The sequence below is a fragment of the Sturnira hondurensis genome, unplaced genomic scaffold (assembly GCF_014824575.4).
Source record: "Sturnira hondurensis isolate 20B ecotype Veracruz unplaced genomic scaffold, ASM1482457v3 Scaffold0002597, whole genome shotgun sequence".
Lineage (NCBI taxonomy): Eukaryota > Metazoa > Chordata > Mammalia > Chiroptera > Phyllostomidae > Sturnira > Sturnira hondurensis.
In genome coordinates this window covers 3,833,339-3,894,286 of record NW_028075228.1, presented here as the reverse complement: position 1 = coordinate 3,894,286, position 60,948 = coordinate 3,833,339, and the positions used below count along the sequence as shown (strand labels likewise).

Genomic DNA, 60,948 nt, shown 5'->3' with positions numbered 1-60,948 from the left:
CTGTGAATAGGCACTTATCAGTCTGACCCACAGTATGTTCTAGAATTGTTAACACATTAAGAAATTTTTTTCAGTGCAGCCCTAACACGTTCTGCTAAGTGCTGGCACAGGTATGACTCCCTCCGCCTTCATGACCAGTGCAAGCAGGGGTTACCACCCTCATTCTTCAGGCAAGACTGGAGGTGTAACTTGCTCACAGGAGCAGAAAGTGGCAAAGCTGAGATTCACACCTGGCACTGACTACTCACCACCACACACCTCTTCTATTAGCTGACAGTAGACACCACTGCCGCATTTGGAGTTATCAGGGAAAAATCGAGGTTCTGCTGGGGGCAACAGAATGTCTCTTTGAAAATACATTTTATGTCCTGGCTGGTGTGGCTCAGTGGGTTGAGTGCTGTGAAATGAGAGGTCACTGGTTCAATCCCCAGTCAGGGCACATGTCTGGGTTCAGGCCAGGTCCTTGGTTGGGGGCATATAAATGAGAGGTAACTGATTCATGTTTCTCTTGCATATCAATGTTTCTCTACCTCTTTTTTTCCCTCCTTTCCCCTCTCTCTAAAAAATAAAATTAAAAAAATTCTCACCCAAGAACACGATATGAGAGAGAGAGAGAGAGAGAGAGAGAGAGACACCAGTTGCTCCAACTGGGGATCAAACATGCAACCTAGGCATGTGCCTTGACTGGAGATGAAAGCCGCAAACTTTCTGGTGTAGGGGACAATGCTCCAACCAACTGAGCCACCTGGTCAGGGCAGGAAGGGTCTCTTTTTTGAGAACATCCAATCCTGAGAAATGACCAACGCTTCTTTAGTAAGGAGAAGAGGACCTAGAGGGCAGGAAATCCAGGCTTTCGTTAATCCTCAGCACCTGGGGCACACCCAGGGCCCCTGGCACATTCAGCAAGTTTCCTGCTTTGGGGCAGACACCCCAACCCTTAGAACTGTCCCCTGCCAGAGGCAGGATGCTGGCCTACAGAACTTCATGAACATTCTGAAATCAACTATTTACAGGTTTATCGATGGCATCCCGAGTTTTTTAGACAGTGCTAAATATAGGATGCTATTCTGCTTTGTAACGCAACACAATTCAAGCCAAGTTTCCTCCAGTCCAATCCCAGTGGGCACTCTGCTGGCACTCGTCATGTTCTAACAGCAAAGACGACTACAATTCTTACAGTTCCAAAGGGGGCTACCTCGCACACGCTAAAGAAAAACCTCCAGATCGTATTGAGGAAATGCCCACCTCAAGAAGTTAATCGTTAAGGAAGAAAAGGCTCCTCAGAATGGCCATTTATTTCTAGGAAGTAATAAACTTGATCAGATTTTGCATCCCACACAAGAATATCTTAAGCAGTTTAAGGTGTAAGTCAACCCTGTGAAACAAACATATTTACCCTCTGGATTCTGAGTGTGTGGAAGTGGAGCCAAATTAACCTGCCACCCACTGGAGAGCTGGCGGGGAACACAAACCACCATCTGGGCCAGGCTTTCTATTGAACTGAAGAAAAAATCCAGTGCTTAAGAGACAGCGAGTTGACAGAGAGCCTTTACAAATGTCAATTAGTGAGCGGAAGTCTATTTTTAAATTCAGCTCTCCTCACTAAAATTGCTAAAAATGCCCACAGGGTATAGAGATGAATGCCCATGGCTATTTTCCATTCTCATGATGTCATAAAGCAGCTACTGTGTTAAGACAGCAATAATCCTAAAAAGGCGCAGTTTTGAGGCAAATATTTTTCTTTTGAAGGCCAAACAAAAAAGGTAGGACAGAAGAGGTGAGAATGACTATACGCAGGAACAGGTTTTCCAAGTACATCAATCAGAAAAATAAGCTATTGAATCAAAACTAATTATGCAAGAACTTTTTATTCTGATCAGGCTGACAAACAGCAGATCCCAGGAAAATTAACTTGAAAATTTAAATTACTCAAGGTTTCTAAGTTGCTTTCTATATTAACCTAATTCCATCAGAACCAGCAAAATCAACTTTTCCTTAGCAAGCATGTTGCTTTTTATTTATGAAGTTACTGCTTACTTTTCCATGTTTAGTATCCTCAGTTCTTAAATGCCATGATTAGAAACGAAAAATACTTTAGTTCTACTCTATTCACCTCTCAATGGATGGATGTTATACAGGAGATAAATTTTTTTAAAGATTTTATTTATCTTTAGAGGGGAAGGGAAGAGAGGGAGAGAAATATCAATGTATGGTTGCCTTTTGTGAGTCCCCTGCTGAGAACTGGCCTGCAACCCAGGAATGTGCCCTGACTGGGAATCGAACCGTGATCCTTTGGTTTGCAGGCCCACGCTCAATCCACTGAGCTGCACCAGCCAGGGTGCAGGAGATAAATTTTCACCAGACTGATCTTGAGCGTATGGATGGCTCTGTGGGGTTATCCACCCCCCACCAGCACCCATCCTCTCCCCTCTCTAAGCCCTTTAGATTAAGAACATTGTGACCAACAGATTTCCTCGTTGTACAAATACTCTGTGTTGCTCCTTTCATCTTTTCCGTGTGAAGGCAGAGTATGCATACATTTCGTACTCTATTTGATAGGCTCTCACTTTTATCCTGGGACGGCCTGGAGGGCCTGGAGGCTCAGCGGCCAACAGCAAGGTTTAGACAGACCAGAGGGAGGGGGCCCAGCACAGGAGCTGGGGGCTCAGCAGCTTTTCCCATCTCTACAAGGACACTCCATCTCTTGTAGTATCTCTACAAGGTACTGTATCTTAGAAATGTTTTTTCCTCAAATGTGTTCTTTCCTTCCAAATATTTAATATTAATATGCCTTCTGAAAATCTAAGCCTGACTCAGCCATGAGAGGACCAGGATCCAGGCTAAAATCCAAACTGGAAGATGGCGCAAGCTCTGGAGAAGCTGGTGCGAGAATCCCCCGCAGCCATTCCACCAAGAATGGTTTTCAGACTACCTTTAAGATGCCTTCCAACTCACCTCGATTCCAAGCAGCCCTGACCTTGAACTGGATGTGGCACTCTCATCTGAATCCCAGGAAAACACAGCCTGTCTGTGGTGAACGCTGGTGGTGATTCCTCTTCCTTTTTGAAACAAACACGAACCCAGTGGAACAAGACTGCCCAAGGTCATGGGCCCCGAGGTGCGGGCGGTGGGAAAGATGGAAGCGTGCGACTGACCCACCACCCCTTGGTTTGCATTCCCCACACAAAGCAATGTCAGCTTCCAAAATTAAGGGTAAGAAGAGTTTGGAGTCAGGGGAAGAGAGAATCTGGTGGATCAAATAAAGCACATCTATTATAGGCAATATCTGAAAAATTTTCCCTATTTGTCAATAGAAAGTGAATGCTGGGTCACAAACCCTTTCAACAGATCATGCCGTTAAAAATTTCCTTCATGTCATCAGATAGTAGGAAAGATAGAATTCTCTGAAGTCTGCACAAAATAATTCACATAAAAAATGCAATGGTACCATCAAATTTCCCCAACAACTTCCAGTGACTGCATCAAAAAAGTTTAACCACAGTTAAGTTCTATGTATAAACATTACAGACAAGCTCTGTAAAACTTGGGGGGTCTTTTTGTTTTGCTCCTGTTACTTCAAATACAAAACAAATAATGAGTAGGAATCATTTAGATAATCATGCAAGTTAGAGTTAGTACTGTTAAAAATCATCTTAGTACTGTTTATGTTTCCTTTTTGACTGCACAGTTTATAAGCTTTCTGGTCAATGGAGAAGCATTACACTGCACTCCCATCACCAATGATGTTTGTTTTCACCCTGAGTGGCGAAGGTTTCCCAGGCAACAGTGGCTTTATTCCCACTGTGCAGCGCTGCAGCAGTGCACCCCACACCACGTGGGGCAGCACTGTTCATAGCTGTGGCCTCCCGACCGCTGAACAGCAACACACAGGTTCTCAGGCATCGGCTGGGCACCAGCACACTACGCGCCTGCCCAATCCCAGGACTGGGTGATATTAACTGAAACGGGACGAAAACTCACACACACGTTCTCATTCGGGTATAGGATATGGGCTTTTTAAAAAAGATAATTCATAAGTCTTAAAAAGTATCCTTTCCAGATTATAAAACATTAGTTCAAACTGTTTAATAGGAATGATTCTGGACAAGCAGAAATGGCTCTGACTGGGAGGATTATGGCAACATACAGCTGGGAAGAACTCCACGGACGGTCAGACGGGGCAGTCCGTGCCTCTGCTACAGACTCTGCATGAAAAAGGCGCCTTCTGGGACAGTCTGCCCTCTTTCAAGGCACACGCCACTTCTGAAAACTCAGCTTTCCACACAGGCCATAAGATATTTTATTTACATTTAAAAATAGCTTTTCTTCTTTAGCCCAGTGGAAATGCCCAGAGGCTAGTCACTGAAATCCCTCCCTAACACAGATGCAGAACAGCTTTGTTGATTTCTGGATTCGTCCAGTCATTCCGGATGTCATCTAGGTGGTTATCGAAATCGACGAGTGTTTCATAGGACCTGCTATCTAGGAGCGACGCTGAGATCCTCTGGGCTTCTGGCCAGTCTTCACAGTAATCACTACGAGGTGAAACAGGAGATCAACCTCTTAATGAAACAAGGTTTGGCTTTTCAACAGATTAAACATAAAACCAGCCCCACAGAGTGGTATAAAGGAAGACAATGAATACTAGCAAACACGTACATTTTAAACACATAAAGATGTACATCAACAATACAAAACGTAAATAACTCAAGACACCCTCCAGATGAAACGCTGAAAAAGCTGGAGGTAGATGACTGATACACTCTGAGTGATTACCAATAAACCAAACCAAATGCCTGGAAAGGCGCTTTGGCTTATGGAGAGGTGCCCTGGGGTTTGGGAAGACCCCATGTAACACTCAGGTTCTCTCTATGGTCCTGAAGCCCTATTGGCCTCAGTTCCCCAGGGGCCGAGGAACATGCATGACTTCTGTATGTACACGTCTCTGGAGAACAGGTAACTGAAAAACACAGGAAGCCAGGATCAGCTTTCTGTGGGACCTGGGTACTTGCAACAGGCCCTGGCACAGCCTGCGCACAGGTCACTATGAGGACACAGCACTCACTAGTGTGGGTCTCTGCACCGCCATTTGTTTTCATGGTGTTCGTACACATGGATCGTAGGTACCACACAGTCCATCGTAAACTTTGTGTTGTCCACCTGCACACAAGACAAAGGACACAGCTGTGAATGGAGCTGATAAAAGTCAAGAGCCAGCACCTTTCCAGAGGCTGCTAGGCACCTCCCCGTGGCCCACAGCAGAAGTGTGGCCCACGGTAAACTGTGTGTTATGCAGGATAAATACTATCTGTTTTGTTCACAAAAGTGGAGCTTTCAAATATTGCTTCTTCCCTCCCTGGTAGAACTGTCTAAATTGAGATTATTAACAGGCTCTTATGAGGGGGGACTAAAAAACCCCCCAAAACCCAGAATCTATTTTTTAAAAGTCGTGTCTTTATTCTTACATGTTTAAACTTCAGTCACCTTCAAAGTACTCTCCATTTGACGCAATACGCCAATCAAGACTTTCTTCCACTACTCAAAACAGTTTTTAAACTTGTCAATTCTGATGCTTTTTAGTGCTTCTGCCATTTTTTGTTTCATCTCTTCCACATCAGCAAAGTGTTTCCCTTTGAGGACTCTTTTTTGTAATTAAATATATTTTATTTATTTATCTTTAGAGGGAAAGGAGAAAGGGAGAGAAATATCAATGTATGGTTGCCTCTCATGTGTCCCTCACTGGGAACTGGCCTGCAACCCAGGCATGTGCCCTGACTGGGAATCAAACCGCGATCCTCTGGTTCACAGCTTGGACCTGAGCTCAACCCACTGAACTACACCAGCCAGGGCTGAGGACTTTTTTCATCCCAGGAAACAAATTTAAAAAAAAAAGGTGCTTGGAGTGTGAGATCCATTGTATAGGAGGGTGGGGCATGGGGGTCATGCCATGTTTTGGTCAAAAACTGTTGAACACTCAGCACACAGTGTGGCAGGTGTGCTTATAAATCATGAAATGGGCAAATGCATTGAAAGAGTCTTCAAAAACAATTCACTGGAGCTGAACACAACCTCTCACAATAACACCATATGGTATATGAATACAGATGGGTTCCTAGAACACTCACCTAGTGGAAGAAGCTTACTACAAGGGGCCCACCTTCCACAGGATAATTCCATTTTTTTTTTGGTAGGGGGAGGTCCCCTCTCATATGTCAGCTACCTATGTACCTGAGTCCCTAACAAGTTCCCAGCTGGTGCTCATGCTGCCAATGTAGGGACCCTACTTTGAGAACCACTGAACTGGAATGACTCTCCCCTTCTAAAGGCCTATGTGCTGTGACTACAAAAAGTGGCAATGGTCTGACTATCTGCAGAAACGAAGGCCGCTTATACAGCAAAGCTCTCTGTTAGCAAGAAAATGCTCAGTAGCCGTCCTGTAAAGAGAAAGCACAATGGGCAATCAAGAGAGACTTACCATGATGAGAGCAGTATCGCTGAAGCCCTCAGCAATTCTGGAGGCCACCTTTTCTGCAACCTGGTTTGGACTGCAAAAGAAGAACCAGTGAGTTTACCACATACTGGTTAATGCCACTCAACACTGTCTACCCACAGCACAGTAAACAAGCGACAATAAAAGGACCAGCAGTCCACCTGCAATGACTTGTATTGAGAACAGGGAATGCTGTAACCACAATGGGGTGCGTAGCGCAAAGCGGGTCCTGTCTCATCCCCCCTGCAAGCCCTTGTGAAGGGGATCCTGAGACTGCATCTTCTAAATAGAAAGGCTTCCTGGAACCCAGTGGAGAGCACTACCCAAAGCACTCAGATGAACTGCTGCTGAATGCTCCGGGCTAGTAGCCTCCTTGGCCCATCTTTTCCATTTGCAAGCTCCCAAAGTGACTCTGCCCACTTCTTAGCTGCTGGCAATTGAGTCTCTCACTTTATCTAAAAAAATAAAATAAAAATAAAAATAAAAATAACCCCCCCCGCCCCCGCAAATTCCTAAGCCATTCCAAACCTTTTCTATGCTTGTCACCCTTCAATTGCTGGCTCTAGCCCAATCCCACCCAACCTTGATAAATGACAACTTCCTAGCCCCAACCTCATCCCTGGCTACCCCCATAAACAAAGTTATCTTTCTATTCTGTTCCAGGAAGAGGCATCCTGCCACCCATGGGCCCATTCACTCTGAACTCCTCCTCGGGGCCTTATTTAAAATATATTCTTGCTGTCATATCTGACAGCTCTGCTGTCAAATTTGAGTAAGTCTTTTCCTTTTCAGAATAAAAAACTACGTATCTGGTTCCCTCTAGCCACTGTGTACCCTCTCTCCTCCCTTTTAACCACATTTCTTAAGCTTCTGTAGTAAGTCAGTGATGTCTCTCTTGCTCTATTTTCTTACACAACCATGTAGTCTGGTTTGTCCCCCTTGCCTCTGTGGGCCAGCACCCTCGACACCCAACAACACCTGCCACCTGTCCAAGACCCCCAGCTGGAATCTACCACGTCCAGGTGGGCTGACCTATTTCTAATTTCTCTGACTGAAGTCACCTTTCCCACTTTTCTTCACTCACCAGGCACTGTAGATTCTTCCCTTGCCTCTGCTTCCTTCATTCTCTGTCATCCATTTTGTTCAGGTTATCACCATAGCCAAGAGGTTTCTAAAATTGCTTCCTAACTGGTCTCAGTTTCTACGCTCTTCTCATCTGATATATCCTGGAAACTCTCTTCACATGAATTCTCCTAAAATGCAACATTTACACACATACCCACAATGCTGCTCACCTGTGCCTGTAAGACAGAAGCCCACCTTTTCCAGACCGGCAAGTCCAGGCCTTTCTCACTGTGGACCTAGCTACCATTCCTATCCACAGAACAGAGCTCTGTGGCTTTAATTTCATTAAATTATCACTTAGTTACTTATTTAGTAAAACTGTCTAAGTATCAAGCCCTCTCACTTACACTGTCCTGTTTGGAATGCCCTTCTATACCAATTTCTGCTTGAATTCCTCCCCATCTTTAATGCCTAGAAAACGCCACCCTTTCAGGGTGATATTGCCAACCTACCTCAGGTGAGGTCTATTTGTTCCTTTTCAAAACATTGTTTTACTTGTAAAGGCTTTGACACTTAATGCTCAGCATGCAGTCGTCTTTTTTTTGCATCTTACTTCCCCTGCACAATTATTCTCAGCTTTTTAAAAAAAAAGATTTTCTTTATTTTTAGAGAAGGGGAAGGGAGGGAGTAAGAGGGAAAGAACATCAGTGTGTGGTTGCCTCTCGTGCATCCCGTGCATGAGCCGCAGCTGGGAGTTGAACCGGCAACCCTTTGGTTTGCAGGCCGGCAGTTAATCCACTGAGCCACACCAGACTGGGCCGAGTCTCAGCTTTTTGAAGCAGGATCTAAGCTATATATTTTAATGACCATAAAACTACATTAATTATTTTGAGGTTATTTAAAGACACATACTATACAATTACAAACCTTTCCTTGTGACTGAACTAGAAAAAGCAGATGAATAGTGTTTTATAAAAAATAAATTATTTTACCTAATTATTCTATTTCCATGTTCAAAATTGAGAATTTATAGTGATATGTTGATTGTAAGTATTATGTTAAGAAAAATTAAAACAACAATAACAGTTTAAGCCCTGGTGGGTGTGGCTCCGTGGACTGAGGGCAGACCTGTGAACTGAAGGGTAACTGGTTCAATTCCAGGTCGGGGCACATGCCTGGTTTGTGGACCAGGTCCCCGGTTGGGGGAGTATGACAGGCAACTGGTCCATATTTCTCTCACACATAGATGTTTCTTTCTTTCTCCCTCCCCCCATCTCTAAAAATTAAAAAAAAAAGTTTAAAAGAGAAAGGGGGCCCAGAAATTCTTGTTTATCAGGTCAGCATGAAAGCTCTCAAAGTAAATGCATTGCTTCAGTGCACACAAATGCCGAGTTCCCACAGCTCAGATGGGACATGGTGAGGAGCAGGTATAGGGCCACACACTCGTCCACTAACTGTGGAAGAGACACCCTGACTGCTCTGCATCTTCACTGGTCCTGACTCACTTACACCTCAAGTGCAAAGGGAAAGAAATTGGCATTTGCTAAGTGCACAGTCCTCTAGGGACTTGTAAGCATATGCCATGAAGAGACTTACAAAACTATTATCCAAACATTTATAATGATCATAGAAGTGGGTGACTTTTATTGGGAAAAGGAATCAAGAAACACTCATTAAAAATAAGAACTATGCCCTGGTGGGTGTGGCTTGGTGGATTGAGAGCTGGCCTGAGAACCAAAGGGTTGCTGGTTTCATTCCCAGTCAGGGCACATGCCTGGGCTGTAGGCCAGGTCCCTGCTGTGGGGCCGTGTGAGAGGCAACCATACAGTGATGTTTCTTTCCCTCTCTTTCTCCCTCCCTTCCTGTCTAAAAATAATAAATAAATTTTAAAAAAAGAGCTACTATTGAATGATCATAAGCACCCCTGTGTTCATTGCAGCATTATTTACAGTCGCCAAGATATGGGAGCAGTCTAAGTGTCCATCAGTAGGTGAGTGGATAAAATAACCATGGGACATTTACACAATGGAATTCTACTCAGCTGTAAGAAAGAAGAAAGATTTACCCTTTGTGACAGTATGGATGGACCTGGAGAGCATTAAGCTAAGTGAAATAAGCCAGTTAGAGAAAGACAAGTACCATATGATTTCACTCATATGTGGAATGTAATGAACAAACTGAACTAACAAGGAATACAGGGACAGACTCATAGATGGCGAGCAGATGACAGCTAGTGGTGGGGGGAGACTAGGGGATGGAGGGATGGAGCAAAAAGGAAAAAGGACTCACAGACATGGACAACAGTGTGGAGACTTCTGTGCAGAGGCGGGTGTAAGGGGACTAAATGGTAATGGAAAAAATACAATCAAGACAGATTTACAAATTTAAAAAAACCCTACCATTTCAGATGCTCAAGAACTCAAATTTAAAATTTATTCTTTTGAAAAAAGTTTTAAAAATTTGTAGTTAATAACTGCCAAAGTATTTGAAAGAATTGCCAATTTTGTTTACTTTTCCCTGCATTTTGCACTTAGTCTCAGATACTGACCTACCTCATTCCTAATGTAAAACTGTTGCATTACAATGTTAAAGTCAGTACTTGGTTTTCTGCCAGGCCATTTCAACTCTGTTCCTGCAGAGTCAGCCGCCAAACAGGACTGCAGGGACTCTGGAGACAGAGACCACTTTGCTAAGCCTCTCCCCAACCAGGACAAAAGCTACGTATGCATCTATTCCTGAGATCTCTCGTTTTTACAATTTGTATCTAAAAGCTTTTTAGCCCTGGCTGGTGTGGCTCAGTGGATTGAATGTTGGCCTGGGAACTGAAAGGTCACCAGTTTGATTCCCAGTCAAGACAGATGCCGGAGTTGCAGGCTGGGACCCCAGTTAGGGGCTTGCAAGAGGCAGCCGGTTGATGTTTCTCTCCCTCTCTTTCTCCTTCCTTTTTTCTCTTTCTAAAAATAAATAGTCTTTAAAAAAAATAAAAGCTTTTTATTGAGTATCTTACCTCAAGCCAGGGCCCAATGCCTGGCACTGAAATTTACCAAAACAAAATGCTAATTATGATATGATAAAATGAAAGGATGCAAAATCCTCAAGTTTAGGAAATGAGTAAAATAGTTATAAACACCCTATATTTCTTTTTTTAATGTTAAAACAATGAATGGTTCTCCTCTGAAAAAAGTATTCACAGGACTAGTAATTGTACCAGCTCCTACTTTGAATCAAGCACAAAGCTAAAACGCTGCTTGCTGATTCTCCCTATCCTCACAACCACCCTAAGGTATGAACTTCTAGCTCCATTTTACAGATAGGACCACTGAGGCCAAGGAAGTGAATCAGTAAGTCACCTGGGACTTGAAACTAAGTCTACCTGGCTCCAAAGCTTATGCTGTAGACACTGTTAATTAGCTAGTATTTCTAAAAGAACACACTTTTAGCTAGTTCTTGCTGAAGAGAGAAGAGATTTTTAGGTACAAGCAGAGTACTGAAGAAGGAAGTTGGCATGTCCCAGGTCCTGAGCTTCCAAGCTGTGTGGCCTTGGTGCAGGGTCTGCCTCTGGCTGGAGTTTCTTTACCTGAGCATCCTTGTGAGGGTTAGACAGAGCAATGACAGTGCAGCCCCAGGCCAGGTGCAGTGTTAGGAATGCCAGGCTTACTCCCAACCCAGCACACAGGACCAGCACATGGGAGGGTGGATGAAATCCTGAGGTAGAGCCAGGGAACTGGGGCTCAGAGAGCGCCTGTGTGCTGTCATCCCAGCAGAAGCTTCAACAGGGGTTGTTTTGAGCCCAGCATTTTGCTCGTTACTCCACCGCCCTCAGAGTCCCTACTGGACCCAGTCCTCCGAGGGTAAGAGGGTTTTTAATCCCTGAAGTGGGGTTTTTAATCCCTGAAGTGCTTTCGTGTCTCATCAGTGATAGCAGTACTTGGCCACCAGCTTATTGTATTATTTCCAAAAATGTGATTGAGTCCAACCTCTTGCCCATGCTGGCCAAGAGGACAGAATTCCAGCAGTGTAGGTCTGAGGTCCTTCACTGCATCCCCTAATGCCTGGACCCTGGAGTCAGTCAGCGTGAGGCCAGTGTGTCGGTGCCTCCCATTACATACTGACCACACTCCATCCTGGCTTTCCTGGTTCTGGCTGAGGAAGGTCAGAGGGAGGTCAGGGTGTGGTTCCTCTTGGCCTCTCCTTGTGAGGTCACATCACGCCGGCTACTGGCCATGGCCCTCCACCAAAGGGAATTGCTCCTCTTGAAAATGACTTCTATTTTCTTAAAAAAATTATTTTTATTTCCATTGACATACAGTATTAGATTAGATTCAGGTGTATAACATAGTAAATGGACATTTATACACCATATTTTTCAGACTATAAGACTTTTTTACTTATCTTTAGAGGAGAAGGAAGGGAGAGAGGGAGAGAAATATCAATGTATGGTTGCCTTTCATGTGTCTCCTGCTGGGAACTGGCCTGCAACCCGGGCATGTGCCCTGACTGGGAATTCAACTGCGATCCTTTGGTTCACAGGTCCGTGCTTAATCTACTGAGCTACACCAGCCAGAGCAAGCCCTTTTTTTAAAAAACCACATTTTTTGCTTCAAAAATTTCCCCCCATTTTCCTCCTCTAAAACCTAGGTACATCTGGCGTCTGCACCGTAAGCTGCACCTAGATTTTAGAGGAGGAAAATAGGGGAAAATTTTTTGAAGCAAAAAAATGTGGCTTAAAAAAAAAAGTACATCTTACAGTCTGAAAACACGGGGAAACTTAGGAAGTGATGAGCCCAACAGTCAACTACCCAGCTGACACCACAGATACAAAAGTACTGAGTGCATTCCCTCTGCTGCACTTTATATCCCCGTGATGGTTTCTATGGCTGGTTTCTATGCAATTTATGTTATCTACTGGCTTTTGTCACCAGCTTTAGGTTACTGCACTGCTCTCTCATGAGGTCTCTTACACATCACCCACACCTTTGGAGATAATCTGCCTATTAAGCCCTCCTCAAGTTACCCTAACTTTAGCATGTCATCTGTTTTTCTGTTGGACCCAGACCTAGGCAGAAATAAAGCAGAGTTCTCTGCTTTACTAATTAATTAGAAAGGAGGCAATATGAAGGAAGCAGCACACACCACATTTTCATCAGACCCTTGACAGCACCAAACCTGAAAGGTGTTTTATTTGAGCCAAAAGAGAGTGGTATTTTCTCCTAATGCTCTGGCCTACATCATTCATAGTTTGGGAATAGGAAACGAGGCAGATGAGCTCAGTGGGGACAGAAGTTGGAGGCCCATGACCATTGCTATCATTGCATGAATTTTCTTTAAGCAAAATAAAGGAGATACAAAACAGAATCTGAAAGTTAACATAAATGTTTAGACTTTCTGTTGTTTGGAATTACCCACCCCACAGTTCCCCTCAAATACTATAAACAAGCACAGAGGGCGGGGAAGGATTTTGTTCTCTCAGACTCCACATCTCCAGCCCACGGGAGGACAAAAAGCCCATCGGAGACGTCTCTGCCCACCACGTGACCCTCCTCTCAGACCAAGGTTTCTGTACGGACATACCTGGCATCCTTTACTCGTTCATTCGCTTGATAATAACCAGCAATCACATAGCTATTATCTTTACACCATGAATCAATCTGAAAGAGGAACAAAAATTGGGAAGATAAATGACTTTCCCTTAAATATCAAGTCTTAATAAACACAGGAGACTCCTCCCTCCCCAATGCTGAGACAATACACCCTATGAACCTGTATCTTTCTTTCCAGAAGGGCTATAATAATGACATAGGTGTTCACAGAAAAAAGGTCACACCAACTTGCTTCCCATGGTCTCCTCACTCTCACTGTGTCCAGGGGGCGTGGGGTGGGGGGGGCGGGGGCGGGCAGTGTCTTCCTGTAGATGAGGACTCTGTAACTGTCAGCAGGGGTGGGGCCATGAGGGGTGACCTCCTTGCCAAGTCCTGCAGAAGGCCCCAACGGTGAGACATATTAAGCAAGTGCAGCACTGTGGGGAGGTGGAAGGAGGGACCATCTTTACACACCTTCTTATAAGATGAAGAACGAAGGTATTCTGGGGCTTGAAAAATACTTAAGATCATTTAAATCAACCCTTCACAGATAAGCAGACTAAAGCTCAGAGGTTCAAAGCCTCAACAGCCACGTAGCAGAGCCCGGATGGAAATCTAAGCCTCTTTTGAAAATAAACCCTTTTATACTAAGTTTCAGTATTTCTCGCCAACATACCACGAAAAGGCCTTCCTTCACACTGGGATGCAGGATAAACGGGCACACACATAGGTGGGCAAATACTGACAGGAATGCCCCTCGCTGACTTTGAAAGTTTTTTTGTGTTTTATAATGCCACCCCTTTCTCATCAGATTTAGCTTCCTGCGGGTCTAATGCCATTGTCAAAAACAAAAGGTCATCTTAACTGTTTCACCATAATGGAGTTTTAATAATACGCCACAATAAATTCTATTCTCAGTCTGCAGAAGAGGGGAAAAATTGATCCTCGCTTTTTTCACAGTGAATTAACTGGTTAAAAATATATTTCTTTTTTGTTTGTTTGTTTAATATAGCTCTATGGTTTTGTCTTGAATTCTGGTTTGGACCCCAGTCTTCTTTATGACTAAAAGCAGGTTTTACAAGATGGTTACAGTTCAAGGTTCCCTGGCTCTCATAAGGATTAGAATAATTCTGGCCTTCTAAGAGCTCATAAATTACCATATTGGGTCAAAACCAAGGCTCCAATTAGATGTTGAACCAATTAGATGTTTTGGTCATCCACCCAAAAGATTAGGGCTATGTCTCCAAAATATTTATAATGGCTCTTTCACTATAACTTTGCTGCAAATGACTCCAAAATTACTGATTTTGTTTCTGTCACCTCTTAAAGGCACAGGTTCTAGAAACTTTCTATTGCTGCTCATAGGAGCCATTTCTGTCATTTTTAAACTTACCTCCATGTAGCACCAAAAGGTACCACCTAGCTTTAAAACGTGATACTTGGCTCCATTCCCTACACTCAGAGATTGGTCTCCCCTTTAGTGTGGCCCTCCGGCCTCTGCATGCAGTCAAAGACCAACCTCTTGAGTGCGTCCTCACTCAAGGCGACCTTGTCTCTGCTCACCTGCCGTTCCTCTCCCCGCCCTCTGGTACATGGGTTGTTCTTATATCTGACTCAGAACTAGAAATGGGTCCCAAGTTTGGCTACTGTCTCAGTTTCCTACTGCCCTTGTAACACGTGATACAAACTTAGCGGCTTAACATCACACAAATTTATTGTGTTACAGGTCTGAAGTCTACCATGGGTCAGCAGGACTGATTCCTCCTGGAAGCTCTGGGGGAGAATCCTATCCTTGCCTTTTCCAGCATCTGGAGGTCACCCACATTCCTTAGCTAGTGGCTGCATCACTGTGACCTCTGCTCCCATCATCGCTTCTTTGACTTGGAGTAAACTCCTGCTTCTCTCTTTTTTAAAAGAAAGATTTATTTATTTATTTTCAGAGAGATGGGAAGGGAAGGACAAAGAGAGGGAACGGAACATTGATCAGGTGCCGCTCACATGCCCCCAACCAGGGACCTGGTCTCCAACCTAGGCCTGTGCCCTGATGGGGAACTGAACTGGCGACCTTTCGCTTTGCAGGATGATGCCCGGCCCACTGAGCCACCTCAGTCAGGGCTCTGCTTCTCTCTTATAAAGACCGTACACAGGGTCCATTAGGTGATCCAGGATAATCTCCCCACCTCAAAACCCCTAACTTAATCTCATCTGCCAAGTCCCTTTTGCCATGTAAGGTAACATAGTCATGGGTTTCAGGGATTAGGACGTGGACATTTTGAGGGGCTATTTTTTGGCTGATCACTGCTACGTTTAATATAAGGATACGCCAGCGAGCAGTCTAAGAAGCTCCTAGATCCCTTTCCTGGGCTGAAAACGGGGGTCTGGGTTCCCCAGCAAACACATTACACACCTTGACTTGCACTTTACCTGATAAGAGCAAATTCCTGTGTGAAAAATTTCAAGGGCTTAATCAAATTCCAGCATAAAAACAATGTCCTGCGTGACCTTGAACTTCTAGCAGAACTCTCTGAAGTGGATATCCTAAAAGTGAATCAGGTCACAAAGCTCTGGCTTGGTTTTAGAAACCTATGATTGAATGATTTAAAGACTAACCAAGTTAACTGTAAGGTTGCGTATAATGGGCATGTGAAGCCTGCCCATAGCTGTCCAGATATAGACACACCTGGCCATCAACTGAGGAACAGAGAACATGAAAGTGAGGAACTCAGAATGGACTGAGGCCTCCCTGCCAACATCAGAGCCCCCAGAGGTAGGGCACACAAGTCTTAATACGGGAAGAGTTTTCTTTGATAGCCTTGAGAATGGTACCAGATATTGTTAGGTGACAGTGACCTGGTATGAAGTAAAAGTCAGGATGCAGAAGATGGGCAGTTGGGGGTGGGGATGGGTGGGAATGGGGCAGGCACGACCTTCAGAACCATCCAGTAAGCCCAACAGCTCATTAATAAAAATCCTAGTGGGTTTCAGCAGTAGCTTGCTCAGTAACAGCAACTCGTTCCTCCCAAGTCAGGCAGGGCAGGGCAGGGCAAAGACCAGAGAAGCTGCTGTCTGACCTCTCTTCTCGGGGAGCCCATTTCCCTTTGCCTTGCTGCTATGATTCCCTACTCCTCTCACACATTCTGTGAACAATCAAAATGAAAACCAAAAGTTCATAATAACACTTTGAAACGTGATGCCAACTCAGTAAAACTGCATACATGAGTCCCAATTCTGCATTTATTCATGCAGTTTCTTTTACTTTTCAGAGAGAAAGAAGGACACTTTTACCTTGTGATAAGCCTGCCACGCTGTATGTTCGGTGCATTTTTTGGCTCATGCCAGTCCAGACACTAGAACTACTAAAAGTGCTGGGTCCAACCCAACCATTTCCAATAAGACACAGCACAAAGAAAGTAGCTTCTCTCAGCAAACTTGCTAACATTTGCATATGTGAGACACCTCACAATTTTCAAAGTGCTACCACCTACCTCATGTGACTATACAACAGCCATAATGTAGGCAAGGCAGGGAACTGATAAGAGAGCCATCCCGAGCAGGCTTGCCACTGACCAGTTGAGGTTGTCTATGGCAATAAGCAGGCCTTGGAGGCTAAAAGGAGAGGGTTTGTTCATTTCACTGAGAAGAAAAGCTCCTTCTCAAGTGGGATGCTGAGTTTTCTACGGAATGGAAAGGAGCTGGATCCATAAAAGAAGAGCTCTGGAGGGAAACGGGATGGGGACAGGGGGGAAAGTCAACGGGAGGAACTGAAAGGAAGACCCGAGCAGCCATCTCCCTCTCCCAGGCTAGCACATGAATGTCCTGGGGGATACACAAGGGGCGGAAGGGAAGAGCGGGCTTAGGAAAGGGCGAGAGGAGAGCAGCCCCTGCAAATGAGCACAGAGAAGGCGCACATGGGGTCAGCAGACAGAACTCTAGACCAAAATCTCGGTGATTAGGCTGACTGGCAAATGAGAAAGTCATCTGAGCAGAATGTAACCAAAAGCTGTTCCACTGTCCTAGGAAATCAAAAAGGGGAAAGGACATAAAGGGCTTAGAGAAACAGCAGGTTTATGCTAATTGGTTTTTTGCTATCAGAAATAATTCCGTCACTACCTACGTCAAAGGGTTATAATGATAAGTAAAATAACAGGCATAAGTACTTAAACAGATAAAAAGCATCCAAAAATGCAAGGATTTTTTTAAAAGGGAAAATTATAATCAGAAGCCTTTCAAAGGGCCCTGGCTGGTGTGGCTCAGTGGATTGAGTGCCAGTGCGCAAACCAAAAGGTCACAGGTTTGATTCCCAGTGAGGGCACATGCCTGGGCAGGCCAGGTTCCCTGGTTGGGGGCATCGGAAAGGCATCTGATTGATGTATCTCTCACACACTGGTATTTCTCTTCCTCTTTCTACCTTCCTTCCTAAGAATAAATAAGTAAAATCTTAAATTAAAAAAGCCTTTCAAAGGAATCCAATGTTGCCCTTTGATGGGCTGCATATCAAGTCTACCTTTCCCCACTTGTCAGAAATAATTATAATATGAAACTCCCTAAATAGAAAAAAAACCATGATAATAAGGCCTCATTTATACAGTTTCACGGACTTATGGGCTTTATTAAAAACACACTGCCCGCAACTGATACACTGATATACTATGGCTTCTTCCACTGAAATCTTTCATCGCCTTCAGGTCATAAAGTTGCTAAGTCAAAAACTGAATGATATAAACTTAAATACCACAATTGTAATACAAAGTTTTTGGATGGACTCAGATTGCAAATTTTCCTTTATAACTTTGCTCAGAAAGTTGCTGAAAAGAAGTTATTGCAGAAGCTCCAGTTTGGACTTACGTTTGCTGGATGGAAGACTCAAATAATGAAGGGAGAAGCTGAGAGTCTGGAATGGATTGTAATGACCCAGGGTGAGAAAGATCAGAACAGGGCCTCAGCAGTGCTCCTTCCCTCTTAACTAGCTGGTGCCAATGGGCCCATCTAAGAGTCAAGGTCTCCTCTGGGCCTCTTCCCTCCCCAGGTAAGTGGTTTGGGAAGCAGCCCTGCTCCATGGGGAAAATTCAGGTAAGGGTGACTCAAATGTAGTTGTTTATAGTTAGTGTATTTAATTCTCTTAAGCATTTCACTCCTATCTTGTAATAGGAACAGAATTCATTAACTCTGTAAAGCTTACTTAAGACTGAGAAGAATCACAAATGTTTTTACAATTCCAAGTGCAGTTCAAGTTTGTCTTTACCTATGTATTTCTAAGAGAATTGTTTATGGACTTAAAGCAACACTCCTTTTCCTCCTACCTTAGGCTACTCAGTTACCCTGCAGACTTCTCTTCTTCCTCCCACTATGCAAAAGCTACAGTTCTTCAGGCTTTGGCTCATGGCTCTCTCCTCATTTCACACAGTCCTGGCCAATATGACGTGCTCTCATGACCTCAAAGATCATTGAGAAGCTACTGGTTCCCAATCTATGTCTCCAGCCCATCCATTTTCTGAGCTCCAGATGCATTTCAACCTTCAACACTAGGTTGTCTTCACTTTTCCTCAATAAAGGCACCACTGTTCTCCCAATGCGTAACTCAGAAACCGAGGATTCCCCCTTGCTTCCTTTGTCCACATTTGATTAGTCACTAAGTCCTGTGGATTCTCCCTCCTGGCTCCCTTGATCGTTCTCTGCATTCACAATGCTCTCAGTTTAGGCCACCTCTCTGCATCTCATCCTGCATGCACTCCTGTCTCTAACATCCTCTTGGCTGCAGGCTAGAACCATCATTCCAAGACACAAGTCTGACCAAGCAACTCTCTTCCAGTGGCTTCCCTCTGTCCTCCTGTGAAAGCTGTGTGATCTGCAAGGTCCTCTACAATGGTATCTGTCCACCTTTCACCTCTCTATCCCTGGCCCCTTTACACTCTAGCTCTTCCTCCATCCCCAGCTTTCTCTTGGTCTTTGCATGTGCTGGTCCCTCTGTCTTGAATGTTCTCTATGCCCTGGGTTACTACAACTGGCCCATAGGCCCAGTATTTGCATGTCACTTTCTCTGGACAGCGTGGCTTCCCTAATTCTGTAAACTTGGGTGAACTGACTTTTCTCTTGGATCCCTCACCATTTCTGCTTAACTCCACATATGCCACTTATTCTTTGGTACTGTGCTTGTCTGCTTGGCACAAATCCAACTGCTAAGCAGGTACTGTGTTTGATCCACAGATACAGCTCTCCACCACAGGCCTGGCACTAGTGGAGAAATAAATAATCCTGCATTAATGCTACTGGTAGTCTAGTTCCCTACAAGTGAATGCACTACACATCCAATCAGCCTGCAATCCTCTTGATAACAGAATAATTAAGACGGTTGGTTGAAAAGATACCCCAGTGATGTTTTGGTGCTGATGGTACATTTCTCCAGAAGCTAAAATGGCTAATTTTATAAATATCACCCACTTTTTATCTATCTCCTGCCCAGAGATGACATGAAGAAATTCACACCATGACTCAATTTAACAGGCACTGAAACATGTGCCGAGTAACCTTGGACCAGAACCACTTGCCCGAAGGTACTTCCTCCATACCAAGAATTTACATGGGGTCATAATCAGGTAAATTATGAAATGGATTCATTTTTACTTGGTGGGACATATAAAGACAGGACTCCTACCTACACCTTCTCAAACTTAACTACTTTTTGCATGAATTAAATGTTTTTAGTCATTGTTTATCCTTAACTGTTTATAGTTATACATTGTACCTGAACTCAGGTGCTGAGGCAGGTCTGAGGCTAGTTTATTTCTAAGTTTCTAACAACTCCCTGGAATTTACAGGTGGTCTTTCCCCCTTCATTGATCATTACCTCAAAAACTACTGCCTAGAATTCAGTTACCATCCAGCTTATTGGTGACCTAAGTCTTCCCCATTGTGCTTCAATAAAGCAGTCACTGCCAAGTACACACACAAAAGCGTGGTGGATAGAAGGCACGACTGTTCCCACTTTTTGATTTCACAAAATCTTAAGCTTTTAAAATCACTGCAGCATGCTAAATAAGTTACTAATGGGAACAGATAAATTCTCCTTACACTTGGTTCACACAACTCAAGGAAGAAGCGTGGTGCTTGTGACGTCAACGTCATAGACGTTGTCCCAAACGTGTCCCAACTCTGGGATCCCACAGTGCCACCACCAAAAGGACCACAGCGCTTACGCTCACATCAGATAAGGAACCGACTCAGTGAAGGTGCTCACGGACCAAACACCAGCGTTTAGGTTTCAACACAGCAAAACTTCCCGCGACTCAAAATCCCAAATGTAAACGCCTTCCAATCATTACCCGCTTAACGATAGCTTGTTTCTATAAAGGCTACTGGTTTGAGGCAGTTAATGAATTATTCTTCGCCTAAAGTGCCTTTAAAAACACCCATGATGGTAAAAGTGGCTCCTTGGGCCGATGCTATTACGAGCTGCCATCTGCGGGGAGCTCCCTAAGTGCCAGGCAAAGATCCAAGCGCTCTCGTGGGTCATCCCGTTCATCGTCACCGCGACCTCAGAGGGTGGGTTCTAGACTCCCGCCGGCACCTGTCAGCTTCCAGCTGGGACTGCGTGGAAGCCGATGGCAGGCCTATCTCCGAGGGGCGGCCAGGAGCCCTTCCCACGCTTACCAGGGTAAGGGCCACTTCCAGCATGGGGGCGAGGGCCAGGGTGCCGTGGAACAGTGGAATACAGTCCACGAAGAGTGTGTGGTGGGCGCCCGGGCCGCTCAGGGGCAGGTGGTCCTTGCGCGGCTTCTGCTTCTCGGCCACCAGCAGTCCATTGACAGCGCAGTGGGGGTACTTTGCTCCATGAAGCACCATCTTGCAGTAGGCCTGGGTGGTCAGCTTCACCCCGGGCATGCTGAGCCCGGGAGGGCCCCGGAGGCCCCGGGCGCTGGCCGAGGCCTAGATCCGCTGCCCGGCCGCGCGGCGCCTAAGCGTTGAAGTGGGACACGGCGGAAGCTGCTTGGAGTGGCCCCGCAACTTAGCGGAGGCACCCACAGGCCGATCCTCGCTTTGTCTGATTCCTTCGACACCGACTCCAGCTCGAGAAGTCGACACGCGCGCCTCAGATTCTGCTCTCGCAACTCGCCGGGCGCCGCAGGAAAGCGGTGCCTCAGCGTCCGCCGGAAAGCAGCCCAGTCCGGCGTTTTACGACGTTCGCGGCCCCGCCCCCCCCCCCCCCCCGCTTCCTTTCCAATGACCTCCAGCGCAGCGGGGAGCGCGGCGGAGTCCTCCGCGATCCCGTGGTGCCCCGCGGCGCGGCCTCTCTTTTCCGGTCGCGAGCAAACACGGTGTAGAGGGCGGTCGCGGCGGGTTACGGAGGGCTGTGGCTGGCGGCGGCGGCGGCAGGTGAGGCGAGCGGCGGCTGGCCCGCGGCCCTGGGAGGCCGGGGAGAGTCGGGGGCTGGAAACCATCGGGCCTGAGTGCCGCAGGCCGGGCAGCCCGGGAGTAGTAGAAGCAGCATTTGGCCTTCGGACCCGTTGACATTGAGGCCAGTCCGTGGGGGCTCCGGACTCAGGGCCCGCTGATTCGCGGCCGATTTGCGGTGCGGAAACATCTGGCTTGGCTCTTCCTGCCCTGCCCGCCGGCAAGGAATGAGCTCTGACCTTGGAGCGTCCGCTAGCCGAGGGCACGGGCTCGGACAAAAGGGGGCAGGTCGTTTTGCTGGCCTTCCGGGAGCGGCCCTGGGGCCTGTGTTGCAGCCTGAGCCCTAACCCTTCCCAACCACGTCTACTCGACCTCCTCGGGTTTGATTGGGTTCGGGTAGAGGTGCTCCGCTTATCCCTCTGGAAGGCGCCCAGCGGCCGCCCACGCGCGGGCCAGGCTAGGGGAGAAGACAAGCGACGGTGCAGCGTTCCGCTTTGATGTCATGTTTGTTTATTCTGCCCCAGTTGGGGTGTTTTCTGAAGGTGTTGGGGATCCTATTCATTGTTTCCACTCCCCGCAAATGAGCAGTTTTAGAGGAGGGGTAAGTAGGGGAGATGGGCCTGAATCAAGAAGGGCCCTGGTGAGGCGTGGGTCACCCAGGTCACCAGTTGTCTGCAGGGATTGGAATTGGACAAGGGTGATATTTTCCGCTGATTTACCCTTCCTAAATACTAAGTTGGAAGCGCATATTACAATTCCTTGAGCCTTTTCCCTCAAAACTGGAGCTCTTCGTGGCGCCACAGTGCTCTACCATTTTTTGCTTTTTCGGTCTCCTCATTAATTTTTTTTCTCTTTGTTTTTTTAAGGAAGCCCATTTTCTACTAATTGCCTGATGCGTGTATATAGTATGGCCCTTGGTTTTATAATGAAGCTCCATAAAGACTTGATAACTGTTAAGAAAAACCTTATCCTGGGTTATTTTGTGAATTCAGAATCAGGAACGAACGAATCACTTATGCTGGGGCGGAGAACCCAGCAGCATTGCATTGACTTTGAAGATGCACCAGGGCAAAAAGAATTGTTCCTAATGGGTATTTGCCCTCATTCCTAGAGAAAGTGTACGTTTCTGTCTTTCAGGATGTTGACCACCAGAGTGTTTAGCCTAATTGGCAAGCGAGCAATTTCCACCTCAGTGTGTGTGCGAGCACATGGTAAGTTGCCTTTTTTTTTTTTTTTTAACTTTTAAGTAGGCTGAGCTATTTCATTTTGCTCCTGCTATGTGTAAGGCCCTGTGCTGGGGCGTCAAACACAGATGGCTAAGATCCTGATCCTGCTGCTGAGGCATTTTAGGGGAGGGATAAATATTTTAATAGGGGACACTTAATTGTAGATTAAAGACTATTTATGAACCATTGAATTCTAGTCCTGGATCTTTGCTTATATTAATATTTTCTCCTTTCTCTTCCATTTTTTTCAAGTTCAGGCTCTACCCCTTTCAAGAACTCTTCTCCACTGTACCTGATTTTAATGATGTCCTTCCCCTCTAGAAACACCTCCAACCATTTACCTTTAGTACTGTTTACATTATTGGGACAGTGGAAGGGAAAGAGCCTGCGCTTCCTAACCCGAGCTGGGTTGAACCTCATTTTAGTTTTGGACTAGGTACTTAAGTTTAGGAATCTGTTTTCCTACCTGAAATACATGTAAAGAGCTCAGTTCAGTGCTTGGCAAGCAATTTTAGTTTTGTACTTATCAAGCATCTTCTTTGTACCAGACACTGTCAAACTCTGAGAATAAAAACAATATGAAATATGGAGTCTTTCCACGAGAAGGTTTGCAATCCGGAGAGAGACAGATACATGAAGAAAATGGCTCAGTAACAGATGGCTCCTAAGGAGAAGCACTTGGCCTGGCTTGGGGTGCTTTGCTTGAATGTGAGCACGTTAAACCTCACATTCAAATGTGAGGTTTGAAATGGCATTCCAGGCAGAGAGGGAAAGGAAGCAAAAGGACAAAAGGCAAATCAGCGTGGCAGGGTATGTTACTGAGGGGTCGAATGCAAGGCTTGAGTGGTGGGTGATGAACTTGGAGAGCAAGGTTTATATATTTAGGGGCTCCATAATCAGTAATTTCTGTTAACTGCTTTGTATGTGAATTTGTCCTTGACATTGTGTCCTTTACTTAGTGATGCTATTGTCTTACATGTTCTATATAATTGCCCAGGATAACATGGATACAGATTCTAAAACAGATCATTGTAGTCAGTGTTGTTGAAATGTCTGTTATTTAAACAAGTAAGTAATAAACATTTATTGTTTCATACATACTGAAAGAAACACTTTCATTAAAAGTCTAGGAGGTCATTTATGACAAAGATCACATTTTGTTTCCATTTTGGTTTTCTGATAGTGTTTTGTTCATTTAGTTTGTTTGAGGTATAATTTACGAAAAGTAAAATTACCTTTCCTAGGTATAGTGTTGTGTGGATTTAGATAAACTCACGGTGTGTAATGATGACTCCGGTCAGAACACACAGCATCCCCACCAGCCCCGAAGTTCCTTCATGTCCCTTTGATCATTCTGCTCTTTTATAAGAAGCCAGCTTCTATCTTCTTATAGTGGTGCTGGCCGTGACTTACTCTTAGGTATCGTTTTTGGTGAGGAAGTAACATCAAAACAGCCCCTTCTTGCAACCCTCTAGTGCCTAGTCATGCCTAGAGCAAGATCTGAGGCTGGCCCTTCTGATCTCATCACGTCATACTCAGGCGAACAGCCCAGCCAGCCCTGCCTGTTTGCTGGAGGCCCCGGCCTCCACTGGCACAGTGTTTTGTCCCTCGTGCATGCACGTGGGGCTGGTCCCTCCTGCCTCAGCTCCCAAGTTGTGGATGGTTGCTTCATTCTCATCATCTCCTGCAGTAGAAATGTTGTTTTGAAATTGCCTTTCCTGACCACCCATCCTAAAGATGCTCCATCCTGCATCACCCTGCTTTGTTTCTCCTTAGAGCGCCGATGCTCTGCGGGTTTGTGTGCATGTTTGAGTGTTGTCTGCCTCTGCCTCTAGAGTGCGAACTTAGTGAGACGGGGGGCCTTGCCTGTCTTACTCATTGCTGCACCTCTAGCACACAGTAGGCAGATGGAGGAGACTACAGTCCATTAGATAAGTCTTTAATTTTTAACTTTTAATTGTATACTTGATACATGAACTGTTATTCACATAAAATAGTAGCACAGTACAGAGCGCCTGCCATGTTGTCGATTTGGGTATTTTCTTGGTGACAAATCTGATTGCGAGGGGAGCTTAGAATCAGCAGATTTTCTCAGCAGAGAGGCTCAGCCTTAATTCCATCCACGGTGAAGACAGAAATGACAAAAGTATTCACTAGAATGCAAAATCTTGGCTGTTTCTCTCTTTTTTAGAAGGACTGTATGGTATGTTCTCCCCACTCCCCTCCATATGCTGGGGGACTAGGCCCAAAGTGCTGAAGAACCTCTAGCAGCCTTGAAATCACAAATCGGCTGTTCTTGTTCTGGAAAATGCAGTTTTATGCTTAGAGTGCTTCACAGTTATGAGCATTTACAGTAATGTTCTCCTTAACTGCTGGGACACGTTCTGGCAAATGGGTCTGACTTTACAAACCTAGGTGGGATAGCCTACTACACACCAAGGCTGTATGGTACCGCCTATTGCTCCTAGGCTACAAACCTGTGCAGCACGTTGCTGAACAAAGCAACGTGAGATTAAATCCAGCACAAGACAAAGTGATGTAATCAAGAGAGGTGAACATGGGGTGTATGAGGCTGCTGCCAGTGTTTCTGTTTCTTTTTTATCCTAACTGGAGAGCATTTTTTTCATTGCTTTTTTTGAGTGAGAGGGAGGGAGGGGATGGAGAGAGAAGGGAAGGCAGGCAATTGGTTGCCTTCTCACATGTGTTCTCACTGGGGATCAAACCCCTAACTTAGGTATGTGCCCTGACTGAGAATCGAACCCATGACCTTCTGCTCTATGGGATGATGCTCCAACTGAACTACAGCAGCCAGGGCATACAGTTTTGCCCTGTAAAGTAGCTGGCATACTATTTTACAGAAGAATTCTGTAAGTAGGAAGAGTACATTTTAAAGTACCATATAGTAAATACACAAACCAGTAATATAGTCATTTATTGTAAAGTGTTACACAGGCTATACTTTTATATGACTGGCAGCGCAGTAGGTTTATGCCAGTGTCAACACAAACATGTAATGTGTAATGCATTGTGCTACAGTGTCAGGCTATGACATCACTAGGCGTGTGTGTGTGTGTGTGTGTATTCATACACACATATTTTAAGATTTTAATCATTTATTTTTTTAAAAATATATTATTTTTAGAGAGGGGAAGGAAGGAAGAAAGAAAGAAAGGGAGAGAAACATTAATGTGTGGTTGCCTTTCATGTGCCTCCTACTGGGGACCTGGCCTGCAACCCAGGCATGCGCCCTGACTGGGAATCAAACCAGTGACTCTTTAGTTCATAGGCTGGAGCTCCATACACTGAGCCACACCAGCCAGGGGTACTTGTTTATTTTTAGAGAGAGGGGAAGTGAGAGAAAGAGGGAGAGAAATATTGATGTAAGAGGGAAACAGTCAGTTGCCTCTCACATGGGCCCCGACCAGGGACCGAACCTACAACCCAGGCGTGTGCCCTGACCAGGAATCAAACTGGCAACCTTACGCTTTGCGGGATGACGCCCTACCCACTGAACCCCACTGGTCAGGGCTTCACTAGGCATATTTTTAATAATTCATGTGTAAGCTGAGTGCTAGTGTACAACCGTTGTTTTTAGTTCACTCATCATTTTAATAGAATCTTAGAATTCTGAAATTGCAAAGTAACTCTAGCCATTTTTATATCAGATCCTTTTAGGTTAAGGTTGAGTATAAATATTTAATTGGTAGTTATTTTCATGGCACAGATAGTGTCTAGAGAAACTATTTTGCATTAGGCTGGATATTTTACTTCACTGTTAACATGATTTGGGAGATTTTAACCATTGGGACTAAGCTAATGGAAGGAAAGGATTTTTGAAGGACTTCGTTAAAGTACTCCTTTCTTTTCTGCTGTCTGAATTTTTTTCCTCTTTACTTGAGTAATACATGTTCATTTACTTGTAATACGCTTTATTTGTATATGAATAAATTATTAATTTGCTTGAGTAAATATAGTTCATTTGAAGGAACTAGAATTTCTACCTATTTGAGCAGAAATTTTCATTTCATCCTTTCCTCTTCTGCTTATAACAACTTCAGATTACCCTACCAGGAGTTTTCTGTCTTTATAAATGTGCGTATATATATACCCGATTTACACTTTTAAAAAGGAAAACAGAGCAACCCTGATATTGTTCTGTGACTCGGTGAACACATGATTGTTTCTCCATTTTGAATATGTGGCGCTCAGTCATTCCTGCCAAGAGTGTGTCTCTCCAATTCCCTTCCTCTACGCGTTCTTTTTCCGAATACTTGTTTCCTAACGTGCTCTGTGATTGTCATGTTTGTTTTCCACTTTTAGCATGTAGTCGCCAGTAGGTGGGGAACTTTGCTTTGTTCATTGGTGATCTCAGATGTCTAGAACCATGCTTAGCATATAGCAGGCGGTCAGTAAACATTTGTTGAACAGATGAATGAATGGCTCCATGATACTCGTTTCTCAGGAGCTAGCTAACTCCATCCTCTGTTGGACACAGGGTCGTTGTTTTTTGGCTATAATAAAAAGTGCTGCAGTAACCATCTTCTCATGTATCTTTGTTTATCAACTTTGAACACTTATTTCTTTATGAGTTTTATATTTGTTCTTCCTCATTAATTTGAGTCACTTGCAGAAGGTCGTTCATTAGTAAGTCTCCATCCAGGGCAGGGAACCCCGAGAGCCTTTGTGCGACCTCTGCACGAATACTGTTGGTTGCGAGAAGTGCTGCCTCCGAGCAGTTGCCCCTGTAGGTTTCAGTTTTGCTGTGATGAAAACTGCTCCCGTTGACTCTCTACCTGCCATTCTCATTCTGCTGTCTGGGCCACACAGGACAGGCCTGCTTCCTGCGCTGTGATAGTCCTTCAGCTGTTCGAAACAGTAGCTGCAGCCCCTGGGATGACAGGCTTTCAGAGTGTGCACACGTGTGCTTATTTAGGTTTTTAGAAATACCACTTTGTTTGTGACTCTGAATCTTTGTGAATGTTGAAATATTTTCCACTGTGTCTTTTAGGGGGTGTTGTAAAGAGTGAGGACTTCGCTCTCCCGAGTTATGTCGATCGGCGTGACTACCCCTTACCTGATGTGGCCCATGTCAAGAATCTCTCTGCCAGCCAGAAGGCCCTGAAAGAGAAGGAGAAGAACCCCTGGAGCAGTCTGTCGATTGATGAGAAAGTTGAATGTGGGTATCGGAGGGAAGTCGGGCACACAGTGTGAGAGGGAATTTTTATGATGAAGGCTGGGGTGCTTCCCAGAGACCCGCCTGCCCTGGGGGCTCGGTGTGACGCGTTTCTGAGGGGCTGCCCCTGGGGGCAGTTTCGGTGTTTTGCTGGCTGGCCGACTGGAACTCTGCCCAGGCTCCTTTGTGCTCCTGGGGCCCCAGCCCCCGGAGAGAGGCATGAACAGGGACACAGAGCAGCTGAGTGCATGTCATTCCAGTGTGGCATGTGGATGTGTCTGTGTACCTCTGCTGGGTGGGGCTGGGTTTACCGTCAATTACTGATGGAAAGTCAACAAGAGATTGGCAGGTAGGCAAGGGGAATGAAAATAGTGGGATTAACATGCCCCTTACATTGTAACCTGTGGAAGAATTTCAGTTTTTTAATTTCCTTAATTTTTTGTTTACCCCAAGCAAACTCCTTGCATTTTCTCCTCCTTTGCCGTTTTTGTGCATGTGTGAAAGCTTGTGCGTGCACGTGCATGAGCGCGTCACAGCCTCAGGCCTCTCTGTTGTACTTCTCCATGTATGTTTCTTGCTGTGTAGTGGGGGTAAGGGGTAAAGCATGGTATCAGGGGAGTGGTTGGTCCCTGTAGCTCGTTACGCCTGCAAACGGCCATTCTTTCTACTCTCAGTGTATCGCATTAAGTTCAACGAGAGCTTTGCTGAGATGAACAGGAGCACTAATGAGTGGAAGACAATTGTGGGTGCCGCCATGTTTTTCATCGGCTTCACTGCTCTCATTCTGATCTGGGAAAAGCGTTTTGGTGAGTAGGGGGAGAGAAGAGGCCGAGCCTGGAGCAGTTCAGGTAAAAGCCCCCAGCAGCACAAGACCTGGAGTTAGCCAGCACAGCTTTGACTTCGAGGGCCCAGGAGTGGGTGATGGGGGAGCCTTCACACAAAAGGGTCCATCCCAGGGTTGTTGATCAGGTTCATGAAACTGGCTTGTGTGAACTGAAGTTGAACAAGCCAGAATCTTGGGGTGAGCTGTACCTGCTTGGTAGTGAACTACGTACAGCACACCACATTTTCAGTAATGTTTATATGCTTACCTGTCGGTATCAGGTGATACCATGAGTGTTTGATCAAAGAGAAGGAACTACTCGTGAAGGGCTGTTTCAGCTGTTTAGGGACTGCACCTCAGTAACTAGAATTCTGGATCTTAGGACCTAATAGTTTCTGCTTAGGGTGGGGGTTGCCTGCTCATTCTAGTGCTGCATCTCCCGGGCTCTTTCTGTCCAGGCAGAAACATTTTCCCATTCTGAGTAGGTGCAGACCTGTCCCTGTGGTTTGACTGTGGACATGGGTTAACAGAGCTGTGCCCATCTCTTTGATCTCCCAAGTCACCGTGGGCTCTGTTTATGCTCTGTGCCGCCCTGTAGACCCTATTGTCTGTGTCCTACAGAGAAGATGTTCTGACTTGAGCTTAAGTATTTATTGCTCACTTACAAACAAAGGAATAATTTGGAACTATCAGGAGTTGTTAGTGCCCAGAATCAAAAACCACTGGCATCTGCATGGGCAGATGACTTCGCTGATTTGCTTGCCAGTGTGTTGTGGCCCTAATACATATAGTGCATTGCCTTAGAAATGACCAGTTACGACAATGTTTTCTCATGAATTTGTTTTGGACTGTAGTGTATGGTCCCATCCCGCACACCTTTGAAGAGGACTGGGTAGCCAAGCAGACCAAGAGGATGCTTGACATGAAGGTCAGCCCGATCCAGGGCTTCTCTGCCAAGTGGGACTACGACAAGAATGAGTGGAAGAAATAAGAGCCCGCCATTCACATATCCGAACCTCACCTTGTTCTGTCATTTCATTGCAGTTCAGCATATTCGCTGGAAACTCTTATGTTGCAGTCCCAATGCTAATAAACAAGCAGTTTACTTGAAATCTTTGTGATTGATTCTGTGATGATTACTAAATGAAAGTGTCTTGTTACTGGTAACACAAGAGATTTCTTCCAAGTGTCTGAAGTAAATATATTTTGAATATAAATGACAAAAATAAGTTATATGTGGGCACATCATATACAAACTAAAAATACAGAGTCTTCTGATGTGGGATGTGTTAATTAGGTTTATGATGAGATTTTTGTAACATTCCTTTGTAGTATGACAGAAGTCACTATAGCCACTTTTCTTCTGAAACAGCCTCCCCCTGTGGTTACCAATTTGGTTGGAGTGGGTGGGCCATGAGCCTGGGAAAGGTGGGAGGTCTCAACAGTAGGCTCATTTCCCTCAGCCTGCTTATGGTTTGCTTAGTTCCCTGGCTTCTTTCAGCCTTTGATCTGAAAATCTACAACAAAGCCAGTGCCAGGTAAGGCAGTGATTAAGGAGCATTGCATCCTGGCCCTTGGCACACTTCCTGTGGGTTCTGCCCTGTTCTAAGCCCAGTTCCCTGTGCTGGTCCCTGGGGACCTGGCATGGAGAAGTGGAGCAGGACAGGACCTGCAGAGAATCGATGTCTCCCTGCAGTGTTGGTGTAGGAGTGAGGCAGGGGTAGGATGTGGTCCTGGAGAAGCCCAGCTTGAAGGTGGAAGGGAACTCTGCCCCTAGAGTTTGATGAAGGGGATATCCTAGGAGGGCCTTAGGTAGTTACCAGTTTAAAGTTAAGAGCAAGTTAAATATAGCCCATGATTGTAGTGTCTTCCGGCTGCTTTAGAAATGCCCTTGATCCCTTGTTCTCAAAGGGCCAGCTGACTTCCCCGGGAGGCTCCTGCTGGGTGATGCCGTTTTCAGCTCCTTTCCAGAGTGGGTTCCTGCGGTGTGCAGTTGGGGCACCTGGCCTGGCCCAAGGTCACCCCGTCCTGCCACCTGGCTCTTAAGGGAGCATTGGTGTACCTACCACCATCTCAGCAACCCCTAGAGAAAGGGGCTGCTCTCCTGGGTTACGTGTTGGACCTGAATGGGCTGGAGGCCGAGGGCTCTGCCTGAGTGGAAGTGGGTAGGTGGTGGAGGTGCTGTTTGAAGGTCCCCGTGAGTCCCAACTGCTTCTACCCTAGAACAGCACCACGGAGTCTCCCGGAGCCTGGGGCTTTCCATGGAGTGACCAGGCTCTCCCAGGCCATCCCCTTACCTCATAGGAACCTGCAGTCTTGACTTGCTGGGAGGATTGCCAGCCACTTGGATATCAGTTTCAGATTCCAAAATGTGACTTCTGTCATCTTCTGTTCTCTGTTGTCATGAATTTGGGCCTTTAAAAAGTAAAAACAGTTTAGTGGGAGTTTGGGAGGCAGCGGAGTTAAAGCTAGATTTAATCCTTTAAGCTGGGGGTCTACTTAACCTTCTATTGATCATCTACAGGTCATAATGGACATGACCCCTTGGGCCCTCACCCTCCACCCTCACGCTGAGGGAAGGGTGATGGGTGCGCATAGGAACAATTCAAGCTTGGTTGGGGGACGCTTCACTAGGAGGTAACACACCGATGAACCAAGATTTGAATAAGAAGGAGCTGCTCATGCCAACACTTGTTTGAAGGCAGGGGTGGCAGGTGGAGACAGTTCCAAATTCGAAGGACACAAACAAAGTCCCTGAGATAGGGCAGAGCTTGTTCAAGAAGTTAATAGATACCAATGGGTCCTGGGATGGAGCACTGAGAGAGTGGAACGGTGAGGGGCTGGGAGTAGGGAGAGCAGATGCCTGAGCATGGAGGCCACCTCACGAGCCATGGGAGTGAGGGTGGGCTGAGCTCTGTGTGTGGGGGGTGGGGTAGGGTGCATGCTCATTTAGCCCCTAGACTGCCCCACCCAGGGTGTTCAAGGAGAATGTTACAGCTCTTTGTGGAATGAAGTTTGAGAAATACCAGGAAGGCCATAGGAGTAGCCTCCAGGAGGGGCACTGGGACTCCTCTGGGGTCCCTGACCAGCCCAGGGTCTGCGTCTCTGAGCTCCTTCCCGTTTAAAGTGCACTATCCCTTTCTACTCCATCTTATTTCCCAGTGCTCACCTTGTCACCAACTGACAACTATACCTTACAGAATTTTAAAATTGCTGACAAAGGGACAAATAATAGACTTTTGAAATGGAACCCTGGAAGCCAGAAGGCCATGTAACAAGAGTTTCCTCTAGAAGGGTAGAATCAGCTAATCCCGTAACAAANTGGAAGGGTGAGGGGCTGGGAGTAGGGAGAGCAGATGCCTGATCATGAAGGCCGCCTCACGAGCCATGGGAGTGAGGGTGGGCTGAGCTCTGTGGGGGGGGGGGGGTAGGGTGCATGCTCATTTAGCCCCTAGACTGCCCCACCCAGGGTGTTCAAGGAGAATGTTACAGCTCTTTGTGGAATGAAGTTTGAGAAGTACCAGGAAGGCCATAGGAGTAGCCTCCAGGAGGGGCACTGGGTGGGGATTCCTCGGGGGTCCCTGACCAGCCCAGGGTCTGCGTCTCTGAGCTCCTTCCCGTTTAAAGTGCACTATCCCTTTCTACTCCATCTTATTTCCCAGTGCTCACCTTGTCACCAACTGACAACTATACCTTACAGAATTTTAAAATTGCTGACAAAGGGACAAATAATAGACTTTTGAAATGGAACCCTGGAAGCCAGAAGGCCATGTAACAAGAGTTTCCTCTAGAAGGGTAGAATCAGCTAATCCCGTAACAAAGAGCAGGGATAAAAGTAAAGATATTTACAGGCAAAGTTGAAGAACATTTATTATATTACTAATAGGCCTTTGCTGAGAGCAGCTGAAGGACAGGGTCTGGGAAGAAGAAAACATGAGGGAGGAATGAGTTACAAGAAGGAACCATGAGCAAGGGAGTTGGAAGCAGTGAAGTCAAATCCACTCAAACACTGGATAAATACATCAGTAAAGATGATGCGGACCAGTTGGGGGTGGTGGGAAAAGCAAGGATGAGTGGATCTGGGAATATGAAGGCTGAGGTGGCATGGTTTCTGAATTTCTGAGTCTCCCCATATAAACACTAACTAGATTGTAAAACCAAACCCCCTTTTTATGGTATCTGTCAGAAAATTAGGTGAGCTCTTCCTATGACCTGCCCCTCCAGACTCCCAAAGTACAAATGGGCAGGGACAGATCGGTCAAGGTTACAAGCATCAGTGCCAGAGAAAGATGGAAGCAGGGGTCAGCTGATGGAGCTGAGTAACCCCGTGGTAGCCAAGGTTTTCACGGGGGGAAGCACAGCAGGAACCTCTGATGAAGCTGGGAGGGGTTGCCCAATCCAAGAGCAGGCAAATGCTCCGGCCCTCGGTAAGGTCTAGAGGGGCTGGGACACTCTTAGTCTTGACATTGACCCTCCTGGGCTGACCTTGGATGGACCCACACTGAAGAACCACACCTCCTTCTAGAAGTTCAGGAAAGAATTTGAGCTTCAGTGAAGATAATTCACTGTAATGGGTTGTCACCCACCCAGCATATTTAAATCTTCAGGTTATGCGACATTCAAAGAAACAGGAAAGCAGTGAACAGAAATTGCAGTGGTTGGCTGGGCTCTCTCCACGGCACCTCGTTATTTGTGCAGTGGGTCTGTGGACCAGGCCGCCATAGTCGCAGGGGTGGAGGTTATGCATGGGCCCCACAACATGGACTTCCTGTCCCAAAGGCTGACCTGGTGGTCACTGATGTCAGGTGTCTAGTCTCCCGACAGCTGAGCCCAGTACTGAGCCCCAGCATGGCACCATACAGGCTTGTTCACGCGGCAGAGTGCATACACCGTGGACCTCACTGGTTGTACCACATACCCCTTCACCTAGAAGCATTGGGCCTAGTAGATGGGCCCTTCTGAACACTCATGGGCAGTTGAACCATCATGTTCTCAAGAGCTGGGATGCTTTTTAAAAAACTATCAGTGTTTTTTTTTATTGTGGTGGAATATACATGACACAATTTACAATTTAACCATTTTACATGTATAGCCCTGTGGGATTCAACACATTCACACTGTGGTGCAGCCATCGTCAGTGTCCACCTCCAGAACTTTCTCATCGTCCCAGACTAAAACAACTTCCCATCTCCCTCGGCCCCCAGGCTCAGGTAACTGCTCTTCCGCTCTGTGTCTATGAATCTGACTGCTGTACGCGCCTCATGGCAGTGGGCTTGTACCATACGTGACCTTCACACATGGCTGATTTCTCTCAGCATAATGACCTCAAGGTTCATTTGTGCAGTACCTTGTGTCAGAATTTTCTTCAAGGCTGAGTAACATTCCATTGAGTGTGTGTACCCCGTTTTGGGTATCTGTTCATCCACTGGTGGATATCTGGGTGGTTTCCACCGCTTGGCTACTGTGAATAATGCCGCCATGAACACGGGTGTACAGATGTCTGCGTGAGCCCCCACTGGCCCTTCTTTGGGGCTACAAATAGACGTGGAAAAGCCGTGAAGCAGGTGGCATTGCCTTAATGGTCTGCATGTTGTGAGGCCCACGGACCTCTTCTGTTCTTGTCTAAGAGAGTGCTAACTTTCTTTCCTCTCAGACATACGCATGCTTTTTAAAAATAAAATGTTTATTGATTTTAGAAAGAGTGGGAGTTGGGGGGTGGGGAGGGAAAGATGTGAGAGACAAACATTGACTGGCTGCCTCCCATACACGCTGCATTTGGGAATCAAACCCACAGCCTAGGTGTAGGCCTGGACCGGGAATCGAACCCCCAATCTTTTGGTGTATGGGACAATGCTCCAACAAACTCCAACCATGAGCCACCTAGCCAGGGCCAAAAGTATGCTTTTTTAAAAGTTAAATGTGTTCGGGTAACACTGGTTGATAGCATTGTATAAGTACCAAGTGTACAAATTCTATAACATATCACCTGTGTATTGTACTGTGTGCTCTGCACCCAGAGTCTCATCTTTCGTCACTGCGTATTTGACCTCTTCACCCTTTTCTAACTCCCCCCACCCCCTTCCCCTCTGGTGACCACCACACTGTTGTTCGTGTCTATGAGTGTGTTTGTTGCTTTCTGTTTTATATCCCACTTGTGAGTGAGATCATATAGTTCTCGTCCTTTCCCATCTGCCTTATTTCACTCTCAAGACCCAGCCATGCTGTTGCAAATGTTTCGTTTCATCATTTTTATGACCAAGTAACGTGCCATTGTACATAGGTATCACATCTGCTTTATCCAATCATGTGTCGAAGGACACTGACGTTCTTCCTGTGTATTGGCTATTGTGAGTGATGCTGTGATGAACGTAGGGATACATACATCTTTACAAATAAGCGTTGTCAGAGTTTTGGGTATATACCCAGAAGAGGGACTGCTGGATCACAAGACAGCCCTATTCTTAATGTTTTGAGGAACTTCTATATTAAAACTCTGCTTTTGATAAGAGGCCAATATGTGGTTCTTTCTTTTCCTTACACTGAACACACAGGTCAGGGGTCGCGGGGCGGGAGGGGGAGTGGCTGCTTTCACCGTCACACCTGACATGCGCACTGGCAGGGTTCTCGCTGCCCTGTCTGGGCATTCTCTCTGCCAGTTTGCAGGTCTGACTCCCGAGGGGATTAATGATCTGTTCCACCAGGAGACACAACAGAAGTTCTAGTGAACGGGAGATGAAGACTGCGAACAGGCAGAGAGGGGTTACTCTGCTCTGTTGCACGAGGGATCCTGCTTATGGGGGGTGGGGCTGGGGGGATCGGGTTTGTGCTACACAGGGGCAAGGAAGGATAGGTCTAGAGCCCAGGGGCTCTCTTGGGTGCCTCTTAGAACTTTCAGGTGCAACGGTAAGAGTTAGTGTAAAATGATAGTTTACAACAACAACAGAAAGGCAGGCCCACCAAGGATTCAGACACTGTGAATGAAGGCTCCAGTCACCCCTAGGGGGTGAAGGACCTCAACCCACTGAAGCCCAGATAAGGGTGCAGAGAGTGCGGTGGGTGGGGTGGGGGAAAGGTTAGGAGTGTTAACCGTGACCTCACAAGCAGCCTTAGAAACGAGGACCTGTGGTCTCTGTGTGTCTTTTTTCTTATGCTTATGGTGTGTGCGCCCTTGTGCGCATTGTCTGTTTTTTATTTTGGCCTCCCTCCCCTTAGTATTTTATACAAGTTCGTTGGAGGTTGATTTTACAGTTTAGCCTTTAGGCAGCAGATATTTAGATGAGACTAAGACTGAATTTGAGCTGCGACCCACACAGCCCAGGGTAAATCTGCTGTGACTGTGGGACTTGCTGAGTCCTCATCGTGGGCTGCGGGTGAGGGCATCTTCCCTCGCACGAAGTGTGCTCCCATTGTATTTGGTGGGGACATAGACTTGTTTTGATATATGGAGGTTCATGAAGGTGTAGAGCAATGAGCATGTCTGAGTAGCCTGAGAGATGGTCCGTGTGCTCACCACCTGAGCCAGGTGCCAGGTAAGCCGTTGTCTCTCAGCTTCAAAGCCACCCTTCTCTAGCGGCTGATGGATGCTGGCGCCGGGATGCTGCAATCCGAATTTCAGCTTGGCCAGTAGGTTTGGCCCCTGTCACTTGGAGCCCTGAGGCAGCCTGGAAGGCAGGAGGAAAAGAGCTCTTCCTGTGTGCTTCCTGTGTCCTGTCTGTTTCTGTTTCCTGTCTGCTTCCTGTCGGTGTCCTGTTTACTTCCTGTGGGTGTTGCTGGTGCTCACCTCAGCAAGGGCAGTTGTTTCTGTGACAGCAGCCATATCCAGTCTTCAGTAGGTTCCACGCATGCAGGATCAGCCTCAGCAGGTAGGTGCCTGTGAGGAGCCTGGCGCAGGCGGAGAGCCGCGCAGGCTGGAGGTGTTGAGGGGTGTCTGCAGGACCCCCTGTGCTCAGACGCCGCTGGGTAGGGCTGCAAGGAGCCCGAGGGATCCCGGGGCACACGAGGTGTTACACAGTGCTTGCTCTCTGAAAGGGAGGCACGGTTAATCTCTTTTTGAAAAGAACAATTGAATAAATGAAACATTTCTTTTAAATTTGTCTTTGATACTGGTATTGAAGGGGAAAAAGCTGTTCTTCGGTTAGGAAGTGTAGATAGTGCTGTCTTTTGAATTTCTGTTTTAAAAGGAAAGCACACAGAGGACTTTACAGGAATTCCACTAGACATTGTGTCTGATTTCACTTCAAAACTCAGGTTTCTCCCTGGGTGCGAGGAATCACAGTGCTCTTTCTGCAACTCTCCCGGTCACTGACTTGATCTGCAATGTGGTAGTTCTATTTTTCTTTTCTTGAGGATCCTCTATACTCTTTGCTGTTGTGGCTGGACCAATTTTCATTCCCACCAACAGCGCCCAAGGGTTGCCTTTTCTCCATATCCCTGGTCTTTTTAATAATAGCCACTCTAACAGGTGTGAGGTGATATCTCACTGTGGCAGTACCTTGTATTTTCCCAATGACTAGTGATGTTGAACGTCTTTTCAGGTACTTATTGACCTTTAGTGTATCTTCTTTGGAAAACTGTCCATTCAGGTCCTTTGCCCATTGTGTTCCCGTCCTCATCACCCGTGAGCCACAGTTTCTGCCCCAGAGGCAGGGCTCAGGTGCCTTTTAAAGGGTTCTCTTCAGTTGGCAGGCGTCTCAAATGGTGCAATTGGACCTGCGTCTCAGAAAGTTAGACCTGGTATCTCAGTGGGCCACATTCTCAGTTCTGAACAGCAGAGGGTGCACTGAGACTTAACCTGTCCTATGTGTAGACAGGGGCATCCAGAAAACGGTATCAGGGCAGAGCGAGCTTTCTCCCGGAGCTTCCTCCAGCCCAGAGGGCGAGGCACGGATGGCACATTTGTTCCCATACCCTCGTCTTCACGCATCTCTACTCATAGCAGTGTTCCACCTATAGGCAAGGGACTCCCAGGGCAGCTCTGGTCAAACCCGTCACTCACCAGGCATTCCCTGCGATTTCCTCTCTGGCTGCCTTTTCTCTGCCCTGCAGGATCATCAGGCCCCTGAGGACATCCTGCTGCAGGTGCCAGGCCTGCCGGTTGGAAACTTATTTCTCCACTAGGGACGCTTTGCACGGGCTTGGACTCGGCACAGGTCCCGAACACAAAACATAGTACACAAGGGTGTGAGGCAGGCTTAGAACTCTGGAGACATGTTCTGGAGAGCCAGCTGTGGGTGACTCCTGGCACCACGGGACTTTAAGTCAAAGTGCACAGGACTCTATTTTTGAAGTAGGCTGCCCAGGGGTTAAGTGGGCTGTCACCAACTCAGGCTGCCTGGGTCTCAGTCCTGGCTTACTGCCCTACGTGCATTATTTCTCTGTTTGAGCTATTAGGTCCTTCTCCCCAATTTGCAGGTTAAAGGAATGGACACAGAGAGGTTAAGTGACTTATCCAAGGTCCACCAGCCAGTGAGGGCAGAGCTGGGGTTTGAATCCCTGCTGGCCTGTGCCAGAGCCCAGTCAGTGCCTGCTGTGTTGCTGTTTTTGCTTGGGTACCAGTATAACTCCTGGCAGATAGGTAGGTGCTCAGTAAATGTTTATTGAGTAAACAAATGTGCCCAAATCCTAAGGGGCTTTTCCAAGGACTTCCTAATCTTTTTCCCTAATGGCGACCTCCCTGACCCCAAAGCAAACCGAACCAAACCAAACCAAAGTCAACAACATAACCAGCTAAGCTCAGATGCCCACTGCTTTCCACCTGACCAGTTACCTCCTGAACTGCTTGCTTTGCCGTGCCCTGCAAGCAGCACCTCATCCTGGGATGCATGTTAGCCATCCGGTCCTTTCCTGACAGTGGTTGTATGTACAANATCTTTTTCCCTAACGGCAACCTCCCTGACCCCAAAGCAAACCGAACCAAACCAAACCAAAGTCAACAACATAACCAGCTAAGCTCAGATGCCCACTGCTTTCCACCTGACCAGTTACCTCCTGAACTGCTTGCTTTGCCGTGCCCTGCAAGCAGCACCTCGTCCCGGGATGCATGTTAGCCATCCGGTCCTTTCCTGACAGTGGTTGTATGTGCAAGTGACAGACTCGGTCCTGGGCACCACCAGGGCCTGCACCGTGGAGGAGCGTGGAAAGCAGCACTGTTGTCCTTGGGGGGTTACAGATGCCTTTAAGAATCTGGTGGACGTTCAGGCTGCTGCGGTCAAAATGCACCCAGCTGAGACCCAGCCCCAGTGATCGCTAGTCTGAGGCAGGTCCGAGGACGAGGGTGACCAACTCGTCTTGGTTTTCCCAGAAACTGGGACTCAAGCCCTGCAGTCCTAGTGTTGTGATTTAGCTGATTGATCCCGCCCGTTACTGTGGTAGAAAATAGCTCTAACTGTAGTAATTCCGTAGTTTATTTTTAAAAAGTAATGCTATTTAACTGCAGTTGACATTTAATGTTGTGTCAATTTCAGGTACATTGTGTAGTGGTCTGGCGTCTCTAGAACTGATGGAGTGGTCTTCCCCCATGGCTGGTACCCACTGGCACCGCGCACAGTCGTTACAGTGTTACCGACTGTGTTCCCCATGTGCACTTCACATCCTCGTGACTGTTACTGCCAATTTGTGCTTCTTAATCCCTTCACCTTCCTCACCCAGCACATGTGGGGTGGCCTGACACAGCCCAGCAGAACAAGACAAAAAGCCCCAAGCACAGGACATGTCCAAGCAGCCACCTACCCATTCTGGAACCCCTTGGTCCCCAGCGACTGGAAGGGCTGGTCACCTGACTAAGCTTTGTTAAGAGCCCCGGATCCCTCCCAAGGATGCTGGCATTGTACCAGGACATTCATGATGATGCAAGGCTTCATCCCAGTGTTTCTCAGTTCAGCCTGTCCACGAAGGTCACCTGGGCAACTACTTAAAGGTGCTGAGGCTTGGGCCTTGTTCTAGGTACCTCTGTAATGCTTAAAAATCTGCCCCAGGTATTTCTAGTGCAGGTTCCAACCACTGTGTTCATTCCCAGGTTGTGTGGGAAACGGGGAAACACAGACCTCTGCTCTGACCATGGGCTCCTGGATCAGAATCTCCTTGGAGTGAATCTGGGGTTAACATGCTAACAGGTACTTTTGAGGCCAGGCTCGAGGGAGGCTCCGGCTCACCCAAACAAGCTCAGTAATGGGGGGAGGGGGTCCCAGCTGCTGAAACAGGCCTGCCCGGAGAGGTGGGAGGCCCCTTCCACCTCCCAGGAAAGCCCCTGCCTGCCCGCATTTGCATCTGACGCCTTCCATAAGGCTGCCTGGAGCAGACTGTCATACCCCAAGCAAGCACGAGGTGGCATCCAGGCCCCATACTTGTCCTTGGGCCCACGAGAAAAAATTGTTTCCTTATGTCAAACTCGCCTAGTGAAAAGCTAGGAGATTCTGTGCAATCTGGATTATGGGGCAGTGGCTCTTCCCTGTGCGTGACATTCCTTTAAAAGCCTTTGTGTTTGATGGTGAAAGTCCATGGGAGTTTTGTACTTCATTCCATGACACTGCTGTGTTTGTTTGAATATGGAAATAATTATCTCCACAAAGTACAGGTACAGTCGCCCCCCCCCAGGAAGATGCCTTTGCAGGCCTTTCGGCACTGCATGCCTCAGAGATAAATGCACCTCTATGGCTTGGGAAGCTCAGAGCGACACGGTTGGGCCTCATATCTACAGTCTGGTATGTGCAGGGGTAGAAATGAGGCTGACTACCCTCCTTTGTCCATTTCCTCGCTGATGCCAAACTTCTGCTGTGGGAAGGACGGGACCCCCATCCTCGGGGATCAAGTGGGAGGCATTTTTATCTGCTCAGTAAACTCTAATTTACTCATAAACGTGTGTCATTACCAAATTATCCATGAACTGCTTTCCATTTCTATGTTTCTGAGCTTTCTGAAGATGAATGTTATGCAACAGAGCTGAAAACCGTCTGAGAGAGAGAGAGAGAGCGTCGAAGACTCACTTTAGAAACGGGGAATTAGACATGCGGGGGCCGGGGCTGCTCGGATGGCAGGGTGGTATGAGGTGGGGAAGCTGACTTGGAATCAAGTTGGAGGGGCCCTGGCTAGTGCCTCCTCTCTTCCTGCCTGTTTCCATCGTCTGTCAGTGGGGAGCTGGCAGGATTCCTGAGAACACCCTAAAACTCTGGCCAGGCACAGCCACAGCTCCCTAAATGCCCAGTGGACTCATGAATTCATGCTCATGGGCTCTCAGAACTGATGCTGCCGCTTCGTAATCCAGAGTCTGCCCAGGTCGATGGTGTGGCTCTCGCGCTGTCAGCACCGGGTTTTAAGAGGAAAACTGTTTCAGAGTCTTTTCAGTTTGCCTCTGGCTCTCAGCATAAAGTCACTGAGTGCAGGCTCTGTCTCCCCACCCTCCAGGGCACAGGGGGTACTGGAGCTGTCTTCCATGGCCTTTGCCCCTCCTGCTCCCCCAGCCCCAGCACCCCCAGGGCAGAGTCTGTGCTTCCGGCCCCAGGTTCTGTGGACCTCCAGATGTCTGTGGGGGTGGCCTGGGGTCAGGGGCTGGTGTGTGTGTAAGTGGGTGTGTGTAGTTAGTGTCTCCAAGGCCACAGGAATAAACAAGGCATGTTTTCTTGGGGCATCATTTTCACTCAAAGTTTTGGGAAAAAATTCTTCTTGTTTATGAATAAAACAAACATGGATATACCATCGGAGGGAATGAAAAGCTCAAGTCAATTTTGAAGATAAAACACAAGACTTCAAAAGGTGTTGCACGGGGGCCAGCTTGACCTACCCTTGGAGGGGTCCGTCTCCTCTGCTTAAAGCAACTTGAGGAATAAGCTCATTAATAACACACATTTTTGAGTACCTGCTATGTGCAAAGCCCTGTGCTAGACACTGGGGACAGGAAATGGGAGATACGTCTCCTACTCACGAGGATCTGGTGGTCTAGAGAGAAGCCTTAGCTTCACCTTTATTACCACTGTCGCCATCATTATTACCGTCTTCACCTCCTCCATATTCGTAAGCTCCGAAACACCTATGTCTGTTTTGTTTCCAACTCTGACCCTCGCTTCTAGGATCTTGCCTGCCACGTGTTATATACTTAATAAATATTTACTGAATGAGTGCTTTCTCATCTTTTAATCATGCCAGCATTTTTGTTGTGCGTCATCTCAGGCACCACTCACTATAATCCTAGGCGGTAGGAAGTATGGTTATCTGTTCCAGATGGGCACACTGAGAGAGGCTCAACAACTTCCAAAGGCTGTACACCGAGAGTCAACCCCTGTCCGTTCAACTTCAGAGCCTGGGCATTCCACTCGGAATCATAGTGGCCTGAGGCTCCTTGCACGGCCATCAGGTAGGACTTGAGCTGAGTGGGCATGAGCCCTTGGGGCCGCCTTGGTCGGGGGTGGCTTTGATTTAGCTTCTCTCTTGGGTACTGAGACAAGTCAGCATCCAGATACCAGAGCACGCCAGCTGGGGTTGACCACAGGTGTCCCAAAGGTGTGACCAGCAGGGCATTTAGGCAGCACTTTCATGTTTGGGGCTTCTGGCCAGTGGCCACCTAGGCTCCTGGGATTGCTCCTGTGTTGCCACACAAGCTGCGGCTGTGCAGGGAGGGAGAGGGAGCTTCTGGGGTTTTGCCTTAGATCAGTAGCCTGCGGGGGTCACCTGCAAAGCAGAGCCACAAGGCTGCCCAAGAGGACTTTCCCAGCCATTAGGGCCACCGCTTCCTCAAGCATCTCTGAGGCCAAGTTGGAAAACACCAGGTTGGGGTCCTCGAGTCTGGGGGAGCTGCTGTTCTGGGGAAGGTGGGAGGTGGGCTGGATTCACTGTTAGGCCACAGCCAGCTATCAGGGTTGGGTGGTGTATGAGTCCCGTGGCTATCACAGCAAATCCCCCCGAACTCGGGGCAGGGGGCTGCTTAAAACAACAGGAATTTTTTCTCTTTCAGTTCTGGAGGCCGGAGGTCTGTAAGCAAGGTGTGGGCAGGGCATGCCTGCTTCAGAGGCTCTAGGGGAGGGGCTTCCCTGCCCTTTCCAGTGGCCCCAGGCTTTCTTGGGCTTGCGGCTGTGTCACTGTAGCGTGTCTCTGTCTTCACATGGTCTGGCCAGTGTCTGTATGATCTCCTTCTCCTTTCTCTGCAGGAACTTGGCATTTGATTTAGTCCCACCCTACTCCAGCATGCCCTCATCTTAACTAATGACATCTGCAAAGACCTGATTTCCAAATAAGGTCACCACAGGTATCAGGGGTTAGACTTCAGTGACTTCAACATATCTTTCTGGGGGACACAGTTTAACCCAAACAGATGGCACTGCTGCCCTTGGGTTATCTTCACATGTGGCACTAGGCTTGCCAGGTCTCTACCATAACTGGTCACAATAAATGGCCAGAGCACCTGAGCTTGAACTTGCTTAAGGAGGTAGCCTTGTTCAGAGTGCAGGGGGTGTTTCTTGCCTCTGCCACCGCCGCCCACCGCCTAAGACTTCAAGCCCCCCTGGGGCATCCGTCACAGTCCTCTGCCAGAGGATGGGCACATGACCTGCCTTGGTCTATGGGACTCCAGGACTCTAGTGGAGACTGGGGGAAGTACCCCTTTCTGCTGCATGTGGAGCAGTGGGGGTGTGAGTCTGACCCCACAGGGGCACCTGGACGGAGTAAGTCCCACCAACAATGAAGCCAACGAAGGAAATGAAGCCAAAGATGTGGAGAGACTTGTGGTCTCTGGTGTGATGTGAGCACCTGGATTGTTCTCGGAACATCGCGGAACATTCTTTCCAGGCCCTGAGATTAGATGAGGCAGCTGTGTGTGCGTGTCTCTTCTCCCCAGACATGTCAGAGCACGTGGCAGCGTGGAATCCTGGCCCTTGTCTCCCACTCTGATCAGGGCCCCTTCCTCTCCTCTCACATCAGCCACGGTAACGGTCCCCTCCTGCCTCGCTGGGGCAGGAGAAAATATCCTCAGGTGCTGCCAGGGGACGACTAGAGTGGCGGAGCCGCACCGGGGAGCCGTCAGCCATGCTGGGCAAAGCTGGGCACGCAGGGCCCTACAGCGTCTGAGGATATGCACCGTGACATTGTTCAAAAATGGAAAAAACAACAAGTGCTGGCGAAGATGTGGAGAGAGGGGAACACTTTTGCACTGTTGGTGGGAATGCAGATTGGCGCAGCCACTGTGGAAAGCAGTGTGGAGATACTTAAAAATATTAAAAATGGATCTGCCTTTTAACCTAGTGATTCCACTTCTGGGAATACAGCTGAAGGAACCCAAAACACTAACTCGAAAGAACATAAGCACCCCTATGTTCATTGCAGTGTTATTTACAATCTCCAAGATAGGAAAGCGGCCCAAGTGTCCATCAGTAGATGAGTGGATAGAACAACTATGGGACATTTACAGAATGGAATTCTACTTGGCGTTTACTTTTTGTGACAGCGTGGATGGGCCTGGAGAACATTATGCTAAGTGAAATAAGCCAGTCATAGAAAGACAAATATCATATGATTTCACTCATATGTAGAATCTAATGAACAAACTGAACTGACAAGGAAAATGGGGACAGACTCATAGATGGAGAGCAGATGACAGCTAGTGGGGGTGGAGATGAGGGGTGGAGGGATTGAGCCAAAAGGAGAAAGGACTCACGAACATGGCCAACAGTGTGGTAATTGCTAGGGATAGGGGGGTGTGAGGGAACTAAATGGTAATGGGAAAAATATAATAAAGATTAAATAAGGCAAAAAAACTGTGAATGACCCAACTGTTTCTCAAGAGAGGAATGGAGAAATGGATTGTAGCATGGTCGCACCGTGGAATCATGTATAGCAGTTAATCTGGACGGAGCAGGAAGATCAACCGGGAAGATCTCGGAATCGTCCAGTGAGTGAGAGGAGTGAGGTGCCGAGGACACGACCAGTTTGAAACCACGACGGACAGAGTTCAGACCAGGCAGAGGCGTGCGGTCCTCGTGGACGCCCTCATCTGTGGAAAAGATATAGCCGTGGGCTTGTGGGATTGGGCCACTTCGGGGAGGGGCTGCCCCTGGGTTGGGCGGGGTGGGGATCTGGAAGAGCACAAGGGCCCCTCTCTTTCTGTGGCCTTTTTGTTCTTGACCAGACTCTGAAGCAGACACAGAAAAACTCCACGCTGCTGTCTGCTCCAGGTGTCCCCACGAGTTGTCTGTGAGGCCTAGGCTCAGAGACACACGTGCATGCACGCACACACAATGTGCATGCAAAACTCAACATGCACATGTGTGCACCAGCAATGCGCACACAGGACCATGTATGTGCACCTGTGAACACATGCACAGGTGTGTGCACGCATGCACTAAACACTGACAATTTTATTCAAGTCCCCAGACCCCCGCACGTGGGACCCCCTGAGGACTTTCCAGTTATGTGGGTCCATAAACCCCTCTTTCCTGTGCTTAGTTGGCATAGGTAGGTTCCTGTTACTGGTGGCTGAAGACCCCTGACTTCAAAACACTTCAGAACTCAGATCACAGGGGAAACCTTTTAAAAATTAAAAAAAAAGTTGTAAAATTTATTTTTCTAATCCTCAGTTGAGGACATTTTTCATCGCTTTTAGAGAGAGAGAGAGAACATCCATATGAGAGAGGAACATCAATTGGTTGCCTTGCATGCTTGCCCTGACCAGGGATCGAATCCACGACCTTTTGGTGTACAGGGTGACATTCCTGTGACATTAACCAAGCCACACTGGCCAGGGCCCCTGGGGAACCTTTGACCACGGACCTAGGCTGTCCTCCCCCAAGACACAGGCCGTAAGCTCAGGGTCGGGGGGAGCTGTGCAGGTGCCAGCAACAGCCTGCTACCCTGTAACTGTTTTCAGCTCGAAGCAGGCCCAGAAAACAAAGGCTCAAATGTGGCCCGGCTCCAACGCCACCGGCATAGAAGGGAGCCAGGGGGCCAGGGGGCCAGGGGGCCAGCGGGCGGGCTTGCAGGCTCCGTGTCCCTGCCCTGAGTCCAGGCTGTCCCTGCACTTGCTCCACACACAGCCTGTTGTTGCCAGACTTACAGTTATGGAGACTGAGCACTGGTCACTGGCCATGAAACACTTCATGAGATTTTTCAAATAATAATATATAGTCAGGGTCTGGAGCGGTTGAACGCCGAACTATTTACGTTGCGAGTGAATTATGTATTTTTGTCCATTCGCAGAGAACAGATCTTTCATTCGTTTACATACTGAAGATCCCTGCTGGTCTGGGAATCAGAAAAGCCAATGTTTGTTTCAGCTGTCTGAGCATCCTCAATTTTTCTTTCCTTGGGCTTGAAAAACACAGCTGATTCCTCTGAGTCTGGATGGCTGCTGATAGGCTCTGCGGGGCCTCACGGAGGTCAGGTGGCCCTGGGAGCCAAGGGCGGGGTGGAGTGGCCCTCGTTAGAGCTGTGACTGCCTGGTCGGGGAGGGCCTGGCTTTGCTTTTGCATTGTCTGCTGGGAGCTTGAATCTTGAGGTTGCATCTTGGGTTACACAGTGGAGCCTTGTGTCCTCAATGTGAAAACCAACCACCAGAGTGTTGGCCGATAGTTTTCAGAGCACTCACTCACTCAGTCAGTGTTGGGGAAGAGGTCTGTGCGGCTGGGTGTTTGTTTTGCTCCAATTAAGGTTATGAAATAGGTCAGGCACACAAATTGTGTATAGGGTGATACAGCGAACCCCATGGAGCTGTCATCTGGCTTGAGAGACAAAACACTAACTGGGACCCCTTCCTTCTCAATCATCCCCTCAATTCTCAATCCCCCAAAGGATTGACCTTCTCACCCGCCAATGCTTTCCCAGCCCCTCAGAGTTTCCCTCCAAAAGGTGTGATTTCGGGAGTGCTTCTTGACTTTTCCTAAGGACTTCTGAGTCTCCTGGACCTGCAGCCCTCAGAGTGGCCTTTGAGACCCCTGAGTGCCTGGGACAGGGAGTGGTCCAGCCCTCATTCTAGTTGGGATCAACTGTGTCAGCTCCTTGTGACTCTGCAGTTTCCTCATCTAAACCCCTGAGGTCACCGCTTGGTGAGGCGCACCTCAAGAGGGCTGTTGGGAGCATGGGGTGGGCTAGCTCCCCACTCCGGTGCACAGGAAGCCTTGTAAACATTAGTGGTGGTAATAATAATAACAATATTATTATGGTGTAACCTCCAGACTCATTCGGACACCATTTCTCATGGAGATTGGAGGAGGGGAAGCCGCGTCCATCTTGTTCCTGGGGTGCCCTTGAGCTTGTCCCACCACCTTGGCCAGACCAGCAAAGCCTCTTCACAGACAGCACTTGGCTCCTTCCCCAAAATAAAAAAGCAAAAGAAAGGGGTTTCTTCATAGGCTGTGTAGCAACCCCGGGAGGGAAAAACAATCAGAGACGTGGAAACAGCTCTAGGGGTGGTCAGCTGTGTAGGGAGGGAGCTCGCTCTTCCCTGTGGTGAACCCACAGAGCTCCGGCCCATGCTGCAGAAGCTGCGAGCTCAGGGGAAAAGGGGAACAGGAAAAGTATGGCGGGTTGCACAACTCCCAGCCCAGATTGGGGCCGGACAACCGCGGGCGTTGGCACAGGAAGCGCCCCCTGGCCCGGACTTGAGGCCCCTTTGTGCGGGTGGGCTCCTTGGAGTCTGGTGTTGGCTGCCATCATCCCGCACTTGGCCAGGGGCTGCAGCCCATTCTTTGCCCACCACCGAGAAGCCCACACGCAGGCTGGGAGGTCCACCTTTAAACCCGAGGGTCAGGTGGGTGGGCAGAGAGGGTTGCCTCCCTGCCCTGGGCTTGCAGGTTTCTCGTAAATCTTCTCCCAGGAAGGCCCTGAAACTCTCTAGAAGGACATTTTCTCATCACTCAGCGCATCTTGCTTCTTAACATCCACTCTCCTGTGATTGCCTTGGAGTACATGTAAATTTATTTCTAAAAACTATATAAGTAACTCTACTAGGGAAACTTTAAAAAAAGAAAACACATCTTACCCATTGACTTTATTTTTGGTTATTTAAATTGCGGTTGAATATACATAACATAAATGTTATCATTGTGGCCATTTTTACATGTTCAGTTCAGTGGCATTCAGTACCTTCATATTATTCTGCAATCATCACCACCATCATGTCCAGAAATTTTTTGTCATCTCAAACCGAAACTCCCTTTTCATTAAACACAAACTTTCCATCCTCCCTCCCCGGACCCTGGAAACCTCTACTCTATTTTGTGTCTCCATGAATTTGACTACCTAGGTGCCTCACATAAGTGAGATCGCACTTGACCTTTTGTGTCTGGCTTCTTTTACTTATCATGATGTCTCCCAGATACATCCATGGTATAGCATGTGTTAGAATTTCTTTTTTATGGCTAAGTAATGTTTCATCGTACGTGTGGAACACATTTTGTTTATATATTCATTTTTTTATGGATATTTAGGTCATTGGACCCCGGCGTTGTTAAGCAAATTCCAGAGATCATCTTGTTTTATCCCTAAATATGCTTACAGATGAGGACTTAAAAATACGTCATGGCCATATTATGATGCCATCCAGGCAACTTGGCAGTGGTTTCTTTATACCGTCTAACGTTCAGCTGGGATTCAGGTTTCTCTGATTTTTTCGCGACCTCCTCTTCAAGGTTTGCTTGAGTCAGGACCCAAAAGAGATCAATCGGTCTCTTACATCTCCTCTACCCTCTTCTTTCTTTCTTGGCATTTCTTTGTCGAAGAAACTTGGTCGTGGTCCTACAGTGTCTCACATGCTGACTCCACATCTTTTCCTATGTGCCCTCTGTGCCCTGGGGCTGGACTCGCCCCGGGCAGTCGGCAGGAGCACTTCTGACGGGGCCGTGTCCTCCCTACGGTTTCGTATCAGGGGGCACTGACATCCACCCCAGAGCTCCTGGTTCTGCTTCTTTGTGGTTCGTCTTCCTTACATTTATTATATTTTTAATTTTAAATCATTTCCAATGAACAGAAACTTTCGAATATTCCAAAGAATTCCTCCCAAAGACCCTGTTCAAGACTCCTGGTAGATTGGACCTGAATGTCTCAGTTGCGTGCTCTCTAGGGCACGTCCCAAAGGTGTGGTGAGCAGGTTCAGCCGGGATCAGCTCTGTGGTCTCTTCTTGGTGTCACAGCCTTGACCTGTTTGAATATTGCAGACAGACTAGTCTTTTGTCCAATGCCTCTCAGTCTGAATTAGTCTGATGTTTTCCTCAAAATGCACAACGATAGGAGGCAAGTTGTGCATCTTGGCTGAGCCATCACAGAAATGATGCTGAGTTCTCAGTGCATCCCACTGGGGTGGCGGTGGGGAGGTGCATGATGGAGACTGGTCCAACCCGGTGGCCTTACCTTTGATCACGTGATCAAGACATTGTCTGCTCCCTTTCTCTGTTGTAACTTTCCCCTTTTGTAGTCAGTGTTTTGGGGGGGGAGACATGCTTTGAGACTACATAAAATCCTCTTTCCCATTCCGATTTGAGCATCCGCAGATATTTCTTGTTTTAATTAACGATTGCTATTAGGAGACCAGATGGTGACTTTTGAAATTCCAATGCTCCATACGGTAGCTGGCATTCCTCTGGAAGAGCTTTCTTTTCTCCTCTACGTGTCTTTACTTGTATCCGTGTGCACTCAGTGGATTTCTATTTCATTCAAAGCCCAACTCTGCTGATATTATTTACTTTTATCCTGAACTACACATGCCCTTTTGTGAGTTGATTTTGCCACGCCACCGTCTGTGGCAGAGCTTGTCCCACAGAAGGGCCCAGAACACTGTGCTCTTTCTAAACAGAGCCTGTGGTTCTGTGATGTGACAGTTCTGTCGGTGGTCCTTTACTCGCCGGTCCCCCGACAACGCTGCAGTGAATGCCCTTGCGCAGAAGCCCTCTCCCCTCGTGGGGGGGCATTCTGGTTTAGAACCGCGGGTCGCTGGCTATTTCTTTCTCCTTCGGAATCCAAATCTGCCTCGTTGCAGCCCCACCGACCCATCCAAGGGTCCCAGTGCTGCTGAAAGCAGCCATGGAGCTCTGACCCCACCCCCCAGCAGGTCAGAGAACCGGGGCAGTGCCTGCAGGTCCCCCGCACAGCTTCCCTTTTCCAGGTACAGGTCTTGTTTCTCCCAACTCGCCTCCCTGCCTCTGGGCCCCTCTCCAGGCCCCTAGCTCAGACCTCAGTCTGGTATGCAGGTGTGATGCCGAAGGTGGACCCAGGCCTCTCTGTGGCCTGACCAGAGGGGATCAGCAGGCCTCTCCTCTCCTTTCTTTGGGATGCCAGGTCCTACTGCCGGATGCTGCTACTGCCTTTGACTCAGCTGAATTTAGTCAACAAAATGCCTTTCCTCCCCCCTGTTTTGGTGAATCTGTGTCTGCAGTGCATATAGCAGCTGAAGCTTTTTCATGTCTTTTATCTGCTTATTTCTTACCACGACCACCCACACTTACAGAGGAGGACACACTGAACTCTGTGAGGTTCCGTAGGAGGCCCCAAGTGATGATGGTGCTCTCCATTAGGACTGTGCAAGGGGTCTTTGTACAACAGAGACCATTTCAAAGGATGTGCAGGTGAGCAGCACCTAGAGGAAGAGTTTAGAACCCTGGGCTGGGAGCAGGGGAGCTGTCCTTACCCCAGGTCAGAGGGATGAGGGGAAAAAGAAATTCCTGGAACTGGAGAGAGTTATTTCAAGCAGGTTGTGCTAAGGGGAACAGTGATTTTCCATTAAGGGACACAGCCAGTTAGGGAGGGGCTGGGGATAGATGCCCAACAGCCCTCTCTTTCCTCCCTCTAGTCTACCCCTGGGCTCCCCATTAGCCAAACTTGTAAGCCAGGGGAGCCCTGCTGATGGGCCTCACCGGTCAGCCTCCCAGGGGCGAGGAAGGAAAGGGTGGAAAGTAGATGTGGGTGGGTGGGGGGGCAGATGGAAGATTCCGGCACAGACGTTTAGGGAATTTTCCAAAGTCTGAGATGGAACTGGGGGTGGGGGTTGTCCAATGATGGATTCTAGACAAGGGGTCTCAGATAGTTTTCTCTCTCTTTCCCCTCTTTCTCCAACCACTCACTCTTTAGAATCACAGACACACAGCTCTGTGCATGGCAGGCTAATCCCCTCCACTCCAGCTCTCTTGCATGACCCCCGACCCCCCTTCCCCTAGTGAGTGAGTGCCAGAGAAGCAGGCGCGAAGCCCAGGGTCCTGGACTGTCCTCCAGACCCGCCTGGGGAGTGTCTGCTCCCCGGGTGCTAGTCTCTGCTCCACCTCAGCACTTGTCTGGAAGGGGCTGGCTCCTCTGAGGGATGGTGTTTTCCTGCAGAGCAGGTGGTGGGGCAGCCCCACTCGATGTATGCTTCTGCTTGATCTGCTGTACTGGTGCAACGGAACAGCACCAGGCCGAGTATCAGACAGAGGGAGTTCCAGTGCAAGAAAGGGAGGAAGAACCTGGCTGGTGTAGCTCAGTGGATTGAGCGTGGGCCTGCGAACCAGAGGATCGAGGTTCGATTCCCAGCCAGGGCACATGCCTGGGTTGCAGGCCGGTTCCCTGCAAGCCAACTCCCAGCAGGGGACGCACGAAAGGCAACCATACATTGATGTTTCTCTCCCTCTCTCCTTCCCCTCTAAAGATAAATAAATAAATAAAATATTTTTAAAAAAAAAGAAAGGGAGGAAGAAAAGAGGAAGGAAGAAGGGAGAAAGGGGGAGAGGGAGGGGCAGAGAGAATGTTTCAAGGAGGGAGAAAGGAAGAATAGGGAAAGAGAGAGAAAAACAATTTTTTCACTAGACAGATTATTTCTCTTCCATATATGAAAAAAAGAAAACTACAGAGAGGGCAGCTGCTGGCTGATACGGTTACTGCAGTCATCAGCCCCTTAAGCTTCTCCTGTTGTTCTGTGCTGTCATTCTCAGAACAGTGCCTCATGGTCTAAAGTGGCTGTTCAAGCTCCAGCCATCATGTCTGCATTCCCGTCAACAAGAAGGGGAAAAAAGGAGACAGAACCACCTCTCTTGCTTTGAGTGGAATGCATGGAAGGAGCATACCACACTTTAGCTTACACCTCACTTAATTTTTTTAAAATCTCTCCTGAGAGATTTCTTTGCAAGGAAACATGCCCGCTCTTAATGGTGTACACCTTTAGTGACTGGGATTAGGTGGTGCTCCTGACTTTTGTCTGATGATAAACTCTACATGCTTACAGAAGAGGGGTCCATGAGGGTGCAGCCTGAGTCCAGTGGTGAGGAGCTATGTGAGGTGAGAAGGAAGGGGGGTGTCTGCTCAGAGAAGGGCAGCTCTTTGGGGAACATGTGGGCCTAAGCTGTGTGGAACATGGCATTTGGAAAAGGAATTAAGACTTAGACTGGTCGCGGGGCCCTGGGTGGAGGGTCCAGGGTGGACTTTGACTCAATGCGATAAGGCGCTTTTACAAGGCAGGCTTCCGGTCAGGCAGCGCGATGGGTTTCCTCAGTCATTTGGATGGAGGGACAGCTTCGTGCACCTCAGTGCACTTCCAAGAACAGAGAGCCGAGGATCTTGTGGTCCGCTGAGGAATTCCCTGAAAGATGGAGGAGAGAGGAGAACTCAGTTCGACCTCAGCATCAAGTCCAAGCCCCACACTTGGTAATCATTAACCTCCCTGTCCTGTGATCACTCTTCCGGGTGCTGTCCCAAGCCCCATAGGTGTCATCTTGTACAGTCCTTGAAACCTCTGCACGCCGCAGCTGAGCAAACAGACGTGGCAGTGGTCTGTGATCCACCCATGACCACAGCTGGCAAGTGGAAGAGCCAGGACTGGAACCTGGGCAGCCTTGGCCTGGACTGCCATGGCCATATGGCTTATTGGACCGAAGCGGAGATACACAGGCAGGAAGTCAGAGGTGGTTGCCACACCCGCACGGCCTGACAGGGCCCCGTGAAGTGCAGCAGCAGAAAGATGGGCTTCTGCAGTGGAGGGAGGCTGTGGACCCTTGGGAAAGGGGGAGTCCCAGAGACCACCGTCCCTCCAGGCATGCCCGGGGCAGAGGGTTCTGGCTCTGCCCCACAATGTCCCATCAGCTATGGATGCCCGCCCACGGCAGGACAGATGATCCGGAACTTTTGGCTGGGCTGTCCTTTCTGTCATTCAGGCTGTGCTGTCTGGCCCGGAGCCTTCTAAGGCACTGCCTGTTTATGACGCAGCTTCCCGTGCTGGTCCATCCAGAGGATAAGCCTACGCAGGTAAGGTTGACAAGTGTGTTCTGGCCCCCGGACATGCAGAGCTTTTGGTGCCAGTCAGTACAGCAAGCAGCATTCTGATTTCCCGGGCTGCTCTAGCAGGCTGGGGTCTGCACTGGTTCTACTGCTCTGAGACTGGCAGATCCAAGGGGAGCAGGATCGATGGGACAAAGGAACGAAAGCCACCTCTTGAGGCCTCTCGGAGAGGGCTGCCTGGTCTCTAGACACCCCCTGCACATTCTGGATCCTTCTCTGCAGTGGCAGGTGCTGCTTGTTGGGGTATCTGGGTGGGGTTTGAGATGCTGGATGTGAAAGCTCCTTGCCCACATCCCCCTAGCCTTTGTGGGAGGTAGGGTGCCCCTTATGAATAAGGAACAGACATAAGTACTCAGCCAGGAAAGTCACGGCAGGCTGAGACCCTGTCTCATGGAGCCTGCCAAACAGCCCCACAGACAGTGAGCAGCCCTCAGCTCCCGCACACGTGGGGTGTGGACGCAGTGGAGAGGCGGGGAGGGGGGGGCGGCAGCTCCGGGCTTCTGGGCCTGCCTCTGAGCCCCCTTTTGCCATGCTCTAAAGATGATTGGTTCAGAGCTCATCTTATCCAATCTCTCATTGGACCCAGGAGCAGAACACAGTTCAGTGCTTGCTCTGGGCTCCTTTCTTTGGAGGTGTGCTGGGAGCCCTGATGTCCTAGTGCTCACTGGTTACCACGACCATGGCCCGTCGCAGGTTACCCTCATGGTGTCAGTGAATGTGGAGGTGGAAAGAGAGGCGCCCTGCCTCTCACTGTGCCTGTTGGTCTGGAAACCTGATGGGCTGGGTTGCGGGTCACCTACCCTCTCACTGCAGGTGGAGGGAAGTTACACTCTACCCAGTGGAAACCATAAGCAGGAGGATTCTTAGGGAAGTTTCCAAGATGCCTCTTGAAGCCAACAAATCCTGCTGTGCCCAAGGACAGATGGCATGTGGGAGACCATGGTCAGGATAGCGTGCGGCCGAGGGTGACAGTTCCAGGTCACTTGTGGCCCCAGGGACCCGCAGTGCTCTGGGAGTCTGGCTGTGTTGTTGCAATCTCGTTGACTATGGCGTTGAGTCTTTTCCCATTTTCCAGTGAGCTGTGCAAGATTTGAGTGTTAAAAAGTGGGTCACACGCAGTAGAGGACCACTGCTGTACAGAACGAGAGGTGCGAAGCCGCTACAAAATGGCTCTTTGTTGTCAAACCCAGGGCCTTAGAGCCAATGCCAGCAGGCCGTGCGGGGGTTGGAGAGGGCTGATGAAGTCAGCCAGGCCCTGGGGTGTGTGAGTGAGCTGGGCCAGGGGCAGTTTGGATGGGCAGTCTGTGAGCCTCAGCTCTTGGCCGCGGGCCCCTCGTTACCCAGAGTTGTTGGGAGAATCAGATGGAATGAAATGCCTGTGAAGCGGTCGGCTTCAGAGCCGGTGGAGGAGCCCCGGCCGAAGCCGGCCTGCGGGCAGCCACCAGGAGCGATGAGAGCTTCCAAGTTTTCACAAAATGGGCTCCTAGCTTTTGAGAACAGTTGAGCTTTTATCCAAATTCTTAGAATGCGATACTGACAAAGTTAACAATAATACTTTTGATGTTGAAGTCCGAACTCCTTTAAAAAGTAGGAGAGAATGTTGCTCTGAAAATTTCTAATGAAGTAAAACTTTGAATGAGAAAATTAAAAAACTTCATCTTTCCAAGAACAAGGCAAATTATAAGAAAGCACGTGCGCACCAGGCAGTGGAAGCGACTGAAGGAACTTCAGCTTCCGGGTGTGTCCTTGAGTCAGTGTGGATCCCCCACGCGGGGGCGGGGGGACTGTCTACGGAGAACGGTGCTTGCCTTCTAGAAGTGGAAGGGCTTCCGAGTCCTTGGCTGGCCCTCAGTCCCATGAGGAAATGGCCTGCGGTGGTTATGTAAGTTAGAATCATAAATCTCGGTGCTCAGGGGCTCTGGAGACCTTCAGTTCAACTCCGGGCTTACCCTGGCGGTGAGCCCTCTGGCCCCGTTCCACAGCTCAGCTCTGAGAGCCGCAGGGTGACTCGCCCAGGTGACAACAAGTAAATCACAGGCTGGACACAGGCACTGGGTTTCTGACAGGCCTGGGTCCTCTCCCAGCAGGGTGGCAGGTAGGCTTTCCTGGGCGGCTCAGAGGCTGCCCAGCCATGTTCACATGTGGCTTCCCAGGCAGGGAACTGGGATGTCTCTCTAGAGAATAAAGGTCAAAATAAATTAAATCCAACTTCAGGTTGGGGAGGCAAAGCCCTCGTCTGCGTGGACAAAACAGCTCAGGCATTGCCTACGAACCCTGATTTGGAGGACCCATCCCCGCCCCATCCTTTGTGGTACAGAACATCACAATCGGAGGGGACGCAGACCCTGTGGAGAACATCAGAAAGCAGTTGGCCTGGTGTCAAGTGTGCCACTGAGAACCAAGAGGAAGGTGGCCCCTCAGTTTTAAGTGAAGGGTGGGCATTGGTGAGAGTCCCAGAAGGGAAGGACGAAATGTTACTCGGCACGCATCCAGGTGCCGGGCCCCAGGCGGGGCAGCCGGGCAAGTCCGGGCGCGGGGCAGCACAGGAAGTCGGGTGGGAGTCTCCCAAGTGAGTCCCTGCGTCCGGCACTCAGGGTTCGTGTGAGACTCAGAGGGTGCAGAGGAAGGAGTGAGGTTGCCAGCCCCGTTCTGTGCTCGGTTCCCAGATGGGCTCCGATGCTCCTTTGTTCTTCCTCTGCCCTCTCTGATGAGGGCCCCGCCAGAGGGCTCAGTCTCCATGTCCGTGCCGGCAAACCCCAGCTCCGGCCAGTCGTTCATAAGGATGAAACCCGTTTGCTGTTGGCCAGGATCTGTGTGAAGCCTGGGGACAGGCAGGTGGGTGTACCGATACCAGAGAAGGCAGATGGTAGTCCAGAAATGATCGGTGAACAAAACATAACCACCAGTGTGGTTTTGACCTTGTTTTTAGGCCAAGTCCCTGGGAACTGGCTCCTCATCCAGCTGGGTCAGGCTGCTGTTTTTCAGTTCCCCATCAGTCCTCTGTTCCCAGGGTTGCTGCTGCCCAACCCAGCTGGAAGCCTGGCCACGGGCTGTGGTCCCTCTTCTGTGGCTGACTTGGCAGCTGGGAATGTGGCTGTGCGTGTCAGCGCCCGTCCCACCCGGGTGGGGACACAGGTGCAAGCCAGTCTGGCCTGTGAGTGTCGGCTCTCAGAAGGCTACGTGCTGCAGGGGAGGGCAGGGGTCTGATGTCTGCCTGACCTGGGCTGGGTGCTGTCATCCCCAGGCAAGTCTCTAAGGTCTCAGCTCCTCTGAGCCTGCTCTGGAAAGCTGGCCGGTAAGATCTGCAACAGAGGGTCACTGGGAGGACCGAGTGGGACAAAACGCACAGCCCCCCTCTCACTAGCTGGTGCTTAAACGTTGGCTCAGGCCACCCCTTATTTTAAGGCTTCCCTCTCCAGACTTCTCCCTCCTATGCCCTACCTTTTTCCAGCCCCACACAGGGCACTTTGCCACACTCCCGAGCTTGGGGAGACATCAGTGCTGGTCTCCTTGACTCTGGAGACACAGAACTGGGTCACACAGAGAGGTGTCCTGGAAAGCACATATCCTGGCCTTTCTCACTGGTGCTCCCAGGGCCCCTGACTAGGACAATGTCTGGTCTGGAGGAGGTACCTGCTAAGGGTTGCCTGCCACATGTAAGGGTCCCAATACGGAGTTGGAGTGGTGGCTGTGTCGGGGGAGTGGATACCTTTCAGCAAAGTCTTTCTGTCCCTGCACCCCCTTTCTGGCCTGTGAATGGCCAGCCACCACCACATAGCCCACTTCCAAAACTCAGGGTGACCACAAAGGAGAATGAAATCCGAGGGAAGTCAATACCCTAAATCTCCCTGCATGTGACTCAGGGACAATCCTTCTTACCAACAAGTTGGAAGCAAGAAGTAGTTCTAAGTTTCGGGGTCAAAACCTCCTTGCCATTTTCTCCCCTAAAGGCATTCCACGTCTAAATCCATTTCTAGGCCTTTCCCAGCCTGGGCAGGCACATCCCCTCCTGCCACCTTGCAGCAGAGGGCCCAGAGACCGTGAGCCTTGCTCCCACCCTGTTCAGGACAGAGCCAAGGGCGGTTCCGTGCCCTGATCCCGTGAAATCCCCGGGGAGCGAGGGCAGGCAGCCTCTACTCCGCCATCTTTGGAGGGTGGGAATTGCCAGGAGCTTCGGTGGTCCCGTGGTGTTCCCTGAACACCCCCAGGACCCGGGCAATGGGCCGTGGCCGGGGAAAAGTTCATGCCTGAATGTACGCCCAGCAACATCCTCCGCCAGCTGGATAACCCAGAGCCACCGGGGAGACCTCGTATCCTCACGTGGTATGCCCACATGGTCTCTGGGTTCTGGAATCTTCCCCATGATCAGATTAGACTAATCCCTGTTTGAATGGCCATCACGCATGCCCCCAAATCGAGGTGTGAATCTTCCGTTTGCTTGTCCATTTCCACCGCCATGCATCCACACCTCCAGCTTGTCTGGGCCAGGGACCCTGTCCTGTGCTTTAAAATCCTCTCTGTGGCATTAGGATTCCAAAGCCTGCCCTTGAACTTCCAATCACCCCAGCTTTGGTGGTAAAGACTTTTTTCTTTCAATTCTAACACACAATCTAAAAATATTTTCCCCACGTGTGAACAGCCCTGTGTGGTTGTTCCCTTCAGGCGGCAGGAAGCCCAGGTATTTCCAATCTACCTCGCCCCCTCCCCGACCTCTGATGACCGAGAACGAACCCCACCGTCAGGGACAGATGTGCTGTCGCCGCCTATTCAGATTGAACTTGAGTCAGCCTGCCTTCGGAAGGTCCTCTCCAGAGCAGAAGGGACTGATTGATAGTTTGCGTGCTGGTGTGATTTATTTTATATTATTGTTTTAAATCCTTATCGGAGGAAATATTTATTGATTTGAGAGAGAGAGGAAGAGAAACAGAGAGAGAGAGAGAGAGAGAGATTGAGATCGGTTGTCTCCCGTAGCTGCCCCAGCTGGGGATTGAACTAGCCACCTAGGTATATTCCCAGAACAGGATTGAACCTGCAACGTTTGGGTTTACGGGACGACGCTCCAAACATGTGAGGTGTGGCATAATTGATATGAAAACTCTGACTCGTGCCACTTAGTTTGCTAAAGTGGATTGTTTCTCTTCTACATAGAGTGAAAAGTTTCGTGGAGTCTCTTTGAAATAACTTCAGTGTGGATAAAACTTTTGATCTTACATGGGATGAAGCAAGGTGCCTCCACTCACACACTCCACACACGGCTTGGTTTGGGGTTACGCACTTCCCGGGGCTGCAATGACGAAGTACCGCAAACGGGGTGCCTTGGAACAGAAACGTACCCCCTCAGAGTTCCAGAGGTCAGAAGGCCACAGTGAAGGACGGGGCCTGTGCCCCGCCTCCCACCCAGGAAGGTCCTTCCTCGCCTTTTTTCTCATCTCCTCAGGCCGCCACAGTCCTTGTTTTCCTTGGTTTGGAGATGCGTTTCTCCAGCATCTGTCTCTGTCAGCACATGGGATTCTCCTTGTGTCTGTGTCCAAATTTCCTTCTCCTCCTTGGGGCACCAGTCATTGAATTTAGGGCCGTGCTAATCCAGGCAGACCTCTTCTTAGCTTAGTTACATCTGCAAAGATCCTATTTCCAAATAAGGCCACATTCACAGGTACCAGGGGTGGTTAGAGCTTCAATATATCTTTTCCGGAGACACAAGTCAACCCACAACAAGGAAGGAAAACTGAGTCTGCATTTTTTTGGTAATCAATAGAGCTTATACTTAGAACACTTTAATTTGGAAAGTCTCATCAAAAAGCATACCATGGCTTGTTTTACTTATTTATCTGGTTGAACCATTCCTGCGATAACTCATGACCCTAGCTGTCACTCGCTTGTATGTAGCCTCTACTTGGCCCATGAGTGGCTGGATTTTAATGAGCACTGTTCCCTTCTTCGCCATCCTCACCTTAACGCCTTTCCCCCACCTCCCAAGGTGGTTGGTGGATAAAACAGGAGGTTGACCTTTGTTCCAGGTCCAGCTTTGTTGCTGCAAAGAGGGAACCAGGCACTGGCTCCCAGAGTCCCCTCCCAGAGGAGTCACGCAGGACGTGCTGACCCCCCAGCAACAAGCTGTGATGACAACATGAGGTGCTGTCCAGCAGAGAAGCTCAGTAGGGACTCGGCGCCCAGGGTGTTATTGGGGGCCGGTCACGTGAGCACCCTCTGCTGGGCTTGTCCCAACACCCCAGACTCCTGGGGGAAACAGGTGTTTAGCACCGGCCCCTCTGTGTTCACGAACAGTTTGGCACAGGGAGCCACTCTGATCAGTTCTGGGGGTGGTGGGGACCCTCCCGAAATCCAAGCTCCCCGATGCCAGCCGAGGGACAGACTTGGGAGCAGCCTTCCTGGGGCCCGCGGTCTCAGGCCCGCAGTGGTCACCTTCTGCATGTGGCACCGTCCCGATGCCCTCTACTTCCCTCTCTGGCTCCTCGTGACCACGCCACTCCAGGGTTTTGGCATCTGGAACTCCCCACACACAACCCCAGAATCCCAGCTCCCTCCCATTACCCTCTCCACGCTTTATTCTTGGTCCCCAAAGTCCTTACAGCAGAGACATCCACGTGTTACCCCGGCATGCCCACGCTCTCTTTCATACGCTGCCACACTGCGTTTGAATTTTTAAAAAAATCATCACCTGAAGACATTATTTCATTGCTTTTAGAGGGTGGGGTGAGAGAGAGAGAGAGAAGGAGAAACATGCCTCTCAACCTTTGGGTTTACAGGTCGACGCTCCAACCAACTGAGCCACATCAGCCAGGGCCAGTTTGAATTTTTATCACTCTTATCACATGTGTAAAATAATGTATCTTCACTCAGATACCCGAGTGCAAGGACTGATTCTATCATCCGTTTTAATGTTTCAACTTCCAGCTTTAAAAAATAGAAATACATAATTCCAGATTAAAAAAATCGTTTAATTTCCACGTTTCACTCTGCTCTCTTTAGTGTTTCAGGTTGTGGACGTGTCTATTCCTCATTCTCAGGCTGCTGCAATTGTGCGGTAAGACATTCTGCACGGGCTGTGCCAGCGTGTCCCTGAAATGCCGTCGCCCCCAGGTCGCTACTTGTCTGCTCCTGAGTATTACCACTTTGACCCTTTCCTTGCTCTCTTTCCACATGTATTTCTGGAGCCCAGAGCACTTTTGTTCCAACAAAATAGCAAAAGGCAGCTGTTGGAAGGAACCTGGGGCTTAGTGACTGACATGCTCTATTTAAGTGACTCGGCCACTTCCCTCTCTGAGGTTCTCGGCCACTCTCCCCTGCAGAGCAGATATCTCAGAGCCTTGTCCACCGCTGTTTCTGTGCCTGTGGGTGTTTGCAGGTCAAGTGGAGTTTAATTCCTACGTGGTACAGGGGAGATTGATGGTGATGCCAGAGCTCTGGGTTGTGTAGCGAGCTTGTAGCTACTGACCTCGTCTGACCGTTTTTTAACATTCAGTTTGGTGCGAACGTTAACATTCCCTGACATTTCCAGAAAGTTCCTGCTTCTTGGTTTCACAGTGCTGACAAAAGAACCAGGGGATAGGCCTCATGTCATTGGACACAGTTTACTGTAAAAACCAAGCCTGCACACTTTCCAGTACTCTCAGTTGGTCAGGAAAGGTTCACGGTCAGTGGTCAGGAACAACAGCGTCGAGGGGACCACACGTGCTCCAGGAGACTTCGCTCATGCATTGCTAATTTGTGCAGAAGCATGGGTTTCCTACTTGGTCCGGCCAAGTTCTTGCACTTTCTTTGGACACATTTAACACAGGACGTCACTTTTTCAACCTGAAAGAGGCTTTGTGTGCCAAGGTCATCACTGCTGAACTTGTCCCTTTAGGCAATTTGTCTGAATCCCAATTTTCACTGCAACTCTATGGCCCGTTTTTCTTCTTCCTTAAGGCCTTGTCCTCAGACCTGCTATTAAGAAAAATAATAGTGTATAATCTCAGAATGCTCATATTTATACC

At 48.4% G+C, this 60,948-nt stretch overlaps 2 protein-coding genes and 1 non-coding gene across 3 annotated transcripts; 1 reads left to right on the top strand and 2 right to left on the bottom strand.

The window, feature by feature from the left end:
- Positions 1-4,070: 4,070 nt before the first annotated feature.
- On the bottom strand, positions 4,071-21,265 carry EMC8 (ER membrane protein complex subunit 8). Its single transcript, XM_037040246.1, has 5 exons — positions 20,782-21,265; positions 13,127-13,203; positions 6,476-6,545; positions 5,066-5,160; positions 4,071-4,535 (listed from the first exon to the last, which is right to left on the bottom strand). The coding sequence occupies exons 1-5, from the start codon at positions 21,010-21,012 to the stop codon at positions 4,376-4,378; spliced, it is 633 nt and encodes a 210-aa protein (XP_036896141.1). The 5' UTR covers positions 21,013-21,265; the 3' UTR covers positions 4,071-4,375.
- A 157-nt stretch (positions 21,266-21,422) lies between these two features.
- Positions 21,423-29,856, top strand: COX4I1 (cytochrome c oxidase subunit 4I1). Its single transcript, XM_037040247.1, has 5 exons — positions 21,423-21,504; positions 22,660-22,733; positions 27,757-27,924; positions 28,596-28,727; positions 29,599-29,856. The coding sequence occupies exons 2-5, from the start codon at positions 22,661-22,663 to the stop codon at positions 29,733-29,735; spliced, it is 510 nt and encodes a 169-aa protein (XP_036896142.1). The 5' UTR covers positions 21,423-21,504; position 22,660; the 3' UTR covers positions 29,736-29,856.
- Positions 29,857-34,280: 4,424 nt separating this feature from the next.
- On the bottom strand, positions 34,281-34,403 carry LOC118983054 (U6atac minor spliceosomal RNA). The gene has a single exon (XR_005065634.1). It is a non-coding gene; the product is annotated as a U6atac minor spliceosomal RNA (small nuclear RNA).
- Positions 34,404-60,948: the final 26,545 nt, after the last annotated feature.

Bases quoted from the DNA above. Each gene is read 5' to 3' on its own strand.
- EMC8 (XM_037040246.1), bottom strand. From the start codon at position 21,012: ATGCCCGGGGTGAAGCTGACCACCCAGGCCTACTGCAAGATGGTGCTT. The intron at 13,204-20,781 runs GTAAGCGTGGGA...TTCCTCTTTCAG, and splicing joins TGGAAGTGGCCCTTACCCTG to ATTGATTCATGGTGTAAAGA. The intron at 6,546-13,126 runs GTATGTCCGTAC...CTTCTTTTGCAG, and splicing joins GAACGAGTAAAGGATGCCAG to TCCAAACCAGGTTGCAGAAA.
- COX4I1 (XM_037040247.1), top strand. From the start codon at position 22,661: ATGTTGACCACCAGAGTGTTTAGCCTAATTGGCAAGCGAGCAATTTCC. The intron at 22,734-27,756 runs GTAAGTTGCCTT...TGTGTCTTTTAG, and splicing joins AGTGTGTGTGCGAGCACATG to GGGGTGTTGTAAAGAGTGAG. The intron at 27,925-28,595 runs GTGGGTATCGGA...TTCTACTCTCAG, and splicing joins GATTGATGAGAAAGTTGAAT to TGTATCGCATTAAGTTCAAC.